This window comes from Rhea americana, unplaced genomic scaffold, assembly GCF_003343005.1.
Source record: "Rhea americana isolate MKP2758 unplaced genomic scaffold, rheAme1 scaffold_29, whole genome shotgun sequence".
NCBI lineage: Eukaryota > Metazoa > Chordata > Aves > Rheiformes > Rheidae > Rhea > Rhea americana.
The window spans coordinates 2,612,434-2,684,522 of NW_028186412.1; the positions used below are offsets into that span (position 1 = coordinate 2,612,434).

General features: G+C 37.1%; 1 protein-coding gene across 1 annotated transcript; it reads right to left on the reverse strand.

Annotated features, from left to right (window-relative positions):
• Positions 1 to 14,856: 14,856 nt before the first annotated feature.
• On the reverse strand, positions 14,857 to 52,451 carry TRPC6 (transient receptor potential cation channel subfamily C member 6). Its single transcript, XM_085309016.1, has 11 exons — positions 51,681 to 52,451; positions 44,017 to 44,202; positions 41,747 to 41,911; positions 36,268 to 36,481; positions 34,182 to 34,409; positions 31,296 to 31,560; positions 29,063 to 29,258; positions 27,182 to 27,385; positions 18,885 to 18,968; positions 16,915 to 16,990; positions 14,857 to 16,056 (listed from the first exon to the last, which is right to left on the reverse strand). Exons 1-11 carry the CDS (start codon positions 52,365 to 52,367, stop codon positions 15,905 to 15,907), a joined length of 2,457 nt encoding a protein of 818 aa, XP_085165142.1. The 5' UTR covers positions 52,368 to 52,451; the 3' UTR covers positions 14,857 to 15,904.
• Between the last annotated feature and the right edge of the window lie 19,638 nt (positions 52,452 to 72,089).

Consider the following 72,089-nt stretch of genomic DNA (forward strand, 5'->3'; position numbering starts at 1 on the left):
TATATATACAAAAAATATAGATAAGTGAAGATAAAGAGGAGATTTGGAAAAAATATAGATTTTACCCAAGAAAGAAAAATTTTTCTTTTAATGAAAGACAGAGAGAGAAGAAGCCTTCACTCTCTCATTTCAGTCTGCTTTATCCACTTTCAGGATCAAATCAGCCTGAGTGCTTCCGGTGTATTAATAGCTTGTCTTTCCAGCCCCAGCTCATCATTTTGACGCTTTCTGAGGTCAAATAACAGGAAGTTTATATAAAAGTGTGGTAAATCACCATGTAGCGAGTAATAATAAGATAAGGATATTAGAAAATGTGAATTAACACTATGAGATTATTACTGAGAGTAAATGGTATTAAGTTTTAGAATAAGTGAAGGTAGGACTATGATGTATCTTTTTTTTTTTTTTTTTTTTCTGGACGTATACCAATTTTTGCCCTTATATCCTGCCCAAAGCAAGAAAGTTTGGTGTGTCCAGGCATTTTAAATCCAGGGCAAGACTGGAGGCTCCTGTAGAGACAGAAACTTGGGTCAGGCTATTGAAGTTGCTGGAGCCTGAGTGGGAGAAATTTTGGTGAAGGGCAGAGCTGGATGTGTTGGAGATTTGTGTGGAAGGTGCTACAAAGCCAGTTTAGGAACCAAAATTTGGAAGGTAATGGTACAAAGACAGGAGTTACGAGGTGGGAGGGCTTTTGAAGACAAGGTCTGGGATGTAGGTTCTCTAGGTGGGGAAACGTATGGGGTTTGAGTGCAGCACATGGGAGGGGAATGGGAGGTCTGGGGCAGACAGCACTGGGTGGCATCCCACAGTCTTCTTTAAGTGGGATCCCATTTGGAGGTAAGGACACACAGACCCCTTCCCAACCCATACCCCTGTGCTCTTTTGGTTGCTAGAGATATGGTTGCCATATAAACACTAATTATGGTAGAATTTACTACTCTTTCATTCACAAGTAGGAAGCTATCTTTTCTGCCCTAGTGAGGATGACCTTCCAGTACCCTTTATTTTGCTCATCACATGGCACTAACACTAAACACACAAGTAAGCGCTATTTCTGAGTTAAAAGAGTAGAGAGGTTATAGTGTTGTTATTTATAGTTGGGGGATTGTTTTTGTTTTTTTCTGAATAAGCATTGATGTTATTCAGAACATACAGTAATGAGTAATTCATGCCTTATTCTACTTGATGCTCGCTGAAGACGTTTTTTATGCCAAAACTCAATTAGACGAACTTTGGATTGATTTTTAGAGCAAGAGCACAAATCCTTTATCACATTTCTRTTGGACCAACCCCCTTTCCTTATGACATGGAAAGTAGATGTGCAGACCCTTCAGACAATTATCATCTACACATCTTCTACAAATAACCTAGTCAAAAAAAGCAATTTCTGAGCATAGAGAGTTGTATTTACTTCATTCTTCTGAGTCCTCTTCAGATTCTATCTAATTTCACCAACCTTGTTTGCAGCTGGATACAAAACTTCTGGAGAATAGTATAACCTATTGTGGAAAATCCACARAGTTTGCCAAAAGGCCACCTGCTTGGGTGAAGATTTTTCACTAAAACTGTGAAAAGTCCCTATTCCTTCTTTTCTGAACTGCAGTTTGCAAGCTTCATACCATTTTTTTTGAGAATTACTTATAAAAAAAAGTATTAAAATATAATATAGAAATAAATTACTGTGACTTTTTTCAAGTAGCCAGTGGTTTTAGTTTAGCTTTTAGGAGACATGGAGAACTTGTGTTCAAATTTACTCAAACCATTGCTTAGACTGTGAAAGCTTAAGAGCAAGAAAAGGAAGTATAGAGGCACAAGGCCACATCAGCTGATCACTTTCTGCAGAATAAAACTCAGAGACTGAACTCAGCTCTTATGACCTTGCTAGGATTGGAGTCATGCCAGCCTCAAAAGAAGAAACTAGACATGAGATCTATGAACATAAGTCACAAAGACACGGAATCTTAAAAAGCGAGTTCGTATTTACAAATGAGGCAATGGTCAGTTAACTAGCAAGTGTGCAATCCTAGGGAAGAGAAATGTAAAAATAGAGTGTGTCAGTGCTGCAGTTTTCAGCATTTGGTATTGAAGTAAATTGCAAGGTAACATATCTAGCCCAAAATTTGGCACTCTGCTCAAGGGTGTACCACTGCTGTAGACTGACTGCTGTGATGGTTCAAAGAAGTGGGGGTGTGGAGGGCAGTTGTCTGTAATGTTTTACTTTTTATGAGTAAAAGCAAGACAACAGAGCCGCCTTTAGACTGTTATGAAATGATCCTGGGAGCCACTAAAATAGGTCCATCATAGGAGAACAAAAACAAAGGTGTGTATGAATATATTCCTGTGTGCCTCTGCAAGTTCAATTACAGTAAAATCAGAGCAGGTGGGAATCATCCCATACATTTCCCAAAGMCAAAAGGAACAACTGAAATGTTGAAATCTCAGAAGATGTCTTGCATCCCTTCTATCATTACAACATAAACCAGAGGCTGAATAAGTGATGAATTAGGTCAACTTTGCAAATCTGGCAAGATCATAAATATTTGTTTTGGACAAATACAGGTAACATTCTAAATCACTGATTATTCTAAATGCGTGTAAAGCTATCCAAAATGCAGTCAGATAATTACAGAGTCACAAGACAATTTAGTTTTGAAGGAACCTCAATAGGTCATCTTGCCCATTCTCCTGGTCAAAGCAGATCTAACCCTGATCAGGTTGCTCAGGGCCTTGTCTGGACAAGTTTTGAACATCTCCAAGGCTTGAGACTATATAGCCTCTCTGGGTAGCCTGTGCCAGTGTTTGAGCATGCTCAGTGGGAAAATTAATTTCCTAATATCTAACTAGAATTTCCCTCGTTGTAAATGATTGAGACAGGTTTGGTAGCTCATGTGCAGACTATTTTATGTCTTTTTGCCCATGAATGTAATCTCTTAGACTTAAAATATGAAAGTAAGGATTATTTATATGTCCAGGTTTGTCACTATACTAYTTGCTCTTCAATATCTGAATGTAGTTCACAAGATCCATATAGGATTCGTTATCGGTTGGCTGGTTTCCAGACCCAAGGAACCTGGTATAATTCTGAGCTTTTGAGCTCAGAAATGAAATAGAATGTCTATAGAATTTCATTTGAAAGCAAAGAATCTTCTTAAAATATACACTTACCTTTTTCATCTCAGACTTCTACTGTAGAAATGATTTTAAGTAGTGTTTAGTCAGTTATTTATATGTGTATATGAAATCAAAACTCTTCTATTTTTAGTCATAGCTACATAATGACACTCCTGTTAACTAAAGGAAATTCAGTATTTTCTCATGGATAAGGAGTTTTGTCATTTTTAGCAAGGAAAGTAGAATTTCATCCTTGCTGTCCATATTACTAATAGCTACTCAGCTGTAGAGTTCACTCAGAAGTCCCATCTTTAACTGTTACAAACCTTTTACTATTCTGTTGTCATTGGATTGATTCTTGGCTTGCAGACCGGTGTATTTTTCAGTAGAAATTTTTTACACCTGCAGTATTGTCAAACTGGACTGCCTGAAAGGCAAATTTTGATTATGATACGTGGTTAAATTTTAAATTTTTCCTGATTATGAGGTGTGGTTAAATTTTAAACTTTTCCCTTTACATTACATTCATCATCTGTGATTCTGACTAGAACATGGTTAATTGAATTATATTACCAACCAACTTAAAATCCCTCCTCTATGTGTAACTGATATCCAAGATGGAATTTGACAATAGACTTGTTTGTCTACAAGTTATTAATAATGTAATTCCAGAATATTGATTTCACTTATCCACTGACTCTGGAAATCAATTGGCTAAAAGTAATTTAGAAACTTCTGGAAATTCTCATTTCTCATTTGGAAATTAACTGCCTGACAAAGAGATTCAGTTTTCTGGATATTGAATTTCTCAATTAAAAAAAAAAAAAAGTTTGAATATACCAATGTCTCTTAAATAATGAACTAGATAAATGGTCAGTGAGRTGGACTGAAAATTGGCAGAACTATTGGGCTCAGAGGGTTGTGATCAGTGGTGTGAAGTCCATCTGGGGATGGTAGTGGTGTCCCCCAGGGGTCAATACTGGGGCCAATAACCTAGACATCTTCCTTAATGACCTGAATGGTGGAACTGTGCGCCCTCTCAGCATGTTTGTAGACAACATAAAGCTGGGAGGAATGGCTATTCCAACTGAAGGTTATGTTGGCAYTCACAGGGACATCAACAGGATGGAGAAATTCCTCAAGAAGAACCTCATGAGGGTCAAAAAAGGAAAATGCCAGGTCCTGCACTTGGGAAGGAATAACTCCATATACCAAGACAGATTAGGGGATAACCATCTGGAAAAGCAGCTTTGCAAAGAAGGCCCTAGGGGTGATGGTGGACAACAATTGACCATGAGCCAGCAACATGCCCTTGYGGCAATGAAGGCCAACAGCTCCTGGGGTGCATTAGGCAGAGTGAAAAGAGACTGCAAGAGAGACATGGAGCTGTGGGAATGAGTCCAGTAAYGGGCCACAAAAATAATTTAGGGACTGGAGCATCTCTCATATGACTGTTCAGCCTGGAGAAGAGAAGGCGCAAGGRGATGTTTTGCCTGAACATAAGAAAAAGCTATCTTATGTTCCACTGGTTGAAACCTGGAACAGGTTACCAGAGAGGTTATARAGTGTCAATCCTTGGATGCTCAGGGTCATCCACAACTGGGCTTGACCCTTGACAACCTGCTGTAGATGACCCTAATGGGGCAGGGGGTTGGATTAGACAACCTCCAGAGGTCCCTTCTCACCTCATYCATCTTGTGATTGTATTAAATTTAATTAATATAATGTTATGACAATAGTTATTTTTTGTTGAAAGTGTTGTGTCTATTTGATATATTACTGTCTTCAACTTTTCATGTTCCTGGTTTCATTTCTAAGATTGTTAAAGRTGTTTACTTCTAGGACATGTGTTGTGTGTGCTGCTGGGTATGTCTTGTATGTATACATGTACACACACATGCATATATATAATACATAGATATGTATTATATATATGCACATGTATTTTTTATTTATTTATGTGTGTGTGTGTGTGTGCGCGCGCGCACGTGTGCGTGCATGCATGCATGCACCTGTGTGTGAGTATGTATTGCAGTCACTGACCTGTGAGATTCGGATGTTTGAAAGGATTACATATGGTTAGCTGACTGCTTCCTTTTTAAACAATAATGGGGAATTACCGCCCCCGTGTGGTGGATTTTGTTCTTGCATATTCCTTTAAAATTTCAGATAGTTAATTTACTAAACTTTTTTGTCACATTTATTTTTAAAATTTTTGCATATTGATACAGACTCAAACAAATTTTTGGTTTACTTTGTACATGCAATTTACCTGAAACTTACATAATAGGTTTACCTTTTAACTAAACACCAGGAAGCAGCTTCTACTGTGCCAAACTTCAGGAARTCATGCAAATATGCAGTTTATACTGCATATAAAATATAAACAACTGAAAACATTTTTTTTTTCAAAACACTTTTTGTAATTGAAATTTTTGTTTGTGATTTCCTACTGTTTGACCATGCAGTCACTGCATGTCTGAGAGATTTCACTGAGATGTTAGTTCCATCCATTATTTTTTTGTTTGTTTGTTTTTTGATGGMGTCTCCTGAGTTAAATSATGGTACCATAGACACATATCACTTAAAATGATATGTGCACTGACATATTCTGTGTAATATCATTGGCCTTACAAGTCTATAGTTCTTACATCTGTGTAACTAATTAAACCTTGTTGTACCTGATTTTGAGTTTTTTTCTGTCCAGTTTACCTGCCTTGAGCCATGTGGAGTCAAATAAAGGCATTGTGATGAGCACTCAGATTTTTTTTTTTTTTTTTTTTTTTTTTACTTTTTTTAGTAAGATTTCTGGAAAGCTGGTGCACCTAATGTAATTAGCCATGACCCTGATAAATGTACTGCATAAAGATAAGTAGGTTATACTATAATCATTACCCAATCAATACATCTATTTCCTAACTGGACTTATTAATTTAGCCCTTTGGCCATAGTATAATGAGTTTATGTTGGCAGGGACAAGGCACTGTTGTGGGAAATTATTGTTATTCCTATTTGTTGTTACTTAGGAAACAAATAAATGGAGGAACATAGAAATTTATTTGAGAAAATAAAAATGTTAGAATATTTGCTTTATTGGAAGTAGAATAATGTTTCATGTATTTATGTACCCAGTTGTGACATTTGTGGGAATGGACTTAGCAGAAAGTAGACTTYAGTAGCAACGAAGCAGTGAGTTTTAGAGAGCCTACCAATAGAGAATATAATTCCCATAAACTGGAAGAAAACATGTGGTACTGTGGAAACTACATACGTTCCCAGGTTACATCAAATCCTTTCTTTGTTCTAGACAGAAAATATGCTTAGTTTGGATTACACTAAGAAAATAAAAAGTTGTTGAAGCTCAGTAATTAACSGTGAGTCATCAGTGCTTTCATTTCCTGTCATCCACATGCAGACACATACTGCCATATGTTCTTTGGCATAGAAGCAAATCATGCACCTAAGTCTCTCCTGAGATGTCTGGTGGCCCAGTTGCTTCTGAGAGGTTGTTTGAATCTGTCTTTCATTTGGACAGCTGCTACTACTTCAGTTGCATGTGAACTATACTTAGTTTTTCTTCATAATTTTTAGGACAAGAAATTTACACTAGTTATTAAACCATGCCTTTACAGATTCCAGACATATTTCATTCTGGGCTCTAGAATCCTACTCATATAGCCCTGCAGAGACTTTGTCTTAATTCAACTCAGATTTTAACATTTCCTTTACATCCCTCTTATCCACCAAGTTACCTGAACTGAGAAATAGTATAGCTGAGATTGTGTTTGAAGACTAGTTTCCTAGGCTGTTTTCACATTTGCTATTAGACTAAATTTACTTTGGACAAACAACTAAAGGTTTGTATGGCAGAGAACAGCATGTATAAAGTTAATTTTCAGTCCCACTAGAAAGCTTAATTTAGATTGTCTGGGTACACAGGAAGGCAAATTAATTCTTTGTATAACGCCATTGAAGTCACTGTGATTGATTAATTCAACTTAGGGTCTGTGAAGTCTGGAATGGTAAGAGTACTCTAATGAATTTAATCATAATTTACCTTCYAGAAAGTTCAGGCTGTCTTTGCTATGGCCCTTAAATAAGATGGATCTCTACCACCATCTGTCTTCTTCTGGCACGCATGCTGTGGTCTCCAGGTAGACAGAGGGCATTACCTGTCACTTTGTGATGTTATTTATTGTTCATGGGAAAAGCTTAGTATGACAAACTGTTGGCCAGCAGCTGCTGGCTAGGCTACTACAGCGCTATAAAATTTATAGACATTGAAAATGATGACTTGAAATATATTTATTTCAATAAAAAGGAGTTGAATTCCTGCCTAAACCAAGTATGTAAACCAATAAAGTTAAAAATAAATGGGTAGGTTTAATAATTTATGTTTCAAAAGAAGTGTAAGAATAACAGAAGGGATAAGTTTAACAGAAACAGTTTACTGGAGAGGTATGCATATATCAACCATGCTGTGACCAAGATTGCTTGTAAATTGTTCAAGTCTTGTTTGATATAGTGAGGGCAGAGCTGGGATTATTTGTTCCAGAGCTAATGCAGTAGAACAACTGTAGGCCTTTGGCTTGGGTGCAGTTCACCGCACAGAATAAGCAGGAGAAATTCATGCATTTGAAGTAATTCTAGGTGAGCTTGACAACAACAGTATTTATAAAAAGTAATATTAATTTTTTTAAAATCCTTACAGCTTTCCTCTCTCCAGTCCTTGAGCTCCTGAGGAAACTCTTGAAGACCATGACATCCAACTATCCTAAGAGATACTGTTAGGACACAAAGGTAGGGATACCTCTCTGAGGTCAACACACTTCACATCTCCTTCACCATCTCCTTCAAAACAAATTTTAGCTAGTGACTAGAAATTTTACCCATGTGAAGAAGTGTCTTGGTACTTGGTTAATGCAACAATTGAATAATTTGAGGTTGAATGACCAGCTACCAAGTTAACTGGAACTGCTGGCTTTTATAGTGTAAGGTCAGTGTGGTGGGAATTAATTTGTAAGAGATACAATAAATTATTTAAAATAAGAATTTGAGTCTTTACTAAAGTGTGTTGTTTGAAGCTGTGAAACCATCTACACAGAGAAGCACATTTGATATATATCTCTAAGTAATTCCTGTCTAGGCTATGCCTAGGCCAAAACACTGAGGTAGACCTCGTTGGTGACCTAATACAGTATATCCATTTTCTCAAGATATTCAGCTACAAATAGATTGGGTGAACATTGGGTCTCTGTGAAAACAAGTGCAGGCCACCAGCACCTTCTGCTTCGGGGTCTTGACACAGACTTTTATAATATGAATCATGCTTCAGGTATAAACCTTGGCTTAAAGCAGAGACATTCATAGTTAATGTTTTGTGACAGTTGATGGGACTTACCTGACCAGTAGAGAGATATTTTGAAGGCATGATTTCCTGGAATATTTTAGACATTTAAAATTGTGCCCTATAATTTTCTATTTCTTTTCAGAGACTAGAAGAGGAGCCTAAATGATTTGCTGAGATATATAGATGTCTATATTGTGGGTATCTAAAATAAAATCACCAGACATACAAAATTGGTGATAACAGGCAAACTTCAGATTGTAGAAGAACTGTAAGCTCTGTGGAAGCATTTTTATCTTTGTTTTCTCCCACTTTGTTACCCTGAGACCTTTTATAACTACCAGCTGTGTGTTTTCATCCAACCAGTGCTTGACTTTAATACTTTTGATGGTATTAAAAAGTCAACTGGCCTCCTTTAGAATCAGAGAGAAGTGTCTACTGAGGCAATACAGCTGTATCAGTAAGCTTGTTCTCCTCAAATAAAGTACCATGAAAAGTTTAAGATCCATTACAGAGGGAAGAAGCTCATAGCATTCTTAAATGATGCKGATGTTTCTTAAACAATCTTGCAGTTTCTGAATTAGAGCAAACAGTGACATCTGGGACAAATGTTTTCTTTTGAAAAATACACCAGTCGTTCTCAGGAGAAATTACAAATGCTTTACCGCAGCCATGAACAGCTCTACAAGATGATTTGATAGCTAACTGATACGTACCTTATTTTCTATTCAACAGAAAAACTCCTGTTTGTGATAGWCAATATTTTAAAATACTTACGGCGTTCGTGATTTTTCTCCACTCAGAAGCGAGTATGTCATGAGCCAGCTCCAGAAGTCCAACTTATGATGAGGAGGTGAGGATGGAACACTCAGGCTACAGACTGGACAGGGTCCATRAACAGATCCATAGCAATGGCTTTTGCTATAAAGTCTGAAAAATTGACTGATTTTTTTTTCTTTTGCTGAAAAAAAATTCATGAAAATTTCTGTGTTTTTTTTCTCTGTTTCAATGGATACCATTCAAGTTCTGCACATAGCTGTTCAGTCTTTCCTGAAAGCAAGAAGWCACTCCCTTTGAGAAAGAGCTAGTTTTCTCTTTTACCAGTTCCTCAGACTATTTATTCAAGCATATTTGACAACAGAGAGAACAATATTAAGCATTTTGTATCAGTTAGTATCATTCTGTCCTGGCATGAATGGGGAAGCTGAGGAAAAGAGAGTTTAAATGGCTGGACCAAGGTCATGAGCAAAGACATTTATTTTTTATAAAATCATTCACTAGTTGAAAGTGAGCAGGTTTCTCCTCCAGTCAGGAGTTTTGGAGTGATTATCTTTTATTTATGTCTTTTTTTGACTGATTGTCTTTTTGATGGCTCAGAGCTGACTCAYCTGTTCTTTCCCTTCTGCTCCTGCCTGCTCACTTCACAGAAAAGCTKTATCTCAACTCAGACTATCCTCTTAATAGGTTTTTCCTTTATTTCATTTTCTTTATTAATAATTTTAAATATCAGTTATTAGCTATCCTGTTTGTTTACATTTGGTTCATGACAGTTTTAGAAATATAACTAAACATGACCAAAAAACTTTATTTGTGCCCCATAAAAGAGGGTATTAATTTTTGAAGTTGCAAACTGCTACAGAAACCTTGTTTAAAACTGTGTGAAGTTGGGGTCAAGTCCCTGCAGCCAAGAGATGCCTCTAAATAGAAATGCCATACCTTTACTGAGCTTGTAACTCTTGCTAGGCTCTTGCTCCTTCTCAGCAGTGATGTGTGACACATGGACCTAAAGATGGTTTTTGAAATATGCCTGTTAGAAGCATCCATGACAGGACCACATTATGAAKCCTCTCCCATGTTGATAAAGGAGAAGCGAGATCATAGATGGGTATGAACCATGAAGTTCGGATAGAACTGTCCCAACTGGGGACAACGGAGGACGGAAACTTTGAAACTCAGATTATATATATTTTTTTGTAAGCCAGTATTGCTATAATATTCTGCTTTGTTTTGAAAAAGTTTATACCTTTACACTTACAGATCACAATAGCTCATAAGGGCATTGTAAACATTAATTTTTTAGTGCTAGATTCCTTGCGATTTTGCCCACAGTAATTAGTCATTGCCCATGAGCAACCCCCGCTATTTTCAACTGTGTGCAAATCTAACAGACTATACTCCTTGTTGTTCATAAAGCACAATGAAATATCAAAGCAGTATAAAAGTGTTTATAGGTAAAACTGTATAAAGGTATTGCTATTAATGTTAAAATGATTCATCTCCTAAGCTGTACTTGCACATTATACAACCTGACCTTTTCCAATTACTTTGATTGGAGGTCCATTGATTACATGAGCAAAGAGTAAATGTCAAGGAGGTGAAACACAGAATATTGAAAAGGTTAAAGCAAAGTAAGATCCTACTAAAATACAGTTGCCTGGACATAGAAAGTACTGCAAGATCATACCACATGATCACTCCTACACTGTCACATTAAAGATGGTGACAAGAACAGAAAGAGGAGTCTGTTGGATTTTTCAACAAGGAAAACAAAAAACACCAAACCAAGCATTTTCAGCTATTCAGGATCATGTACACCAGAGAAGAGTAATGTATCATAACGATTTCTTATCCTTCTAAGATGGTGGAGTTTGGAGGTCATTCCTCAGTCTCACCCTAACTTTTCTTTTTGTATGAGAACCTGAAGTGCAAGTATTTTTCCATATAGAAACTTTCTAATGTATGAGTTCTATTTTCCATAGGCTAAATAAAAATTTAAGCAGGAACATGAGCATTTAAAAGTAAGAGATATTATTCACACTAGGAATTTTCTAGTGAATTTAAAAACATTAAATATTTACAGGAAAAAGAAGAAATTTTCAACRTAAGGAAGATTTCTACTGTTCTGTGAATGAGCACTGTTACATGTTATGTGGTCTACAGTGTATTAATTACAATGTTTAGCTACAAATTTCAAGCTTGAGGGAAATCTGAGAGAGGTAAATGCAAAATTTCATTGGACTGAACTGTGTTTTGGGACAGTATAGTCATGAGAACATGTTCTTGGTAAATTATTCGATGCAGCTGCTATAGCAAAAGTACTGCCAAGATCAAACTGTATATTGTAAACTTTACTTGAAAGACATAATATTGAAAATATATGCTCACCACAATGTACTAAAGCATAGGATATGAAATTCTGTTTATCATAAAGCTCCTGGCTCATTAACAAGAATTTAGTTGCCAAGTCCMCAGTTAGTTTTTCTCATGTTGGGGTAAATGCATTTAATAGATGTTTTCATTTATGTCTACCCACAGTTACACTAATAAAGAAAGAAAAAATGCAATATTGCCTCAGACTTGAGAAGAAACTTTCCTATCCATCATCCCTGGGGGATGAGTTGGATACTTCCTGAGATGGGTAGGATCCTGTCCCTCTGAAGGACTAGCCTAGCTGGCTCTAGCTCTCACGAGCAGGTGCGTATTTCATGGCTCTGCAGTGTATTGCAGTGCTAATTTCTGCTAGCTGTGGGGGATTTCTCAAACTTTTGTTATAGAYGTCTGTAACAGAACTTCAATGACTTCTTTAAAGTAACTGGAGAGAAATGGTCACTTCTGACATATAAACTCACCTGGCCTACTTTAGTTGTCTGCCTTTAGGTGAAACAAAATCATGCCTCAAGTTCTTTCTATCCACTGAGTATCAGCAAAGTCTAGATGAGCTCAGACATAGATGTCTCCACTGCTGGCATCTAAAATCAGATGAACCTGTAGATCTTGCTTCTAAAATCACTGGGGTTCACTGGCTTTGCCTAGCGGTGCTGGCGTGAAAATACAGCAGATTTTAAAATAGGGTGAAATACAGCAGATTTTCACCTGAGATATCTGAATTTGTATGTGAAGCCCTATAGCTCTTATTTAGGACCTGTYTCTGTAAATCTGGAGAACCTTAAACTCATATTGCAGTATTGCTGTATAATATCCACAGTCCTCCATGATGTATATGGCTTCTTCCCAAAAGTGAGGCCTTTTTTGGTTTCATCCAGAACACTGTGAGAAATCCTTGTGCAAAGCTTTGTTAGTTTGGGGATTTTCTTATTGTATTTTCTTCTATTCAGAATTTCTTAAGTCCTCCCATATTTTTAGTAAACTCCCTTAGTAAGAACAGAAGTGAATGGAGAGGGAGAATGGATTAGGGAAGACAGGTCTAAGAGATGACTGATTCTATACACACTGTGATAATACAAGATTAAGAGCTATTCAGAAAAATGATAAAAGCCAATACTTTTTCACAATAAGTCTCGTTTGGATGTTGAACCTGTTACTGCTACTACTAATTCAGAAACTGTGAATTCCTGAGCCTATGAATTGAACAAGATTTAAAAGAATAGTTAATTAAGTAGCAAGATCATGTTGTTATCCTAATAATTCACAAAAAGAATCTGGAAATACTTCATCAAAGCTAATGTGAATCTTTTCTTATTAGAAACCAACAGGAGAACTATGTAGGACACAAATTACCTGTTGCCTACTACAGATTTTTTCAGACACATCAAACAAGATATTTGACCATGAGTCTAATCCAGTATACTAAGTTCTTTGTTCCTACTGTGAAACATTTTTATGTAGAAATGTTGCTAGAAAATTGAAATATTTTACCGTATTTGTCTTGCTGCTGCCTTTCAAGAGAGAGTAGCCAAAGTTTCCCAGTAGTGAAGAACCAACATATTCATACAATGCATACAAGATATTCTGAGTCTGGTACATTTAATTTTTTAATCAGAATAGAATATTTGGTATAGTGCTCATTTTAAATACTACATTGTTTGTCACACTACATTTGGCATTAGACCTCTTCAAATATATTTAACAAATTGTTCCATAAGTAATAACTACATATAAAATATCTTCATTGAATTAAAAAAATCCATATGTATTCATGAAATACAATATATACATTATGATCCTGTAGTTTCAAGGTAAGTCAAAATTTGGGCTTAAACAAATTCACAGTGTCCATTTTGCTTCTGTAATAAAAATCTTAACTTTAAAAGTGCCTGGATCTTAAACTGTGTTTACTTACCTTGAATGMCATTTCCTCATATTAAGTTTATAGAGATCTTTTACTATGATCTAGAACTAGACTATGTATCCAAATCTTAATGACCAAAAAGAAAGACTTTTTCCTASTGAAAGTGAGCTTTGAAGCTTTGACTGCAATTTTTACCTTGACATTCTGGCCAACAGATTTTCAAAAGAGCTTGTCAGAGGTGGAAAATTTGCACTGAGCAATACGATCTCTCATGCGGTCATTCACTGGAGCTGTCAGTGCTCGCTGCTTCAGAAAAGCAGGGCCAAAATATTTCAAGTGGAAACTCAAAATCAGTGGCCAATTCTAGCCTAGAGAGATAGGCGGAAGCCTGCTAAGGGTCCAAAGTTAGCTTCACTTTGACTTCCAATGTGAGATAACCCCCAACTGCCTTCATTTTCTTTGCTACGGCTGRCACCAAAGGCAGAGCATTTCTGCTTTCTGTTAAGACTAACCAATAAGGTCATCTCAGAGTCTGCAGTATTCCCTGTTCATCATTATAGGAAATACTGCAGGTTATGAGGTAATGCATTTTAATAATCGAAGGCAACTTATTAAGTTGGCTGTTCTGTAGTTCAAAGTCTTCCAGCTCAACAAACTGTGTTTTTCAATAGACGCTGTTTTAGTACCTTTGAAAAATCTCATTTTTTCTCCTCCCGCAGAGGAAGAGTCTTTAAAGGTTTCTAAACCCTGAGTTCATTACGCCTGAGGCCCACAGTACACAGATTGTCCCATAACCTCCAYTAGAGCTAATAGGCTAAGCGTAAGGCTGAGAAGTTCCCCAGAATCTCAATATCTTCTGGGAAGGCCGACCTCCATAACAACTTAGACTGCACTCCAGGCAGGACAGAACCCCTCTCTTCTCCATGAATTTATACGTTTTCTGGTTTCAAAGACACTTTTAACACACTTTTTTTCCCATGAAAATACACAATGATTTCACTAACGATTTTAAAAAGGACTATCAGCTAATTCAGCTAGAAGCTAAACACTTTAAAAAATAATCTTTTTACACTTCCAATCAAAAAGGGAGAGGTGGAAACACTCTGATACGTTCCACAATAAATAAGTTTCACAAAGCTAATTAAAAAAGCAATTACTGACAAGTAATTTTTAGCCTTGTTTCCTGAACATATAAGGTTTTTACAGGTGTGTTACACATGTTGAAGTTGCTGTGAAAAAAAATCAGAGCCCTTTCACTAATTTTAACCAAATTTAAAAAGGAGATCCCTAAAAAAATATGTGCTACGAAATTCAGCTAAGGAATTGAGATTTCTCAAAAAAAAGAGAAAAAAAAGAAAAAAAAAAGAAAGAAAGAAAAAAAAAGAAAAACCCAAGAAATGCATTTCCATAGTATATTAGCTTTCATAGTCCCTACTGCTGTGGAACAACCTGTTTCCTTTTGCTAAGGACAGATTTGAACAAATTTCAACTACTTAAACAAGTTTAACTATGAAGAATCATCGTTTCAAATGAATGATATTGCTAGAATTCAGAGTAAGGGTTTGCATCTTATGATTTAGTTTCTTCCAACTTCAACAAAAATGTTAACAGATTTACATTCAAACCTCCCTGCACYTTGAGGGTTTTAATTCACATGATAAACCTGGAGAAGTTTGGAATTCTTAAATAGATGAGAGCTTCAAGAATAAACTACATCTGGATTAAAGGAGTTTTCTTCAGGCCTCAGCAAGAGCTTTTAATATACTTGGTGGAAAATATTTCTTTCTTAATGCACTGCCTCCCAGAAGAACTTAGGTATCTGACAGGATAGTTCAGCACTAACAAAGAGGTAAGTAGGGAAGAGTATAACACAGTGCTCTGAGTATCCAGCTACCTACCTTTCAAGGAAACATTCAAATAAGTTACTTCATTATCCTGTAGATTCTGAAGAAAGGCAGATTTATTTATTTATTTATTTATTTTTTGCTTATTAGGAATGATTTCTTTGAAAAACTAAATAGATTTTGATATAAATATCTAAAAGCCTGGAATTTTCCTCTTCCGCTCCAAACAGAAATTTGCAAAAAATTATGCAGGAAATCTTTAGCTTTATGCTTTTAGTCTTCAGTGACTGGGCTTATCAAGATTCCACTGGCATTCTGTAAGAGGTAAGCTGAATGTTAGAATGACCTAAAATTAACTCTTCTCCAGCAGGCAAAGAATAAATAAATACCTTTACTCAAGTGATATTTCCTCTCTACCACAGACACAGAGGATTTGCCACTGTGTTTTTTCCATAARGAGTTGACATGATTTAATTTCTGAATCTGTTGTAGAAATGTGAGCTAGACTTGAGAAAAACAGAAATATGGCTTTAAGTGAATTGTTAATGTTTTGTTGCATTTTTAAAATGCAGGCTATCTCCTGCTTTCTTCTTCCTTAGAGTCAATTGACAGTTTTTCCCCAAGCTTCCTTATGAGCTCTGCCAGGTCCTCTGAATTTTGAGTTTTTTCCTCAAGGAGTTCGTAACGGAGACTTGAGATGTCCTGTTTAATTTCCTTCAGTTCACCTATAGGAGACATTAGGTCACACTGTTAAGGAACGAAGGAAAAAATAGCATATCCAGTCTCACAGTTATCACAGGTTATTTCTGTATTTCTTTGCTGAACCAGAAAAAGTGGGATTTTTTTTGTGACCTGTCAGTGAACGGTAGCTTATAGATTGGACTATGAAGGTGCAGTACAGGACACAGACAAGTTGGGAAAGATCGCACCAGTTCACCAAACTGCTACAAGAGAGGGTGAGCAGTGGGCTGGCATACAGGAACCCATGGGTGCTGAGCCTCTCTGGCCAACRGCAAGGCCTCGTGCTGTTAGGAAGAGAGCTTTCCTCTGCTTTTCCTGCTGCACTCAGTGTCTCTCCAGCATTGGAGGGATGCAAACAGAAGAGAACATTTCTGTGTAGTGCATTCACCAGGGAACCATGAATGGTGCCAGCTCTAAGTCTCCAGCTAATAAATCACACCAAAAAGAAGGCTGAAATATGTGAACACTTCCCTTATAAACACACATCTCCACACAAGTGAGAACTCATTTGGGAGTGCCCCYGCAAAGCCCTCAAAAGCCAGAAAGACTGCATTAAATACAGCCCCGCTACAGGATACGCATGAGTATTACTCAAAGGGGCAAACACTCTTGACATGTGGGCTCCAGGCTGGTGATAACTTCTGGTGGGACAGCAGAGATCAGTAGCTACATCTCTTTAATTTCAATCTCATATTAATTTTGTATCTTGCATTGTGAAAATGTCAAGTATATTATAAACAACTATTTTGAAAACATGTTTTCAGGTGGCATATGTACTCATTTTAAGTAGTTTGTTTTGATTCTCTCATTTGATATAAACACATAATTATAAACAAACTCACCTTCATTGACTTCATCGCTTTCTTTATCTATCTGAGCTTTCAGTACRTATCTTTTAATGAGACGCTTCATTATTTTCTGTGGAGAAGAAAGAAAAAAAGAAAGAAATTTTCYTAGCTGGACTTTCTAGTATTGTTATGAAATGTCAACATATGACCTCTGTAATCTCTTGCATTCAGACATTCCAGTCCAGCATTTGCCCAGGTAAAGGAGTATTTCATAAAAATCTCTGCTTTCATCTACACTAGATATTCAAACTTTATTATTCAAAAATACATATGTGTATGTTAAGCTAGAAAACTAAATATATCTTCCTATGGTTAGCATTCAAAAGCTTTATTTAGACTACTACTGGAGTCTATGAGGATGATTAATATCAGCTGCACCTTGGATCTGCATGCAGGTGAAAACATCTAGTCTTTATTGTTATCAGAAGATGATAATGACCTTCATCAGCAGTGCTCATTACTAAATCTTTATGCAAACAGTTTATTTATCCAATAAGTTATTTTTTCCCAATGTGATGCTTAGAGAAAATGAGACTCATGTTCTAAGAGTCATTTAGGCACCTTAGCTGGGACTTATCTGACCAAATACAGATAATTTATAATGTCAATATTCATATCTGAGGCAGTCACCTTAAACTGCCTTTATGGACWCTTGAGAGCACAATTCATCTCAAACCTCTAAAACTGACCAAATAAATCACACCCTTTGAATGTCTACCCCTCTCCACTTATAAGGGGGACCTAGCCCAACCAGCTCAAGTGTAAATTTTTACCTTTATARGAGAGTTGAATACTGCCCCTAATTCTGCCATTAGTTTAAATTGCTTCTACACGGAAAAAGACTCTAACTACCTTTGAGGCAGTTTCTCCGGTTTTAATAATTTCATATGGTGTAAACCATGACAACACAGTATTTTTTGTTCTTCATTACAAAATAGAAAATGTACATAGGTTTATGTGTCTGCTTTTGTCTCCACAGTAACAGACCTGACCAGAAGTCCTTCTGAGGTGAATTATCTTAGATTAGTGATTCCAGAGCATCATTACAGCCATGTTTGCAAGGTCAACAGCTGTACTGTTTAGTCTAATAATCTGACAATGTTTCAAATACAAAGCCACACATCCTCATGTTTACGGGATAACTTTGCAATCTTAATATCTATCACTGCATCATAACATAASAGGCAAACTGCAAAAAGTCATTTTTTGGAATAAACCTGTACAGACRCTATATTATGTAAGAGCAGTGCAGAGTATCCTGCTTAAGGAGGCAAACTTTTTCTATCCTATGGTTAAAAAAGATATTGATACTTAATTTTTCCACACCCTTTTGCAGGACTCAGATGGCCCTATTCTACCAAGCAGCTCTTGCCGGTTCCTTCCCACCAGCTTTGTGGTACTATGAGAGAAAGGAAAGAAGCAGTTTCTTGGCCACAGTAGCTGGCCTTCCTGCAGGCTGTGTTGGATCTCTTTACGCCCTCACACATAACTTGCAGTCATTTGTGAATCAAAGAATAAGCAGAACGTACCAGTATTGCAAAGGACTGCAGGGAAACCAGGCTGCAAGCGAACTGTAATTTTGGGGTGTTGGAATATAAAAATGTGGCACACGCAGCTAAGCTGCCTTAGCCAATTCACTGGGAAAAGATTTTTCTTCCGTTTTTGGTTTTCTTAATTTGCATTGTGCAGTTGAGGACTGAGCCTATGAAAGTAAAATACTTTTTTGAACTCTTTAAAAAACACTGCATTATATGGATGGCATTTAGGAAAGATTCAAGAAACAAACAAAAATATTGTACTGTAAATACTAAGTCATTGCATGTATTTTTGAAATACAYAAGATCTGTGCATTCATTCACAATTCATATTGTTTAACATAAATTCAAAACTGTCCTCATGCTGCCAGTCTGACCCATCAGCTGTACTACTTCTTTATTTTGTTTAAAAATAAGCTGATTTTTTACCTGATACTGTCTTGGAGGATTGTCTAAACTGTTTAAGTGGATTTCATCTGAGCTTCTTACACTTGACTGCTTCCTTTGACCAAGCTAAAACAGAAACATTATTTATAATAAGAAATAAATACAGGAATCATACATTTAAATTACTTCGTGGAAATATTTCAAATATGATAGAATATTAACATTTTTTTTGAAGTGTTCAATTATTGTTCTGAAGTTTTCACAGAGTCACAGAACCACTGTATGGTTGAGGTTGGAAGGGACCTCTGGAGATCATCTAGTCCAACCCCCCTGCTCAAGAAGGGTCTTATACTTTGGTACCCTTGCAGTCAGAATTTCATCGCACAAATTCAAATTAACTCCTTCAGACTGCATTATAGGAAAGTCAGGAAGCAGGCAGCTTTCTCGCTCTGCACAGCACCCACTGCTGCCTCAGTCCAYGCCCAGAGGAGCAAGAGGAAGCCCCACCTCACCTCGTGGTTGTGCTGTGTCACCATGCACGGGCTGGTGCAGCTGCAGGAGAYGGGGTCAGCACAGGGAGTGCGAGAAACCCAGGAAGGGAAGAAAYGATGGCAAAATTGTCTCTTTTCATTTTTAACACTTCCTTGTAATGAAGGTAACCTCCCCTATCACAAAATACATGAGCTTGCTTCTCCTGTCACTTGCACTAAGGTTAGTCAACTAAGGTTGACTGAAGGTTAGCGCAGTTCATGTMAGCAACCACCAGATCATCAGTGGATATTTTTGAACAGCATTCTCTTTACTACCCATGGTGAAAGGAAGAGACATCACTCCAAGATGGAGCACAGTGTGTGTACCAGCCYGGACACATTACTAATTTATGGCTTTGCGAAGGACCACATTACAGAATGATGGACTGAGACTCAACAGCAATGATYTTGACCTCAGTAAGAGTCAATAGCAACTGTCAAAAAGAAGTGGATCATATGAGTTTTGACAGATATGGGGTCAGTTCAATGCATAACATTACAAGAAATTAAAAAAAATATATGATTAATAATATATCATGATTGACCTGGATGATGAATAAGTGGGACTACCATCAAAAAGTCAGTTCTCTGCGATTTGACATGTCACAATAAAATTATTATTATTTTTTAAAAAAGGCTATGATTKCAATGTCTCAGATCCTGTGGGATCATCTTGTACTTCTAGTGAGGTTTTCTCTATTGGATATCCTTGTATTTTATGGTATTGAGCACTTAGAGCTAAGCAAACTAGAGCGCTCGGGAGCTTGGCAGGTAATAGGAGGGATACACAGCAGTATGGCTGGGTGGACRGGAAAGCAAAGGATGGTGAGGTACTCCAGCTGCATAGCCGTGGCATGATGCGGGAGCAGGCGCTGCAACGCCCGCTACCAACAACAGCTGCAGCTTCCCCGCAGCCATCCCTCCTACGCCTCCAACCACAACGTCCTCCCAACGTGTAACGGGAGTTTGCCTGCGGCTGAGCTTTGAGAAGAAACGGAAATAGGAATGTGGAGTATGTGATAAATACACACCTCATGTCAGCTGGAAAACGATAAAAATAAATGGCTCCGTAGATGGCTTTATTAGAGCTTAGTTCTAATTTCCATTGCATGTACTAACACAAGCCAAAGCTAAAATAGCAGATTTGGGAGTTGTATAGGTAYAAAAATGCTGAATGAGCCATCAGATGCACTCACTTAATCAGCAACGWGGACATAATTAAAATTCTCAATTCTCCTAGGTCCTGTGGAGAGTTTTCATTAKAAGTTTTCTGATTTTCTAGAATTCCAGTGACTTTATTTGAAAATGGTTTACTTTTATGGTAAAGCAAATTAAGATGAATAAATAGTTTTCATAAATCTCCAAAAAGGGAGCAATTTAAATATTATTTAAATTCTGGTTAGTAATTGTACTTTGATTGTCTTCCCTGAAGAAAGGGTTATTCTTATTGGTGAAATATATTAAATTTTATTTAATGTAAAATTCATATTGAATTTGGAAATTTTTTGTTCATTAGAAAAGATTTACAGCTTCAATATAAACACACTTTTAAATTATGTATCTATTCGTAATACATTTACTTGAAATATACAAAAATAATGACTGAAGATATATACTRCATGATTGATATTTATCCCTGACATATTCAGCTGAATTTGTACTGACACTGAATTAAGGATATATAAATAGAGAGTTATTTATTGTTGCTTTTTATTGCTTGAATAAAACTACCTTAAACATTTTGAACATTTGGAAAATATAATTTATTTAAGTATGCTTTCTAATCTATGTTTCTGATTTATTTTTAAAAAGTAGTGGGTAGTGAGTTTACATGACTGTGTAATCACTAAATCTTTCAGGATTTCAGAATTAATAAATATCATTCTCTTGGGCCTCCTGTTTTTTTTTTCAGCTCCTAGTGTCTTAAGTGTGAAGGAACTATTTCTGGAAATAATATGGTAGAATGAAAAGTATGCTTCTTCTGCAGAYGCAGAGGAAAGTCTTCCCGATCAAAGCTGCTCCAGGACATAAGCGCTGACTTCAGCAGCACAGCCAGTGATCCAACTGTTCTGGAGCTCTAACTTTCTTTGCAATAGTGATACTATTCAACAATGTYACTTATCACTTTACACGTAATCTCCAAATGCAAGTGCAATCTGTAATATCGGCTACCAGTTTCAATTTTATTTTAAATTGGACCATTTTAAAAGTTTAAATTTAATTAAAACATCTAATTTAAATAATAATCTTGATTTTTACTTGAAATAGCACAATCAATGATTTTTGGTGAAATRAGTAAAATGAGAAATTGTAAACTGCTAAAAGCAAAGACATACTGTAACATCCTCATTTTACCTTTGATGCTTCAGAAGTCTGCATTTTTGGGGGATGAACAATGTACTTTTAATTAACTAAGAGGACTGCAATTTGAGAGTAGTCATGAAAATCCAAAGTGTGTAACATCATTAAATCTACCTGTATATAACTATAAGAGGAGATATCATTTATTGGCCAGTACTGAACGACCACTTGGTGGCAGAGATTGCCAAGATTTCATTATAACTTTGTTTCTATACAAAATTTGTAAATTCTCTTTAAGCTTCATGTCTATGGCTTCTCCTCTYCAGGAAACTACAGGAGTAAACTAAGTTTACCATATTAATAGCTAAAGTAGTATTCAGTAATATCTATTGAAAATCAGCACACAAGAAACTGAAAGGAAAAAAGATAATTTAAATACTCCAGTGATCTTCTCCAGGAGTACTGTGAGAAAGGAGAAATGACCTAACAGAAGCAAGTTCCTCTTAGAAAAAAACTTTCTTGTTCCAACTTGCTTCTGTTAGGTCAGTTTCTAATATTAATTGAAAATCAATGCAACACTTAGAATAGTCATCTGTAATTACTGTAGCTGTTTTGTGTTGCACTTTGTTAATGTTTTAAATCCAATTGCCAGAGACAGCTGATGACCTGAAATGCCAGTAAATTGTATGGACTTAGACAAGTGTAGATTCCCAGAAAATGACTCAGTTTGAACTCCCAGAACCAGAGCTCATTTGTGAGAATTTCAGCTTCTATGTTGTATATTAGGTAAATGAAAATAACAATTTTTGTATTGTTCAAGTGAAAGCTTAGAGCGATGGTTTGAGTGAGTGATTTTTAATAATTAATTGTTCTGTAATTTTTTTGAAGGGCCATGTTTCAAGAAAATAGCTTCTATAGGATATCTGCCACTGCTGATTTTTAGCATTGACAAAGCCACCAAATCATGAGTCTGATCCTGATAGATTTTATCTGATCTTCACACAGGTCATTTTGCTTGCAGCAGCTCTTCCCTTGAGTATGGCCGGCTCAGAAGTCACAGTAGGATCAATCACTGTGGTGAGTCCAAAGTGAAAAAAAACAGGAAGCCTGATAATGTCTTTGAGAAGATGCTCTGAAAGCCCCACAACAGCAATAACAGATCAAAATGTGGTGCAAAAACATTTTAGTTGTTTTTTAGAAGTGCAAAGGATTGTACCTAATGGATTCTGGTAAAGTCAACTCCACAGCAGGTGGCACTCCAAAAGCTAAGAAAAAATATAATCATCTGGCAGTATCAGTCCTTCTACTGCAAAAGCTGAGAAATGAATGATTAAGTCCAGCTGCTTTTTGGTTTTTCAATGTAAGATTTCCTTTCTAAAAAAATTTACTTGAAATTTTGTAGCTACTTTGGCTTGGGAAGTATGCTTTGACTTGGCTGGGAAGTAAGCACATTTCATTTAATGTTTGATATTCCAGAATCTGCAGCTGGCAGAAAGCATTAATATCAAAGACTAAAAAGGAACTAAAAACTAATTCAGGATTAGAAAAAAATCTGATGAACCATAGTTGCATTCTCACAGCAGTCCTTCAGAGATGCTCCTTTAAAACTAGACATAAACCTTACTTAGGGTTCCATCTAGAATTGGTAATTATTTCAATTTGCGTCTTTTAGCCACCTGAATTCCTAGGTATGAATGTGATCTGCGAGAGGAAAGATAAAAACCCTGCATCTTTCTTTAGGGTGCAAGAATGGGATGTCAAGAACACCTAAGTTATGTAGGAACATAAGTTTTATTAAAACTACTCATTAATAGTTAGGTTCTAGCTTACTTATACACTTCAGAAACTTATAAACAAAATGAATAAGAAAAAGTCCACCAATTTGCCACTTCTCACCATCACCTAGTTTGAAGTTTATATATATCTCCTTAAAGTAATGACTTTTCAGTGATATCCTTGTTACCCACTGAAGTTGTAAAATCAATTTACACCAAGCAGCTTTAAAAATGTTTTGCAAATGTTGGAGTCACTAAAAATTCAAACAAATGTATTATCACCTCAGATAGATATTAACTACATTATTAGGATGCGATTTTCCAAATAAAATGAAGTGAGATCTGTGAAATGCTAAAACAATGACCAGTAGTGTACAAGAGACATCTGAAGCCAATAAAAAGCTTGATTTTWGTGACAGTATTTGTAGTGTTTGTGTTTGTTTTTTATAATCTATTATGTATTTAGCCAGAGACAGAAGCTTGTAACACGCACAGACTTTAACTTTTTCTCATATAGCTAGATTTTTTTTCTGCTAGGATTGCAACTATTTTTTTTTCTCTTTTGGTCTTCAACCAGTAATATTAACATGCAATATGAATAAGGACAGGGAAGGCCAAAGAGCAGGAATGCAGAAAAAAAAAAGGAAAGGAAAAATAACAGTGAAAWGGAAGGAGGAGAGCTAAACAGAGGACAGATGGCAGAGAAGGGACAATCCTGACTACATCTGTCATGAAAAACTGTTCTTCGCATCTTCCCATCCTGTTCAACTTTTTCATCAATGACCTGGATGAGGGGACAGAGTACCTCCTCAGCAAGTTTGCCAATGTTACCAAGCTGGGAGGAGTGGCTGACACACCTGCGGGCTGTGCTGCCATTCACAGAGACCTGGACAGGCTGGAGAGTTGGGCAGAGAGGAACCTCATGAGGTTCAAGAAGAGCAAGTGCGGAGTCCTGCACCTAGGGAAAAATAACCCTMGGCACCAGTACAAGCTGGGGGCTGACCTTCTGGAGAGCAGCTCTGCAGAGAAAGACCTGGAAGTGCTGGTGGATGACAAGTTGACCATGAGCCAGCAATGTGCCCTTGTGGCCAGGAAGGCCAATGGTCTCCTGGGGTGCACTGGGAAGAGTGTTGCCAGCAGGCCGAGGGAGGTGATCCTGCCCCTCTCCTCAGCCCTCATCTTGAGTCCTGTGTCCAGTTCTGGGCTTCCCAGGACAGGAGAGACATGGAGCTACTGGAGAGAGTCCAGCGTAGGGCTACRAAGATGATCAGAGGGCTGGAGCACCTGCCCTATGAGGAACGGCTGCGAGAGCTGGGCCTCTTCAGCCTGGGGAAGAGAAGACTGAGGGGGGATCTTATCAATGTGTACAAGTATCTGAAGGGAGGGTGTCAAGGGGAYGGGGACAAACTCTTYTCAGTTGTCCCRTGTGACAGGACAAGAGGCARYRGRCARARAYTGAASCACAGGAAGTTCCGCCTGATCATGAGGGGGAATTTCTTCCCTGTGAGAGTGACGGAGCACTGGAGCAGGTTGCCCAGAGAGGTTGTGGAGTCTCCTTCTCTGGAGAYCCTCAAGGCCCGCCTGGATGCAACCCTGTCTAACATGCTCTAGGTGCCCCTGCTGAGCAGGGAGGTTGGACTAGATGATCTCCAGAGGTCCCTTCCGACCTTACTGATTCTATGATTCTATGATTTGTAACAAAGAGCTGACACAAGCACCTAATTTCTTTACTGGTCCTCAGTCAAATGACTAGAGCAAATGACAGACTCAAGGATTATTCTACTATCTAGTTTAACAACTATCCACTCAAAAAAAAAAAAAAAAATCCAGAAAGGCCACATTTGATTCTACCATCTGTATTTTTTTTTAACAAACCTGTCTTTTTTTTTCCTGTGAATGTTATGTTACCATACGCTCAATTGCCTACTGTTTTACATTCTTCCTTTACGTGTTACAGTGCCAGTCTGCACACTTCTAATATCACCTAACGTGATGTGCTATGCCCTATATTCTCACAAAGTAATTAATTTAATTTATACCAAGACACTGCAAGGAAAAGACACTGACTATAAACTCTTTTCATAAGCCTATCAGATATAGTAATGAATCAACTCAAGTACATGACTATACTTATCATGTAAATAAAACAGATTACAGAATGCTGCATTCTTAGTGAAAGCAGAGACAACCTACAAAAGGGCAACTTAGAGACATTGCCCAGGCACATAGGGATAGTGTTAGCAAAGCCAAAACTCACCTAATGCTGACATTTACAAGATATGAGGGCAATAAGAACCTCTACTGCTATATTAGTAGCAAGTGGCCAAACAAGGAAAATACAGGCCAACTGCTGAACAGGGCAGGTAATGCACTGACACGGGACAGCTATGGCTGAGGTACTCAATGCCTTTTCTGCCTCAGTCTTCAGCAACAAAATCTCCTAGGACTCTGCATAGCAAAGAGGCTGAGGGAGGAGGAGAACAACCAGCAGCGGATGAGGTTTGAATCAGGGATTGCTTGAGAGGACTTGACCAGTGCAAATCCAAGGGACACAGTGCGCTGCATTTAAGGGGCTGAGAGGACTGGCTGATGTGTTTGCAAGGCTGCTCTCTATCATCTTTGAAAGATCATGCAGACTGGGAGCCAAKAGCTGGAGAATGATGACTCTCAGTATCATCCTCCAAAAAAGGCCCAAATGATGATCTGGGCAACTACAGGCTGCTCAACCTCACTTTGGTACCTTGGAAAATAATGAAGTGAGTCCTCTTAGMGCACGTTTCTGGGCACATAGAGAAGAAGGTGGCTGGCAACAGTCAGCATGGATTTACCAAGGATAATTCTGCTTGATCATCCTGATTGCCTTTGAAAAAATGACTGCATCGGTCATTTATCTTGATATAGCAGGGCTTTTAACATTTTCTTCTCACGATATTCATGTATCTATATTAGGAGGTTACAGTCTAGATGGGTGGATAACCATACGGGTAACATACTGGATGGATGGTTGGGCTCAGAGGGTAGTGGTTAATGGGTCATCTCTACCTGGAGGCTGGTRACAAAACGAATAGCACCGAGATGGCTGGGGCTGAAGTGCTTGACCTGTGAGAAGAGGCTGGGAGAGCTGGGCTTGTTCAACAACCAGCAGTAGAGGAGGCTTTGGGGGAAGTGACACCAGCCCCCAGTGCCTACAGGGAGGTCACTGAGGAGCTGGTGCCAGGCTCTTCACAGCAGTGCATAGTAGGACAAAAGACCCCAGGTATAAATCGAAATATGAGAAGTGAGAMAGGATATCAGGCAAAAAAATTTCTCTCTGAGGACAGTCCAGCAGTGGCACAAGTTGACCAGAGAGTTGCGCAGTCTCTGTCTTTGGAGGTTTTCAAGAACCAACCAGAAAAAAGCCTTGAGTAACCCGGTCAGACTTCATMGCCGACTCTGCTGTGAGGAGGAGGTTGGACTAGAGACCTCAGAGCTCTCTTCTAACCTCATTTATTCTGTGATAAGGAGGAAGAACTCTAAATTTAGAACAGTATTTTTGAACTTAAGTGACTGTAAGTTTAAAAAAGTGTTTACATTAGAAAACAAAGAATTTCAGTTTGTTTCTACTGACTGACTTCAGAAGTATCACTTTGGACTAAGTAGATGGGAAATTCATCAGAAAAGAGGTCAGCACCAACAATGCAAGATGAAAATTGTTTTTTATCTTTTAAAATCAGCGCATACACTATAAAGTTACCTCGTTCATCTCTGCATCTTCCTGAAAACTTTTCTTTTGGCACAGAAATGGTTTACAGATCCATTTTTTGATTCTCAGTAAGAGGTACAGCAAAGATTTTGGGCTTGGCACTAAGTTGAAGGGTACTGGAAGAGTCCTCCCTTCTTCGAAGTAAGAAAACCAAAGTTTAGCCCTTGCAAATTTCCACTCTACATCAGCATCATCCTGCAAAACCAAAACATTGCTATTTAATACAATGTTAATACCATCTTGTCTATTGAAGAAGCTGCAGGCAAATTTTATGTGTATTTTGAATGCAGTTGGTTGAAGTTACTCTTAAAAGGATCAAGAGCTTGTTTAWAATCTAGGAAAACCAAACTTCAGTGAATGGAACTTTTTTATTAATCCATACAAAGTATTGTAATTACAGTAGAACAAAGTGAATTTGAATTAAACAYCTCTTACTCCAGAGTGAGTGTTATTAGTCTGTAATATAGGATCACAAAGGTAGACTTTTTGTTTGGTGCTCTTTGTAGGCAGACTGATAAAAGTATACAATTCAATGCCTGATTTAAAGCTTGATGACAACACTCAAACTCATCCTCCAGTACCTCTTTGACTACTTACTTGTTTTCAACACTGTCTTGTTCAGTAAAGAATACGGAACAATTCTTTGTTAACATAACAAAAATGCAAACATTTCTTTGAGACTACAAGCTCTGGTTTCTTACCTTTTTGTCTCTTCTGTCTCAATTCACTTCCTCCATTATCTTTTTTATGAAGATATAGCATCAGAATTTTAAATAAAGAATTTTGGTCTAATACTTTAAATATGAATTTAAAAAATAAGATAATCAGATGATTCTTACCTAATTCTTTTCACTTGCTGAAATATATGATTAAACCAGGCATACTGTCATCACCATGCTTTATCTTGAGCATTTATGAGAGCCAAAACACTGATTTTATTCCTCCTTGTAAAGCTCAAGAGGTTTTTCTGCAGAAAGGTCAGGCTCAGGGACTCAATATGGCTCAATATTACTGTAACTGTTTTTAGAATCTGTTTGTATTCAGTCACTAGATTTTTTGGCTAATCGCCTGTTTTTTAGAGCTCTGAACCTGATTGGTTGTTCTGTGGTCAGGTCAGAAGAATTCGAATCTCCTTGGAGAACATGCTGCTCTTGCTCAAGCTGGACAACACTGTAGTCCGAAACCAGAGCACAGGAGCTGGGGTCAGAGCAGTGTCACACAACCAGAAACCTGATTCTGCTGCAGTATGGCAAGAGTATATCCTAGGAAACGTTGGGATGGCCTGAGGTTCTGGACATCAGCTTCCCTCTTCTCTAAAATGATATGATTTAGCTTTTTTTTCCCTCAARCATACAAAATTTCATGCTGATTACTTTGTCAGATGATAAAGTTTTATTCGCTATAAAGGATCAAAGTAACGGTTCTTTAATTGAAAAAAACAAAAAGAAACAGTATGTTTAAGATCTGCTTACAAGGTCAAAGCAGAGGAACAAGACCATCCTTGCAGTGAGAGGGACACTGTTCAAATAATAACTACAAACGAGGAAAGATTCAGCACATCCGTGTTGGGAACATAATGTAGTTCCACAGAAGTCTCTTAGTCCAGTCTAATTCTTACTATTGCAAGCTTGTGAAGCTAAGTTTCCATTTACTTTACTACTACAGAGCTTAGTGGTAGTTCCAGCTAGTTTTTGTATTTTATAATAAAAATAGATAGTGGGATTAGTATTTTTTGCTAATCTACCCAAAAAGTCTGTGTTATTTTTCTCAAAAAGCATATTCTTAAGATGACAATAAAAAGATTTTTCCAGATTTAGTCAATTAGATGTAAAAGTAARTCCAGCATTATTTCATCACAAATGGAATTTTTACCTCAATTTCCTGGAATGAACTGTTGATCATTGCGATGAGCATGTTCAGTAAGACAATGACCATGGTAACATTATAGACTCCATAAAGGACATAACCAATATTTTCAATAAATTTRTGTTTATAATTGATGACAACTGATTTAACTTCTGAGAGTCCAAATATAGCCCAGAACAATGTCTTGAAACTTTCTTCAACACTAAATGGAGAAATTGAAAATACACATATGTTACTSAACAAAAGTTGTATATTATTGTATAAAATGCCAGTTACCATTTTTATATAATATACAAATTTTGGTTTTATCATAACATTGAATATTATCAGAGTAATATTGTGCAGAGTATATTACTTAATTTCATATATACTGGCCATTTCATAATACAAGGCTCTAAACATTTAAAACATTTGTAGAACTGACAATAAAAGCATTTCATTCAGTTTGGGAACTAATTGTACATCTTCAAAAGAACATTAAAGCAATTCACTTATCAATTACTTTAAACTGCATACTGTATGCTAACCTGCAATGTGAACGTAAATTACAAAAATAACTAATTTGTAAATAYTTTATTATAATTGCACTATTAGTTTACTTAGTATGAACTATTTTACCATTAGTATGAAATAACATTCTGAAATAGTGAAAGAGACAAGATTACTGAGTTTCAATCATCATTTTGCAAAAYAGCAGTTTCCCAAAACCTAATTCTTCAGCTGAGTATTCACTATTCCCACACCCACCCAGAGTGGTGATACTGAATTTTTCTCATTTTGATTTTTATACATATATTAAAATATATTTCCTCCTTATCATATTATACATATAGCTTTTGAGATATCTTTTGCCATTCCACCCACTTGCAGGCATATTTTCTTTTGCTTTGATGAACACGTGTCAATTCCCCATGAGCCAAATGCAGTAGCAAACGATGTTTTTGATATTATTGCATTATTGTTAAGAAAAAAATATTAAAAGAAATTTGTCATCTTTTTAGTTGTGAAGTTATCTCCTTGCTTATAATTTATTATTTGTCTATCAATGAATTGCAGTTTTTGGTACTTTATATATGTTATATGAACTAATAATAATAAAGAAAGAGGTAATTACTTTTTTTCTTCTTGGCAAATTTTGTTTTCCTGGATGAGTATGCTTCATAACAACTGCTGCTTGAACACCCTGACAGCTAGAAATTAAGTGAAGAAGAGCTGCAGGACACAGAATAGACTGAGTTTCCACTCAAGTGATTTATCTTAAAATCACAGCTAAAAAGGTGAGGTATAACAAAGTATACCAAAGGACTTCTGATAGAGAGAACAGATTCAAAACCTCTGTTCTTAYGATGGGACAAGAACAAACAATCAATGAAATTAAGAGTAAAAATGTAACGTGATGATGGACCAATCTTGAGCATGGAGGAGGTTRAAAATCAGTCAGCTCTCCTGTTCCTTCTTTCCCCTAGCTCCATATCCCACAGGATTCTCCAAGCAGGTCCCTGAACAAGACAAAGTCTGTTCTCCTGAAATCCAGGGTTGTGATCCTATTTGTTTAGCTCTCTTCTTTCAGGATCCTGAACTCCACCATCTCATGGTCACTGCCGCCAAGGGTGCCCTCGACCTTCACATCCCCAACTGGTTCTTTGTCTGTAAATATCAGGTCCAAYACAGCRCCTCCCATTGCCAGCTCCTCATTCAGGTGTGTCAGCTGGTTATGCACTCCAGTAACCTCCTGYGCTGCTTCTGCCCTGCTGTGTTGTSTCTCCAGAAGGCATTGAGGTKGTTAACATCCCCCATGAGGACYGAGGCCTKCAACTGTGAGGCTTCTTCTAGTTGCCTGAAGGCCTCCTCTACTTCTTCCTGATCAGATGGTCTGTAGCAGACACCCATCACAACATCACTTACCTTGATATGCCCACAAGTCCAATGAGCTCTCCATTGGCTCATTATTCATCCCAAGGCAGAGCTTCATGCACTCCCGCTACTCTCACATATAAAGGGCAACTGCTCGTTGACTTCCCAGCCTGTCCTTTCTGATTTAGCAGTGTTTTTGGAATTAAGAGCTTGTTCTCTGACTTTAAATATAATGTATGAGCACCAGAACRAGAGAGAGAATTACCACTTGATCCAACAGAAAGAGATTTCAGAAAAGATGCAAACCTTATACAACAATTAGTAAAATGAATACAAAAACTGACTTTCCATAAAAACAGCCTATGAATATTGCAATTGTACTTACGTTGTGAATGCTTCATTTTTTTTTGCTCCCAGATAGTAGGAATAGAGATTAAACATTCCTATCATGAAAGCCACAAACACCATGATAAATATCACCATGAACTTGAAGATGTCTTTCACAGTTCTGCCAAGTGATATCTGCAGGGGTCCAAAGCTTTCRTTTGCTGGCAGGATGTAGGCTATTCTGGAGAAACTTAATACTACTGCAATTGCATACAGGCCTTCAGATATGATCTGAGGATCAGATGGATCCCAGTTTATTCTTGCTAGAAACAAAGATGAGAGTTTCTGTCAGATTTTCATGCCCACCTTAGGTTGCTMACTTAAGTCCTCCCTTTTGGTAACAGAAGAGTAAACCAGAGCCCGTGTAAATTGGAATTGAAGGCAATGGAGCTATGCAAATTTGAAACATTTGAGGTACCGTCTTCACAGCATTTTCCCCCYCTTTATTGTATTTTGCATCATGTATTTTCACAAGGAGATAAATTATAAAACTGTCTAAAAATAAGGAGYAGCTATGCCTACCCTTTGGAAGCTAAGGAACACAGAAAACCTACTTCCTCCTTTAAGTGAAATCACTGGGAGCTGTGAATACTAAGATCCTTATTACCTGGGACTTCCATGTGCCAAGTACRACTGCTCAAATAGTGCCAGTAGTGACTGGCTGCTACTTCGCAGTGCTCAGCAAGTGTCTTACATTCTGCTATAGAAATAAAGTGAGAGAAAGGAAGAGAATTTGATAAAACTGAGACAAAATTGAGAAATGAGCGATAGAGAGAGGAAAGGGAAGGCGTGCGCAAGACATGCCTAGGGTATCTGAAAGAGTAGAACAGGTCTGGAACTATGAGAGGTCTTTTTGGAGAAGCAGCTGGAGGCCAGGGAGAAGATCTCTGGCTACTCAAATGGCACTAGTCACTCATCTTTGGTCAACTGAATTGCACTACGATGGATCTAAATCCTTTTCACAACTCCAACTGACTATATTGATGAGATCTCCGCTTATTATAAAAGAAATGCAAACAACTAAAATGGCCTGAAAGGCTGCTGAAATAACTTTTTGGAGTTGAATTTCAAACAATTTAAGTAAAATTCAGCTTATAGTATCAAGTGAAGAAAAGTGAACAAAGCAAATTAGAAATGTGTGTCTGATTTGTTTGTGCTATCCAAAATGAACKGTTCAGATGTAGGGAGCTGAAATCAGAAAGTGCCATTCACAAGCCCAAAGGATGGGGACAACTATGATGCTTCTCCAGTTTTTCCATCTGTTCTATCTTTGACTTACAGAGAAATGGTGACAGTCTTTTCCTGGCATRCAACAAACTCATTTCTATCATTCTTTCATGCATCAAAATGTCCTCACACATAACATAATATTCTTTGAGGAAATTAACTGCCAAGCTAATATTCATATGACAAACAAATGTATGACTGTATGGATTAAGGCGTAACAAAGTCTCAATTAGTATATATATATGTATATATATACACATTGCCTTGTCAGTTGCTGTTCATTTCTTGCAGGTATATGCATATTATTTAGTTTTCTAAGTTTATTATATGTCTGCYGTAAACTCCACTACACACTGAATTCAAAYGAGCAAAATGTCTATACAGCAAAGTACTATGTACTTTAGCATCAGTAGACGTATCTATGCTAGGTTTGTCTCAGATTACAAGAATAAAATGTAATGGCAGATGTTTCTGTGTAGGCTAGGAAACACATGTCTTTTGGGTCTCCAGAYGAGCTGCACCGTGCTTACTAGTTTATGATAAAACCTAGCCACTAATTATTTGCTATGAATATTATCCATGCTATATTAACATACACAAATGTGACACAAGCAGACTGCAAYGTACATGCACACACTAAAAAAGAGGTTCAACTTTGCTTAACTGCAAAACAGAGTCCCTACTCACAACTAATATCAACAGAAACTGCTTTGCTAGGTGATAAAATACTCTGTTGCATAAATGAGATAGAAGAGTAATGCTTGTTATGTCCAGAAGTTGAACATAAATTCAATCTCTGTGTGCAAGGTTTTCAAGGCGGTATTATTTAAAACTGAACTAATACTTAACTAGAAACTTTATTATTTTCTATCTGAAATTTTAAATTGGAAAGTAAAATTTAGAAAATTACAGTTTAATGGGGTTTGGAATATTTATTAATTGCTCTGCTTTTTGTACAGTCTGGATAATGAATATCAGAAATAGTATTTGAAGTATTGGTATAAATCAATGTAATCACTATATAGAGAAAACTATCAGAGAGAGATGTGTCCATATGAGCACATACAAACAGAGTTTAACCTTTTCTCATTTTGGACTATATAGCTTCTATTTATTTCTCCGATATGCTGAGCAAGTTTATTAACTTTTTAAATCTCCTACTGGCAAAGAGATTAGTTTTGAGAAATAYTGAAATAGTATAATGGAGTCTCTAAGTAAAGAAATGGTTGTAATTAAAAGATACATTAGTTCTTTTTGCAAAGATGGTTTATGAAGATCTATGTCTCATTGCTTAGGTCTGCCTCTGGATTACACTACACCATGATCTCAGCTCTGCCAATGTGAATGTCTGCAGGGTATGTTTGTGGTTGAATTAATGAAATGACCTGGACTAAAATGACCTTAAAAAAGAGTGTGGGATGAGGATGGGGTTATTTTAACGCGTATCGTTTCAGTGCTCTGGGTTCTAGAACAGCCCTAAAAAGAGATGCATGAGTGTAGCAAAGGGAAGAGTGATCATATAATAGAGATGAGAAAGAGAAACAGCAGTGGCAATTTCTTAAGCAGCATTTTATGTAACCAAAGTGCTGGAGATATTAACARAAAATCAATTCTTCTTGATCCAAGAAAAAATTTTAACTGTGTGTAATCAACTCACCCAAAGTGTAGTATTTTATGTTGGGYTCCAGTGTGGGACTTGTCAGATCTTTCATATTTGCATCAACGAAGTTCTGGGCTCTGGATGCATGCCAAAATGCCATAAACCTTGCTATGAATGATGCTGCAAAAATAGCTAACATACCAAAATCAAGCATATTCCATAACTCAAAAAGGTAYTCCTTTGGACCTTGTGACCAAATTTCTTTACATTCAGACCATATCATGCCTGTGTAAAACAGAACAGAGAAAACTGTGTTCGTTTTAGCTTTGCATTCATTTTATTTGATATTTTATTATGTACAGGATACGCTCTTGATTACAGTCAAACTCAAAGCGATTTTGGTCAGCAGGAGTTCAAATGCACATTAAAATCCTTGAACCAGCAAATTCATATACATGCCAGTACTTCTTCCTCATGTGAGTAATAATAATCATTCTTCATAGTGCTTTTGCTTGTATAACTCAAAGAGAAGAATGGGAAGTGAGTATTCCCCATCCATTACAGACACGGAAAGAGACTGAAAGAGCAGAAATGCTCTGGTATGGTCATATAACAGTGGCAGAACAAATAACAGAACGAACATTTCCTCATTTGCAGCGTACCCTGGGTATAGTCTGTCTTACTGAAACTGCAAGTATATGTGACAAACAAGCATGTAAGAAAGAATCAGATCCATTATTTCTTCAATAAGGCAAAGGTTGTATTTGTTTGATTACTAACTCTCCTGCATTAATGATCAAATATATGAATATGATATCTATGTATTGTGTCTTTTCTTTTGGACAAATAATTTTTCTTTTGAATATAAAATTTTCTTAATCATGAATTGAATTCCTAGGATTCTAAAGAGAGTTAATTAAAAAACTAAATTAGAATAATGTCACAATTTTTTACAGTACTTAATGAAATGGTCTGGAGGCCCTTTTAGTAATCTTTCTGGTAAGGCCAATTATAACAATAACTACAGTAGTTAAAATGTAATGCTACATTCGTATGTTCTGAGTTACTTTTTCAAAAATTTCTACCTGCTTATGTATGACATTGAAAAAAATAAATATAGATTAAATCAGCAAACTAAAAGCTCTCAAGTTGAAAGATCATTATTTACTCTCGTATTAATAGATGAAATCATAKATATTTATACAATACTTGGAAATCTAATTGCTATATTACTCCCATAATACAMAACCATATTAATTTATATTCACCAAGCAATAAAATAAAGCCTGTCAATCTCTTTTAATGCTATAAGAATCAGTTTATGTACAGATGGCTCCAATTTCAATCGTGGAAAGTTCACAAATCGAAAGGTTTTATATGCATAGATTCTTGAAGGGGAACAGATTTTACTTCGCTTGTTTTCAACTCTCACATATTACTGACTTAACAAATACTAAGAACCCTTGTCCTGAAAATATTTAGGTGCCTAAAACCTRTTAGAATAAATGGAATCATACCCGTAAACAGAAATGAACTAGTTAAAATATTTTTGAGGGTCTATGCTTAGGTTCTTACTCACACTGAACACTAATGCATCAACAAACTGTACAGATCAGTTTAATACAGTTCACAGTGTTCATTTTGTGCCTAYTTTGGGAGAGGAAAATCCACCACTGAATATTCAGAGATCTAGACTCTGCTTCTCTTTTGTCAACAATAATGCCTGTATTCTATTAATTCTGAAGGAATATTTGCAAAACAAGAGAATCTTGACGGAAGGGGACAACTAGACACAAAAATAGTTGGCCTATGACGTGGAAATCTTTCCACTTGGGAACTGGCACTCAGCCAGAGTCAAATCAATAAAGAAATTGTAGACATTTTTTTTATATTTATAAAACTATATTCATCCATATTCAGCCATTGTACATTTCACCTATGTCCTTGACCTGAATATTTCTTATTAACTAGACACACTGAAGGCCTGCTGACACCTAGGATGAAACATGAGGCCATGCGGGGATGCAGCCAATCGAATAAACTGTCTTTGTTGCAATTTTTACACATAACATTAACAATAATGGACTAAATAGGAGTCCAACTTCACATGGCAAGAAAGATTTAAGTGAAAATTAATCTTTACCTACTACCCAAGAAATAATGAGCATCTCCATCCATGAGAAACAGGACGTTTTCATCCTAAACAGCTGTTTTACATTGCCTGTTGTTTCATTGGGTCGGAGTTTGGTGCCATCAAATCTGTCAGCTGCATTCATGACAAGCAGACCAAGAAAAATGGTGAAGGAGGCTGCATGGGCTACAAACTTCATAAATGGTCCACGCATGATCCTCCCCAGCTGCAACACAGGTTATAAAAAACAAAGATATTTTATCACCTTTTCCCAAAATACAAATGTATAAAACAGTAACACAAAGAAATATATATTTTGAAGAAATATGTGCACTATGATGCCATCCTGACAGTTACCTTTAAAAGAAATATGCTAATTTCAGGGGGATAATTTTGTTAACCAATTTCACCATATATTTTTTTTTTAAGTCAGTGTTTTCAAATAATTTTATAACTTTTTTGGTACAACTTTATTTTGGATAACAAAGAGAAATATTTATTTTTATTGTTAAAATCCTTTTAATTTACAAGGTAGTGATCTTTAGGAGGTAGGAAAGAAAATGGGATTTTGACACTTACTAAAAACATTAAATTACCACCAAGAGTAAATTATAACTGAAGTATTCTGTCTCCTGATCGACATGATATACAGTTTCATGTGTGTACTGTGCAGTTTTTCCAATCTATCCTCATTTTAAAAAAAATGTCAGTAGGCCTCAAAAAGTTTTGCTTATAGCTCTGCAGAACTTTCCCAACTCTTTCAGTGGAAATGTCCTCAGCCTTGTGGTGACAAAGCAGAACTTCACAATGGTTTAGCGTGACACTTAAAACCCCCTGAAGTTCCATGTAAACTCACACATGACTGAACTTTTAGACATTATTTACTACAGCAGATGTTTTGAGAATGCCTGTATTTATAGTAAAAGTCTTAGCTAATTCACTTAATTGGCAGCTGCAGAAAAATGTTCCTCTGTTATTTTTGATGAAGACAATACCTGTACGTGACAAAAATGCCATGTGAAGAATTCAAAGCGAGTGTCAGGGATCTCCCATAAAACAGAAAACAATTTGTGTTCATTGGAAAAGGGAGAGGAAGGAAGGGAAAGGCAGAAACACAATTTATTGCTCTAAGTGTTCTTGCTACATTTGTTTCAATATCAAAGCCAGAATTTTGCTGACTTTACGGCCAGCTTTTACGGAAACAAAGAAAAGGATGCAGCAGARGATGTAGTAGTAAAGTCTCAAATATGGATAACATTAAAAAACCTAAACAAATATAAAAATAAGACACTACTAAAGGAACACTGTCAAGGTTAGCAGACCCGAAATTCGAGCTCCCTACTCTTTTACATATTATTTTGCAAATCCATGCCATCCATCATATTTCCTCTATTTAATAAAATGATTGTTTTATTTTGTAGTACAGAATTCCTTCAGTCTTACGAGATGAGCTTCAGTAACTAATTGCTTTGTGTGAGCTACAGGAGAACACGTTTGTCATGGGAGATTTTATTTCAAGATAGCAAGGGGTAGTCATAAACAACAGAAAATAAAGCAGAGTTGGAAAACGATAAAGTACCTTGACAGTGTCCTTTTAAATGCATTATGCTTGTGTTCACAAACGAAGATGGGTTAGAAGACAGATGCCAGAAAGAGACATAGTCAGAAAAGAAGAAAAAATATTGCAGGAAGTAATGTTAATATATCACTTACCCAAAATATTAACTCTATAAGATTGAACTCCTATCCCCCCACACCTCAAAACAGACAGCAAAATCTTTACTATATATGTTAAAAACTTCCTGGAACAGGATAGATTACAGCTGAACTGATTACACAGATGCTAGAAGTTATGATGACATAACTTCCAATGATATACAAAATGATAAAACAAAATGACCCAAGAAAATCTTAATGCAGCAGTTTTGTAATTTTGGATATCTTTACGGAGATGATAAAGGTCAGAAAATATGTATCAAGGAAAGAGGAAAATGTAAAGATGTGGCACAATCTTGCAAGATGTTGAGAGTTTTCTATAAGCTAGAGTCGCTCTTTAATATGCTCTCAGTGCACACTTTGACATCATAAATTCCCTCCTGCTACAGAGACCAAGGACATGAAGTTCTGAATGTCCTCGATCTCTTTCTGTAACATAAGTTTCTTTTTTTTTCTTTTTTTCATGGTTTCTGATCTTTTGTGCTTTAGTTTGTTATAGAATCTTGGGGAGTGTTTTATAGCTTGTGCTGTTGGGAAGGACAAGCCATGGAGCAGTTATTCTGTGAATTCTTTTTATTAGTCTATTTTAGGATCATCTGAAATTGCAGGGGACTGGAACCAGTGATTCATATTATTCACCCTCCATGTGACTCTGTAGAAACATTCAGAATCATAAAATTATGGAGAATGGTATTGATATAAAACAGATAAAATACGACTGTAGGTGGCATATCTGTCAAGAAGGTAAAAAAAGGCCTAGTAAGAGAATGGGTTAATGCATATACATTTCAAGGAAGAGTAGTTCCTCAGATCCTCATATTTTGGACATCATGGTCAATCTCACTTCCTCTGCCACAGTGCAAACCCTGAGAACACTGCTCCTGGAAGCAGGCAGGGACTGAGCAAATTAATTCTTTAGGAATCCCAACCCCACACAGTTGGGAATGGGGAAAAAAGAACGAATTTAAAATTCAGATTCCTTGTCTTGGCCACAGGCTGACTGAAACACTTATAAATTCCGAAAGTTAAACAATCTGGAGTCTATTATTAATTATAGCTAAATGGCTCCATGAGAGGTATTAAAGATTCTTGGAGCTAACAGATCAATTTTACTTTTTTCAAAATGTCATGTAATGAAACAATATTCTAAAAGTTTGAGGGAAATTGTGTTTGTAGTTACACTGAGTTATTGACTTGAAAAAAAGAGCACAGAGTTGACAAGACTTTCCATTTCCAAATGGAAAGCTGTCCGAAAGTCAAAGCAGGGGCAGCCTTTGGTCCTTCCAGTGTCTGACGCTAGCAAATTTCTGCCAAATCAACTGGATTCTGTCCACAGAATACTACCAAATTTCTTCATGACGTGAAACTCTCCACTCAGCATCTGTGATCCAGGCTCACATTAACTAACTTTTTTCTAACTTTACCAGGAAACTCTTTAGCAAAACAGGTAAATGACTGAGCAGCTGTAAGTGTTCCTGTGAAGACAGTAGGTCTGCTCTTTGTTTGCCTTTCACAGAGTCATAGCAGGAGAATTTTTAAAAAATGACCCAGAATAATTCCACTGTTACTTTCACCATTAATACTGTGACAATCTTCTCTTTCCTCCACCACTGTGGCCTTTAGTGCCAAAGCGGAAAAAGAAAGGACACTTTATCAATAAGAGTTAGAAAGAATTAATAAAGAATTAATAAAATTCCACTAATTCATACATAGGTTGGACTGTATTGGAGCCATGGAGTCATGGCTTTTATAATTTTCCAAGTCATGTTATATCCATCCTGATCAAACTGTGAATGCTTTTGTCTTCCAAAAACAGAAGAAACAAATTTTTAAGTATTGGTGAAGCACAAGATAACGAATTGTGACTGGTGAAAAAGGTAGATTAGTTTTTACATTTGCAGCATACAATGACACAAAACACACCCAATGTATAGATCACAGGAAAAGATGATTAGAAAGTAATGGATGATGTGACACCTTATAGGATGCTGTCCATTGAACCCTGACAGTTTTTCCAGAATGTAAGATCTCTTTAAGAGACTTTAAGAGCGAATAAATCATTGGAAAAAAACAATGGCAAATAAACAATTCACTGCTGTATTTGAAAATCATCAACAAAAGTACTGTGATTCTGAAGGCCTATTTTTAGACAAAAGTATCCATATATATACCCTGGTCACAACATAGAAAGGTGAAAATGATATAACTGATTTTTATTGTCCAGACTGAAAAAGAAAGAAAAATATGACCCCATGCTCCCAACTATAAGCCCTCCTTCTCCTCTCAAAGAACCGTAAAAAGAAACACAAAGACCTCTGGTCTCTCTTCTGACCTTTCTCTTCCCCTGTTTATATACTCTGTACAGAGGACTCTTCCACCTGCTTAATGCATGGAAGTTATCCTGTGACCAGTGACCAGTAGTTTACTCTTTATAGCATCCCATTTTCTTTACCTCTGATAGACTTTCAGGCAAAACTTTCATCAGTGTCCACTTAAAATGGATAGTGACCAATTAAATTTGAAATTCAATTCAAACCTCATGGAATATAATGAACATTAGCACTGCCTTGACAACCCAGCAAGTCACAACTGAGAGAGATGCAATCAGACATTCACTTATGCATGGCTGGCAGGGACTGCATACATTGTGTTTGTGGGAAATAAACAATGTGAGTGATTTTTCTGCAGTCTTTAGAGAACTCAACAGCTTTATTCTACTGCAGTTTTGGAAACAGACTTCAGAGAAAATGAGATACAGCATGGCTGCAGAAGGTAAAGCCTGCTAAATTCCAGAGCATCTAATATTAAGTTACATTTAACTCCTCATTACTCCAGTGACTCCAGAACAACATAGTTCTTCCTGGTAAATACATGACTTTTGGGAAAGTGATGATGATTATTTTAATTTCTGGAATTCATGTTTCAGCAACTTGTATCTATTTATTTTTAATCAGCATTAACATAAAGATAGGGTCAGCATTATTGTGTGGAAGTTCCTAACCTGCCTTTGACCTAACTGGAATCAATCCACAGCTTGAACTTAGTCTAGCTCTGAGTCAATGAGATATGAGATCTTCAGCATTTGTGAGGATCAGAAACAGCTATTTCTCTGTTACTACTTTCCAGGTGGTCAGAGAAAAGGGGAACCAGGCATTCACTCAGCTTCAGCATTTAATAACAGCACTGTGAAAATTCTTAGAAAGGTAACTTCCTACTTTTTAGTCGGGGAGTAGAACCACCTCTAGTCAAAGCTAGAATCATAGAATGGTAAGATTGGAAGGGTCCTCTGGAAATCATCTAGTCCAACCCTCAGCATAGCACGTACAGGGATTGAACCCGCAACCTTGGCATTAGTAGCACCATGCTCTAACCAACTGAGCTAAACCTACCCCCTATGTACTTTTTTCTTCCTTCAAATCCAATGGAATTATTATTTTTTGGATATGATTAACATATCTTGTTAATACAATAACACAAAGAAGAACATTTTTAACTCATTGTTTCCAAATTACTCTTTCTACAAGGCAACTCTTGATTAATCACAGTAATTTCACTTAATATTCATTGCAGTTAACATAATACATTTACTTCTTTTAATTACAATTGCCAGAACATGTAATTCTGCAGCCATTCCATCATCATGTAGCATTAAAATAACATCTATTACTGAAGAACATCAGTAACTTATCCCCATGCTTCATCTTTGTCAGATAGGGCCTACATGCTGATGATGTAGCTGTTATTAACAGGTCATTATGAGATTATACAGACTGACCTTACTGCAAGGAGCAATCCAGTAAGCCATTGACAGGAACGGCAGTCCCACAGCAACAGCAAGAACAACTAGAAACTTCACTGCCATGGTCTGTTGCCTTAAACCTGACAAATTCTCATACCAGATTGAGAGAAGCTGTTGCTGGCAGTTCGGATGTGCTACAAACTGTGACAAAGACAAGAAACACAACAAAGGAACATTACTACTAGAATACCATTTATTAAAATAACAGCTATATGGAGTGAATTAAGAATGTGAGAGTAACAACAGCTCAGCTAATCATTAAAGGAGCATCAACAAGACTAGTCTCCCAGGATGTAGGCACTTCGCTAATAGCAACAATAAATCCTTTAATGATAAAAAAATACGATTTTATTGACACAGTGTTCCACCACAAACTAACTATTTCCATCTAAGAGTAATTACCACCAGCTTTACTATGGGCAAATTCCATTTGCTTCTGACATTTATAATTTTCATGTTACTATTTCAGATGTTCTAAAAATTAAAGTCTTTCTGTCATGCAGAGGATGCCGTTTAGTCTACAGTTATGAAAGAAAGAACCTGCTTAGTTTTCACGTGCTAAGGTAGAAAATACCAGTTCTTTAGATGACATAAGAATACAGCTGTCACTAATGCAGGAAATGAACTAAGGGCTATTTAAAACTCAGTGGTTCTAGAATATTATAGACAAACACGTCAAAACTGAGAAGTTTGGCCTATAATGCTCTGTCAAAACCTCTGGAGAGTGTAAGAAGCTTATTACAAAGGTAAATATTAACAGACAGTGGCCTTCCTCTGCATAGTAAACTTTAAGCCTAAACCTGGAGTTTCTATACATTCAAAAATTTAATTGAATCTAGCCATTTTTTCCAGAAGTATTCTCTATGTTTAAAAGATGACTGGCTGAAAGTGGAAGAAATGTCCTTTTCATAGAATAGGGAGGAGAAAGTGTTCAAAGAAAACTCACATTCACTGAGACTCAAACACAGTAAAAGACAAGGTCAATGTGACATTTTTTCCTTTGAAAATTGTTTCAGCCATCTTTAGCTCGTAAACTGGGTTTTCCAAGTATTTGCGTTCATATGCTGTAGCTGCTAATTCAAAATGGTTTTCTTCTTTTCTTCCCCTCATGAATGCAATAAACACTGCTCACATCTAAATATTTAATATTTTGCACTGAGTTGTGAACAACTGTGTTCTTGTAAAAAATCTGTAACTCTTCCCAGACAAATTGGATCTGCACATTCATTTAAGAATTTTGATTCCCTTTCCTTTTTCTGGCTAAATACGAGCTGGTTTTTGGTTTGTTTTGCTTTGTTTCCCCCACTGTGTTTATCTGATCCATTCTGTTATGGAGGAAAGCTTTACCAAAGGTCATGCTGCTTTGCCAGGAAACAGCTCAGTTCTGCATTAGACTAATCTCCTTTCAAAGCATATTCCTTTGCTGAATCCTCTTCTGCCTTGTTGTTACATACTTCTTCACACAAACAATTTCTTTCTGGCTCACATAGCTGCACCTGCAGCTCTACAACCTCCCTCATCCAAGAGGATGCTCCTCCAAGYACTACACCAAGACTACTCCAAGTAATCTTGGGGTAGCTCCTAACTCAGCTGGATCCTATACACYGAGTGCATTCCAGGTATGGACCAGTAGCTTATACAGGCAGTGGAAATGTAAAGAAAACCAAAGAAGGGAATATAYATAACACATGTATTCAGTGCTGCCTGGAGCCCATTGCTCTTCAGAAGCAAGAACCTCATCTAGACTGTGTCACTGATCATCTCTGCAGAGAAATGCACATTTCCTGTGAGCTAAGTTTTCTGAACTTTCTGAATAAGCTAYAATAGCATGAAAAAAAATGTGTATTTGTACACAGCGCATAGGGCTGCTGTGCTATCCTCTGTTTCTTACTGAATACAGTACTTTTCCAAGCTTCAGAAGTGGTGCAAATTTCTTCCATCTTCTTTATAAGTAGTATAAAGCCACAAACAAGTAAATATCTGTAAATTATGCATCTAACTACACATTTTATCAGAGCCAGAGTTTTCATACTCACTGCTGCGGTATCTACCCTACATGTCTGCTTCCTGTTTATATCACAAGTTATCTGGGGCAAGAACTCTTTTGTTTTTAAAGCACTCTTTGCAGAACGGCCAAAATGTTCATTCAGTGGCTGCGGCTACTGTAACATAAATATTTAATAACAGTACAGTGTAGTAACACCCTCTCTACTTTCCATTTCTGTTTGATCAACAGATTGGCTTACTTTTTTTACTTCATACTTAATGGCGAGTTTTAAACGACTAAGGCTGGGGCGGCCATGCTCTCCATTATTATGGTTCATCTCAACATCACCATTCAAAATTGCTTCCACTTCTTCTGTATTTCTGCACAAATCAAGGAGTCCAACTACAAAATCCTTGCACTGCATAGACAATTTCTTGTAATCATTCTGGAAAAGAAAAGAAGGAAGAAAATGACTTGCTGAGCTAACACAAGAGAAATAATTTTACATTTGAATTTTACATTTGGGAGCATCAACAGTTTTTTTTTGCATCTTTTTACGCTTTTGTCTGGTACACTAACAGCACTTTGATATCAGGCAGCTACTTCCCCTGAGTATTCACAAAGAGTAGGACTCATCTCACCTTGGTAACCTTGGACATCTGCAGTGTCAACATCACCATCAACATTCGCATCTCAGTTACTTCTCTAGACATAGTTTATAGCCAATGAAAAGTAACAAACACCTTTACAAAGATCGCATGATATATTTTAACATTTATTCCAAGTTGAGACGAACAGCACAACAGAAGTGATTTTTCTGTTCACTGACTTTCACAGAAGTTTAGATAATTAGCTCAGATGTAGAAAGTTATGCTGCAGATACCTAGAACTGGACAAAATGAATGTCATAAAACAGCATGATTAAACAGTTTCTTAACCTTCTTGCAAAATAGATAAATATATTGCATTTTCTCAGGCTTTGAATTATTCTTGCAGGTCTTCTCTGGATTCCTTCTCATTTTCCCACATCTGTTGCAGTTTGTAAACCCAAGAACTTATTGCTATTTTCCAGTAATGGAAACCAATGCTACAGATAGCACAGTAATACTACATGTCTAACTTCAAGCCAACATTTTCATGATTAAAATATCTCATGACAGACTTTGCTGTATTAGTCAAAATGTTGCTTTGTGATTGCAGGTTCAGTAGCTTATTGTTTTTACTAGCAATTGCTTTTCTTAGTCACTGCTTTCTAAAACATATGTCTTYGGCTCCCAAAGTGAGCCATACACCCCAACAAATTGAAAATACAAGTAAGTTCACATGGTCAGTTAGTATTAGAGAACTGGTAAATCCTCTCCTGTTTTTTTACTATTATTAATTATATAACTGAAAGATCATATAACTGGCAAAGGATAAAACAAAAAAGAGATTTCGATCATTATAACCCACAGTTCATTAACTACTCCTCATTTATCTGCTTCGTAGCCCTATGCTGGACTCTCTCCAGTAGCTCCATGTCTCTCTTGTCCTGGGGAGCYCASAACTGGACACRGGACTCAAGATGAGGCCTCACCAGGGCTGAGSAGAGGGGCAGGATCACCTCCCTCCACCTGCTGGCAACACTCYTCCTAATGCACCCCAGGAGACCAGTGGCCTTCTTGGCCACAAAGGCACATTGCTTGTTCATGGTCAACTTGTCATCCMCCAGCACTCCTAGGTCCTTCTCTGCAGAACTGCCTTTCAGTAGGTCAGCTGCCAGCCTGAACTGGTGCATGAGGTTATTCTTCCCTAGGTGCAAGACCCTGCACTTGCCCTTGTTGAACTTCATCAGGTTCCTCTCCACCATATCTATATATAGATATTAATATRGAGATTGAGCAGGGGGTTGGACTAGATGATCTGCAGAGGTCCCTTCCAACCKCAATCATTTTGTGATTCTGTGATATAGATAGATATAGATATAAAGCTAAGCTACAGACCTAGACTTATTGTCCCAGGTCTACATCTTTTGAGAGATTCACTCATACATGTATCAACAACGTTTGATATTCTTATGATCCAAATTAATTTTAGTAAGTCCTAAAAAGACTGATTTATTGTAGACTTTCCCCCAAACAAAATTATGAAAAAAACAAAAAAAATCAACTACTCATGACTGCTTATGTAGTCTCTACGTTCCTGTTTAAAGTAACCTTCTATGAATGTTTTTATTATAGTGACACATTTTCCCCTCATCTGATCTGTTCTTCATAACATTCTCCCTTTGCCCATTCCCAGACTTTGTTCAGTCCCTTCTTTTGACTACTTCCTTCCTGCCATCCAGTACACACTCTGGAAGACAAAACATTATCTTAAGAATACAGAATATTCTAATTTATTTGCTGAGAGGATATATCATACATGCTTGTTCTTTATTAACCACAATAACACAATGACAGTTTATCACCCAGGCATATTAAAGGCTTGCATCTGAGTTCTACATTTCACTTCACTTAAATAAATACAAACATTCATAGACAAATAGTTATACACACCATAGTATGTCTACATAAACCTCTTTGTGATTTAAATTTTTAGTAATGTAATCTAAGCAAGATATCTCTGATCTGTCATAAAAGCGCAAGAAATTTTAATATAGTTTCTCTACAAAGAAGATGACAGAAGCCAAACACCAAAATGAACAATTTCGTGACAGGTTGCAAATATTATGCATGTGCAAAGCMTTTTCCTGTCTTCAGAAGAATAAATATAGAGCTAACCAAAATCCTAATTCCTTGGCACTGCAGAAAGAATTTTTTTTAGATTAATATATCATCTTCTGTTTGACTTACAGTTTTCCATTGGTAGATAAGATTATATTTAGTATCTAGACATTTTAATACTGAAACATTCTCCTCAAAATTAAAGAAAAGGTAGCCATTTGGGACTCCCAGGCAAAGGAAAATAGAGTCAARCTTGTACCCCTGTATAATTAGGCAYYATGACCTGTTCTAAGCTGATGTCTGACACTCAAAAATCAAACAAAAAAGAAATATGTTTAAATACRTTGAGTAACCAAATAATTTGGCCTTCATAAATAACTATTTTGTAATGTACAAGCATATTCATATTTTCTGGTATGAGATATATATATATATATATATATATATATATATATACACACTCATACATGCAGTTTTAGCAATATTTTCCAGCTCTAGTGAGCCATGTCAGCAGAGGAGCTCAACCATGCAATGAGGAGCAGCAGTACCAGACTGTGTCCTACCTCTGGTCAGGAAACTGTAGGGGCCAAGACCCAAGTCAGAGGTACTCATGTATAAGGCTGTAGGATTTTGCTGGGCAAGGTCTGAATGTTTCACTTAGGCATCTTAATACATAGATACACGCATTATTCCTTTACAAATATCACCTTACTCCTTTTGCGCCTCAGCTCTTCATCACTAAAACGTGATGATAACTTTTCACTAAGAGAGGCAATAACACACAAAAYGGAGGTTCGGCCCTGCTTTCTGTAATGAAGGCTGTATGCTAATTACAAACAAATGGAAAAACAGATCTAGAGATGGTAATTTGGGTTATGCTTCTCATCAGAAAAGCAWACTCATAAGACTTAATTTTTGGTATTAATTTACAGCAAACAACAATGTATCTGCACTTACCTTTTYCCAAACCATCTCACTATACAGTAAAAGATTTGTTGCCTTGGAGCTGCAGAAGGTTTGCACTAAATACAAATCTTATGATGCATTTTGTGAACAGTGTGGCGCCACAGCTCTCCCTCACAAAACTCTGGGCCACATCTCTGCCAGACGACAGTTGTCAGATATCATCAAGATCCTTACTGACRCAGTAGAGATAGGGTAGGCACACAGTTTAAACAAAAGAAAATACTGATGCAAGTCCAAAAAATAAAAATACTTTATAGACTATCAATTCTTGTAAAGCTGCATATTTAGTCATATGATACAAAGCTAAATTAAATGGCTTTCAGTAAATCTTGCAAATTTCAAAATTACTCAGCTAAGACTGAATTAGTTGTCTGCTTGCCACAGAAATATACCTACAATGTGCTTGACACATCTGTCTAGTTATTCTCCCTTCCTAGGTCATTCTCTACTCTTCCCGTATTTATTCCCATCAAAAAGTCACTACTCATAAAGCATTTCTCCAAATGCTCATAAAGCATTTATATAAACACCACCTGTACCTAAATGTAACAGCCATGTAATGCTAGATAACACTGCTATAGAGTCTTGAAGCAAAGTTTATTTCAGAGAATAGTTTCTGCTGATTACAGTACTTCCCACCTTGCATGAAACACAGTTTCATGTTCAACATTATTTCTAATATTAATTGCTGGTATAAAACAGAGGAGAGAAGTAATTTTTCCAGATAGCCATAATCCAACCATAATTCATCAGCAAACCTTTCCATTGCCTCTCAGAACAACCTGGGAACTTTCTGCATCACAGGTTGTTATATGCACTCACTAGTAAGCTCCCTTGAAATAATACTCTATCAAGATTATAAAATATGTGTATTTTAAAATAGTATACTGCCAGTAAATTCAGTCTTCATATATACAGGGTTATAAATACTTTAAATGGCTCAGGTAAACTCTAGGTGGAGCTAAAGRTTTAGCATGTACTAGCCAATCTATGCACTAAAAATATGCTTCTTTTGATTACACTAATACGTCTAACATGTTTTAACCAAAACCATATTTTTACACAGGGACTACACTGTCTGTGTAATTGCAGCAAACTCTCCAAATAAATTAATGGTAACAATTTCCTAGACAAATTGCTGCAGGTAGCAACATGAGCTTGCAGGAGCAAAGACAAATCTGGACTCAGTAAAGACAACCGTGACCATTTCCTGTTGCCTGTAAACACAATCTTCGTACTRTCTGTATTGAACCTAAGCCAGATGCTTCTCAGTCAAGACCCATCTTGTCTAGACAATGTAAATGTTATCATCCATCAACAGTGTAAATGTTATCACTCGTCAACACTTGTATAAATGTATTCATGTCTTTGATATTTATTCAGAATCACCGTATGCTTTTAGTGCCTACAAAAATGATCAAGAAAAACCCTTCAGTTGTCAGCTGCCTGCTCCTGATGAAATGTTAAATTAAYGGAGACTTAAATTTCTGGCTATTTCTGTGTTGTAATGTGTTCCTGTTCCTCAGTGTTCCTATTCAGTTATGGTCTACTCTAAAGAGCATGTCTGTCCCTAGGAGACCTTGGCTGATTTATGCTCAGTTATATGGAGCTGTTCRGTCTCTTGTCTAGTCACCTATTTTGAGGGTGACAATGTCTCAAAATCTCTGTTGCAATTCTTTATATATCTCTATTCTAGAAGCAGAGTTTCTAAGATAGAAGCTTTTAGGATAGAAGTAGAAATTTTAGAGAAGAAAACTGAGACAGAAGAGGAACTAGAAGTAACACAGGTATAAGCCAGGTCATGCATCCTCATGGCACAGAAGTGCAGACTGGAGAAGCATGTTTTCAGAACAGTCTATTTTCAGTCTATTTTTTCTCATGTGTATTCCATTTTCCATCCTGGTGACATCAAAGACAAGCTACTGTGCTCCCAGTTCATCTATCCAGTTGTGTACTGCAGCATACATTTGAAGCACACTTCTTGCTGACATTTGCAGATGATGGTTTTATTTACCCCTACCATAATCTTAATTTGTATGACTCCAACTGTGGTAAAAGGAGTTATACAGTCGCTACAAATCAGACATGGTATTTAATTCAACATTGCAGTGAATTTAACAGGCTGCATTTATGAAGTATAAAAAATGTTTTTCTGTTCTGTTCTAAATTTATTCCCCTTTAAGTTAATCAAGTCCTTTTGTTTGTATCTTCAGCAGCTGCTAAAGAGAAGAAAACAGAATATGTGGTGTAAATACTCCTCTCTGAACTGTACATACAAGCACAGAGGTCATAAGGATTTCTACCAATGACTGCATGGTTCAGACAATCCAAGTCTGGAGTAAKGAAGACTTAGCCTTGGTGAAGGAAGATCAAGTTAGGGAACACTTCCACAAACTGGACATACACAAGTTCATGGGACTTGATGGGATGCACTTATGAGTCCTGAAGAAGCAAGTCAATCACATTGCGAGGACACTCTTGAATATCTTTGAAGGTCATGGCAAGGAAGGGAGGTTTCTGAGGACTGAAAGACAACAAATGTCCCTCCCATCTTCTGGCATGGCAAGAACRAGGATTCAGGTAACTATAGGCTTCACCTTGATCACTGCAAAGGTGATGGGGCAACTAATCTTGGATACTATTTCCAGATACGTGAAAAACAGGAAAGTGATCACAAGTAGATGAGGAGAAAGCAGTGGACTTACCTCCACTTCAGTAAGGCTTTGGACATTGCCTCCCACAAGTTTCTCATAGACATGCTGATAGTGTGGGCTAGATAAGTAAGTGGTCAATGAGGTGGATTGAAAACTGGCTGAACTGCTGGCTTCAGAAGGTTGTGACCAGGGCATAAAGTCCAACTGGAAGCCAGTCACTAGTAGTGCTCTTGAGGCACTGATATTGGGTCCAGTACTGTTTTAACATCTTAACTAGTGACCTGGATGATAGGACTGAATGTACCCTCAGCAAGTTTGCTGATGATACAAAACTTGGAGGAGTGAGTGTGTTGTGTTGCCATTCAGAAGGACCTTGACAGGTTGGAGAAATTCCTCAACAGGAACCTCATGAAGTTCAACAAAAGGAAATGCCAAGTCCTGCCCCGGGAAGGAATAACTCCACGCACCACTATAGGCTGGGGGCAACTGGCTGGAAAGCAGCTTTGCAAAGGCGCTACAGGTCTACAGGTGCTAGTTGACATGGATAAGTTGACCATGAGCTAGTAATGTGTCCTTGTGGGAAAAAAAAAAAAAAAAAAAAAAAAAAGGCCAGTGAGTGGCATTCTGGGCTGCATTAGGAAGAGCCTTACCAGCAGGTCAAGGGAGGTAATCCTTCACCTCTCCTCAGCATTGATGAGATCACACCTGGAGCGCTGTTTCCAGTGCTGGACTCTCCAGTACAAGAGGGGCATGGACCTGCTGCAGCAAGTACTGCGAAGGGCCACAAAGATGATTAATGGACTGKAACTTCTCTCATAAAAGGAAAAGTTGAGAAAGCGAGCCGGGACAGCATGGAGAAAATAGAAGGTTCAGGGGGGATCTTATCAATGTGTATAAATATCTGATGGGAGGAAGTAAAGAAGACAGGGTCAGACTTCTCAGTGGTGCCCACTGACAGAATGAGAGGTAATGGGTACACATTGAAATACAGGAAATTCCACATAGACACAAGAAAATACTTCTTTACTGTGAGGGTGGTTGAACACTGGAACAGGCTGCTGAGAGAGGTTGTGTAGTCTTCATCCCTGGAGATGTTCAAGAGTCATCTGGACAGGGCGCTGGGCATTGTGCTCTAGCCAACTCTGCTTGAGCAAGGGGGTTAGACTGGGAAGTCTCTTCCAACTCCAGTTATTCTGTGATCCTGAGAATTTGRCTTGCGTAAATGACCAAACTGTCTCACTTCAGTCTTCTCTGCTTCTCCCTCTACTGAGCCAGCTTCTCTCTAGCTGCTCAAACTGAGCTTCACTAGCCATAGGGTTGAAGTTCAGATTCTACCTCCTCTACTATGCTGCCTGACAGGAAATGGAAAATGAGTTCAGTGGCACCTTCTACCTATGCAGCATGAATTAAAATCAGCACACAGCAATAAGAAGTTCCTTGAGATTTAAATCCTCCATTCATTAAGCAGATACACATTTACCCACATTATCTTGCTAATGTATGAAGCTAATGCTGATCTCCTACTGTCCAGAGAATGGAAGACCTTTAACTGAACTCTATAACTCTGTGCCTGTCAGAGCTGGTACCCCTCTACTCACCTTAAATTCTTTTTCAATGTTGGCAAGCACCGCCAACTCATTGCTGAGTTCTAAGGCAGTCATGACTGGGTCTTCACTGGACAAAGACAGATAAGCAGGGCTCGCCAGACCTTTGTAGGCATTGATTCTGGACCTAGAATGGCTGAAAGAGTCATGCTTTTGCTTCTGATTGCATTCACTGCACTTGCAGAAATAGTCATGTGGCCTATCGATCCGAGCCCCTTTCCTCAGCAGAGTGTGGACAATTTCATATTCATGGCAGTGAGCAGCCAGAATGATCGGTGTAACATCATGGGAAAATCGTGTTCCATCTTCATCATATGCATAGAAGTCATCATGCTGGAGCTCTGACTGGCTAGGACTTAATGCAAGCCTCTTGCCTTCAGCAAATGCGGGGTGATTTAGGATGGCTTCTACTATCCGAACGTAACCTTTGCTAATAGCCAAGAGCAAGGCATCCCCCACTCGAGACAGATTCTCCTTCTTCAGCAGAAGTTCTGTGATCTCCAAGTGCTCATTGGCAACTGCTAGTTGCAAAGCATTCTGTCCCATATAGTCCACACAGTTGACATTGAGTGAGGAGCATTCTTCCAGCATTTTACGAATCACTGGAATATTTCCATATTCTGCCGCATCCAAAAACCGCTCCTCTTCAAGAGAAAGACTTGTTGAGCGGTCATTAAACATATACGCTGGCCCCCGACTGGCCTGTCTCCTCCCCTTCTCCCGGAGAATGGTCTGTCGTCGTAGTGCTAGTCTGTTCTCATTGCCTCGACTGTGCGGAAATAAAGAAATTAAGGTAATTAATTTATTGCATGCAAGAATATGTGCATTTTAAATAATAATTAGTAASAATATTTACAATCATTTATCTGCTTCAGCTTTTTAATGCAGTATGGTGACCACAAACCCTGACTTTGCTGCACTTTGTAACTGCTGTCGCTACACAGGTCTGAACCAATAGTTAACTATATTTTATTTCAATTAAAAAACAGGTAAATCATAGGCTAAGACTACACTTTCTTCTTTATTTACTTCTCCACAGCTTTTGCATAATTTAGTGAATTGAACTAGATACTGCTTTACATTATGCCAGGGTAAGCAGGCAAAGTAACAGTTTTAAGGGTAAGGCTCTTTCTCAGGGTAAGGCTCTTTCTCAGGTTTATACAGAGATACTTCTCTATTTTTCTTGTATTGTTCTATCTACCCATACTTTTCACCTTCTCAGCATCATTTCAATTCCTACTCTTCCCACTGATGTGCACAGTCACTCCATGAAAAAAAGTTATTTTTACTACAATCTGAAAAGGAATATAACATTAGAAATTTTTTACAAGCTAAGAGCTCACTTTCTGGTTAGAAAAAGAGTATTTTCACCACAAATCATTCATCAGAGTTTGAGAATTGCTTCAGGAAGTGTGATACTACCGTCTTTTCTGAAGGAATGTACTGYTTTCTAAAAATACCTTTCCTAGATCTAACAATGGTGTTTTGAAGGACTTCTCTGGAACAGCTGTGTAGCAAAAGTGAACTTCAGATCTCAAGTTTATTGTCTAAATGCAAATTTTAAATAAAAAGATGGCCTTGAAATTAGTAATGAAATGAAACACATGCAATGACTGCCTGAGCCCAGAGACAGCCAGTATCAATAGCATATAGCAGTGAGAATAGCTCATGTCCACAGCTGGTAGGAGAATCAATCTCAGTGACCCCACACTAGCGCAGGAGTCCTCAGGTGGCCCTTTTGCCCACCACCTCCTCAGGAAGCTCTTTATTTGCTGTATTTTGATGCTATGTCTCTCAGATAAACCAAAGCTCAAACTGAAGACAAGTCATAGGAGGAAAGAGTCAGCAGTCACCTATGAGGGATAATGAATTGCACAACAGGCCAYAAGAACATGGAAATTCTTTAAACTCACATCTGTTTCAGAATAGCAGGCCAGCTGACTTTGCTTGCTCTTATTATTCTTATTACCATCACTACACCAACAACTGCCTAACCTATGTTTTGGCTCACGTTGCTCCTCTTCYCCTTGCTGATATTTTTTGACATTTATGGCTAAATTTTCAGTTACAAATTACACTACAAAAGCATATTTCCTACAAYTGAATTACATTTGTTACCTCCCATCTCCACCACCCTTTTAATYATTACAGTTCGCAGCCTTGATATCGTATTAATCCTTCCACTTAGTGGCTTGCTACTACATCTTGCAAATTCTTGCTCTGTGATCTCGCTCAAATGTGAATTATTCTTTTGTTTCTTCGACTGAACCCTCATTCACTTCTTACCTAACTCTTGCCTTGATTATTAAAACATAAAATGAACCATTTCAAATAACTGGAGTTGTTCATATTAAATTTGCTGAAGAGAGCTGAATTATCTGCAGTGTTTTTTCAGCATAAAATATGCTACATTTTCTTTAACAAGAAGAAAATCTAATTCATCACTCAGTCAACTAAGATCCTAGAAATTCAATTGCAAATCATTTTCTCTCCTAGAATTACTCTGCTACACTACGCAATATTCACTAGAACTTCATCTTTTTTCTTTTTGAATGGTTGCTTAATGATCTTTTACATACATATGTGCAATATAATTCAGTATTTTCGATATTTTTCACAAAATAATAACCAAAGGCAATATTTTATTCATTAAATAATACTTACTAATGAATATAAATTTAAGTATCTAAATAACACAACCGGAAGAAATAAATCCTTTGAAACGTAAATCAAAACAGCTTTACAAAAATAACAAAGTTGATTCACTAAACATAAATGGCTTAAATATTCAGTGAATTAAACCCTGTGGTCAAAGATTTTAATCAGGCTTCATACTTCTTGAGTATTGCAGCTCCTTGAAAAAGAGGAGCCATATAAAATCGTAACATTTTGACAAAAAACGTTTATCTAGTTGACCATCCCCAACATATTTTCTTCATCAAATTCTTTAAGGTTTCCTTARGAATYAAGAAAAATAATTTTTTWAAAAAATCTTCCCCTTTATTTTCCAGAAATGTTTCCAATCTACACAGTCTTATATGGTTCCAGATGGAATTCTGTACACTACATTTCTTAATTCTTTTTATAGTGAATAGAAATTTTCTCAGAATAAACCTCTAGAGAAAGATTCAGCTGATGAATGTGAGCCAGAAAGTCCTCTTTAACTTCTTTGACAGTATTAACTTCATCTCTGTTGACCATAATAGACATCTGGGGGAATGACTCAGGCAGCTTGAGCTCACTAAGCTATTGCTGTTGAGCTCCAGCTACTGCTCCAGAAACACAGAATGATTCAGGTTAGAAGAAACCTCAGCAGATCTCCCATTCAATCTCCTTCTTACAGCAGGGTCGGGCATGAGAGCAGACCAGGTTGCTCAAGRCTTTATACAGTCAGGTCTTGAAAACCTCCAAGGATGGAGACTGAATAATCTCTCTGTGCAACCTGTGCCACTGAAGGACTGTTGTCATAGTGAAAAAATTTCTCCTTATATCCAGTCTCCACTTCTCATATTTCAACTTATGCCTGGTGCCTCTTGTCCTCCTACCATGTGTCACAGTGAAGAACCTGACTACATCTCCTCAGTGATCTCCTCCTAGGCACTGGTGGGTTGCTGTCAGGTGTCCCCAAAGCAATCTCTGCTCCAGGCTGAACAAGCTCAGCTCTCCCAGTCGTTCCTCATAGAGCAAGTGCTCCAGCTCCAATCATCTTGGTGACCCTCCACTGAACTTGCTACATTTTATCAATAYGTCTTCTATTGAAAACCAATGTCTTGGATTAATGCATCCAAAACTGGATGTATTATTTCAGATGAAGTCTAATAAAAGTCAAGTAAAGGGGTATAATCACTTCCCGAGATTTACCAATTACACTCCAGCTGATACAGCCCAGGATGTTGCTGGAAAAGCATTACTTTTCTGTATATCTGGTGTTATTTGTCAGCTCTGTCTTGGATATTCCAGGGCACCTTAAATGGAAGCAAGTGTCATGTTTAAGCGATGAAGCCGAACYCACTCCCACAAACTGACACACATCAACACATATAAGCAGACACCTAAAGATGTTTTAATCTAGAACTGAATCTCACCATTGCCCTTGAGTATCAAAAATCTGCAATGTTTWGGAGAAAAAATACACTTTTTTATAGTGAAATGAACTAGAGCTACTGAAAAAAACCCCAATTCTAATTGTTTTTTGAGATCTTGCATCTTACTGGATTGGATCTTATACATCTATTACATGTAAGCTTCTATCAAATTTACTTAAATATGATTTGGTTCTAGAATTTTATACAAATTGTAATAGAACAAATTTATAAAAAACAGATATCAAAACTGAGACTGATCGTACTGTTTTAAAGATTTTTTACAAATGTGATGTCCTGACAGTTCACTGATTTGTGAACTGCCACTCCTTTTKTACAAGCTATTTAGAAAAGTGTACTTGATTTAGATTGGTGTAAGATATATCATTTTTTTAATTATTATTTTTGTATACAGCATTTTAATGATTGTTGATATTCTTTCTTTGATGCTTTTTATCCTTTTTCCATTGCATAGTTGAGTATATAAAATGCAAGAAGTTATTCAAAGCATCACAGTAGGAAACCTTAAACAAGTACAAAGAATAAAGCAYAATTTGGTCAAAAACAGCACTTGTACATGAAGTATAGATAAGAAATGTGATTTTAATGTAAGTATAGACAAGTATACCAAGCTTACAAGATTCAGGATATAAACACAGGAAAACTAGGATACCTATAACAATAAAGAACAAACAGTTTTTTTCTGAGTCAAGGTTCTACAGTTCATAAGATTTATATTTATTGCAAATAAAATCAGCTTGATTTCAAAATAAATTTGTGCTTAAAACTAAACACTGTCCTGCTGGCATTTCATGCTATGTTTGACAGAGGATGAAAAGTTTCTCTAATATCCATTTAAAAACCTAATTGCTACAAAATATCAAATAATTCCACTTTTATTACATATTATAGTTACATGTAGCTATAACTGTGCTTTGCATCATTTTTTATTGCTTTGATATTATATAGTCAACAACTTATTTCCCATACCTCATTTTCTTACTTTTTCCTCAATAGGAGACATAATGTGGTGTGAATTCCACACAGTTAAGCAAGCCAGGGTAGCAAAGTGTGAAAACATCCATCTCTGTCAGAGAAGTTACTGTGCAATTTGGCTCTTGATGTGAATAAACTACTTTTTTTTYCCCCAGACTATCAGTTGCTCAGTTTCACATTAAAAAAGCTATTTTACACCAAATACTACCTTTTATATCAATTACTACCTCAATAACAGAATGATTAAATTATTTCTTTTCTGTGTTTACTACGGAGTCATAGAATTTACAATTGAAATGTAATAGGATGACAGGTTACAGAGCAGGTAAATCACACATTATGTAAGTTTGTGTTTCCACTCCAGCTAACAAAATCAAAGTAAAAATTCTATTATATCCTGGTCGGCTCTGAAACTATGCCACATCTTGCAGTATATTAATTATTCCTTTACTTCATTAAGAATTTACTCTGCTTATATAAAAGCTATTGTAGGTGTTAATGTTTACTCAGTGTGAGTTTTGCAAYTAATTCAACTGGCAGCAGAAGCAGGCCATGACTAAAGTTAGCAAGAGTTCATCATGAATTAATCTTTAATCTTTACTTTAGCAAAGAAAAGTTATTGAGAGATTATCATTAACACAAATATACACAAGCTTATCAACTGCTACAAGTGCCTTATCCGTGCTTCTACTCATTCTCATCGTGCTACTGCAATATTCCTCTTGGTGGTCTCTGTAGTCTTCATGACAACCAGCTAATAAACGTCATTGCAACATCTCTCACCATCAAAATACCCAGAGGATGCACACTTTCTATTCCACGTGTTGCAGCTGTGTACATGAATGCTCATCCTGCTAATATCTGCTGTCCACAGAGCCATTATGCATCTCCTATATATCAAGGAAAGTTCACAAAGATTAAGTTCAGTTTAATGAGGTGATTCYTCTAATTCCTACAGTCAGTAAAGGCAAACACACCATTAGACAATGATTCGCAGTAGGTACTTCATCACTTCAAAGATTATATACTAACTACATGATGGTTAGCATCATCAAAATATCATTAGCCATATGTGTTTAAGTTAGCCTAACACAAACAGCCTAARTTCCCTGTATCTTCCCAACTCCAGTGATAGCGACATCCCTCTAGTGCTTATCCATACCCTTCTGATGCTGTTTTGGGAGCAACTCAGGAACAATGTCTGTGCATCCAGAACCAGAGCTAGGAAAGCTAAAGTTCAGCTGCAGTTAAAACTAGCAAAGGATGTGTAGGGCAGCAAGAGGGCTTCTAAAATATACTATCAGCAAAAGGAAGTCTAAGGAAAATGTGGTCCCACTACTCAGCAGGCCAGGGGACAAAGTGACCATGCACATGGATAACACTAAGATCCTCAATGCTTTCTTTGTCTCAGTTTTTTACTGGTAAAGACTGTCCCCAGATTGCAAAGGTCCCCAAGCCTTGTAGCAGCTTGGGGACCTACATTAGAAGAAGACTAAGCTGGATCCACAATCCCTAAAYCCTGCATCCAAAGGTACAGATGGAACTGGCAGATGTCAGTAGGAGGCTGCTCTCAACCACCTTTGAAAATGCATAACAACTTTGCACTTTCAGTGTACAACAGTGCATAGTTCCTGATGACTACAAAAAAAGGCAAATACAGCACTCATCTCCATACCTACGAAGGYGGTGGAGCAAATTCTCCTGGAAGACACTTCCAGTACATGAAGGACAAAAAGCCAACTGTGAACAGCCAGCACTGATTTACCAAGGACAAATCACATCTGACCAGCCTGACTGCCTTCTGTGGTGAGATCATGTCCTCACCGTACTCAGGGAGAACAAYGGATGTTGTTTATCTTGACTTTAGTAAGACTTTCAGCATGATCTCCCACAGTGCAAAGACAGGTGAATTGGCAGGATATGGTTTGGAGAGGTATATGACAAGGTGAGTGGAACACTGACAGGACCTTTGGGCTCAAAAGGTGATCAGTGGCACAAAGTCCGACTGGCAGTCAATTGCCAATGGTGTTCCTCAGAGAACAATACTGGGGCCAATACTGTTTAACATATTTATTAATGACCTAGATGATGGGTGARCAAGCTCCAGAGGATATCAACTGGGGTACAGTCAATACCCTAGAGGCTGCTATTCTGGGGACATGGATAAACTAGAGAAATGAACTGGTGGGGAATTCCTGAAGSTCAACAAAGGCAAATGCAAAGTCTTGCACTGGGCATTGATTCATGCAAGAGGCTGGGCCGATTTGCAGGCAAAATCTGGAGGTCCTCAGGTTGAACAGGGTCCAGTATTAATAGCGCTCTTTTGGTAAAGGCAGCCAACTGTGGATTGCAGACTGTTGCCAGTWGATTAAAGGAAATGATCCTCCTCCTCTACTCAGCCCTGGYGAGGCCACATCTGGAGTGCTGTGYCCAATGCTAGGCTCCTCAGTGCAAGAGACATGGAGCAAGTACAGCAGAGGCCACTAAGCTGGTCGGGGGCACAGGACCTATGAGGACAGGCTGAGAGTTGGACTTGTTCAGCTCGGAGAAGAGAAAGCAAAGGGGAAAACTTACTGCTGTCTGCAACTACCTGATCAGAGGGTACAGATAAGATCGAGCCAGGYTCTTCTTGAAGCTGCATGCTGACAGGATGAGATGCAACAGACACAAACTGGAACACAGGAAATATCAAAATATAAATTAAGAAAGATTTTTTTCTCCACGAAATCAAGTTTAGGATTAGGCTGTCCAGAAGTGTTGTGGAAATTTTGTTGTTAAAGATTTTCAAAATTCTACTGGAGAGCGACTCAAGAAACCTGATCTAAGCTGGCCCTTAAGGAGTTGAACCAGCCAACCTTCAGGTGCCCTTCCAACCTAAATTGGTCATAATATTCRCTGACTCTAAAATCTCATTTAATCCCAAAAAGCTGTGTCTTGTAAYGCTGTAGAATTTGACACTGAGTCAAGTATTTTTAGATAGGATTGTTCTAAAAAGTGCTATATACAACATAGTTTTATTATATCCACAGTACTGAACAACTGTATTGAAAAACTGCCAAATTAAAGGTTATATATACACATATAACCTTAGAGTTGCTTAAAAAGTTGTTCATTCTCAGTGGTTGGCAATAATCACATCTTACYAGTAAGTAAGCTCAAATACTTTTTAGACTACTTAATATCTCTRTTTTTTATAAGTGTATAACTCTGTGAGGGAATATTAACATACACCGTTAAAAAAAATGAATAAATGTACCTGAAATACATTAGAGGCATCAAAGGGTTAAAGTAGTTCACCTGAATTGGTTTGCACAGTAAATGCTTTGCRTTTAAACATATACATAAAAAATGAATAGTATTACTTATTTTGGCTGATTTTTTTTTCAAGGTTTTTGATTTATTAGAATGTAGTTTCTCACAACTGATTTTTATTCATAGGGAACAGGTTTTCCCACATTTTTAGCTCCTCTTTGGCCTCTCAATTCTGAATAAGCTAATCACTGAATTGCAGTAGCAGAAAATCTGAAATGCAGAAGCCACTCTATTGATCTGTATTCCAAGCGAACTCCAGCTCTACGTATTTAGTCTTCAGCKACTACTTTTCACACAATCTGTGCAGCAAGCATTTACTGCTAAATATTTGTTACACTTAAATACTTATATTGAAATTATTTGAATAGACAATAAATTCTGTGCATAACAAAATACTGCAATAATTTCTAAAATTCTTTGAAAAAACAGATACTTTCAATACAGACTATCAGATCTTACTTAAATTTAATATCAACAATGATATGATTAATTTAGACTACATCCCTGCAAAATTAATTCAGTATAAAATATGATATTGCTAGCATTGGATGCTAATACATTAAAAGGAAAAGAAACCCTTTGAGTTCAACTAGCTAAAGGCTATTATTCTTCTCTGAGTGGCCAAGTTAAATTTAAACTGACAAACTAGCTTTTCAAAAACCAGTCAAATACTGTAGTTCATTAAAATCTCCATCTTCCTTCTTTCAAATAATATAAACAAAATCTACAATGCATTCAGGATGATTTACCAAAACAAAGAGTAATCACTGCCAGTAAGGGACAGTCAGAATTAGCTTGTTTGTCCAGTGATATTTCCTCTTTCCTTGTCTGTATTTAGCAGAAAACTATTGCTTAAGTGGGAAATCAAGCCCATACATTTTCTAGACAGTAACTCATCTTCTGGAGCAGAACTTATTACAGGCTGAAATAGAGCACTTTTTTATTGCTCACTGGWGTGTTGTATGTCTCTGATGGAGCTCTCTAGATTTTCAGTATAATCTTCATTTCCAGTGGATTTTCCCCACATCAATGTATTTTATATGTATGAAATAAATTTCCTGTTTTGCCCATTTGCTACTATAGTTATTTAAAGTTAAGACTCCATAATTAAAACTGATTCTCCTAGCAGAAGATTATAAATATACTTAATTGTAACAGAGGAAGCAAATTATACTGCTTTATTATTTCTACTTAATTAGATACATGCAATAAATATTAATTCAGGATGTTAAGGAGCACATAAGATGTGGTTACTTCCAAGAGCAGGAAGATGAGTRTGATGATCCAGAATCCAATATTCTTATGTTCTTATCTTTATTTCACCATTAGCTAAGGCCTATTCATTCATTTTTTTTTATCATAGAGATGCCCATGTTAGCAGCTACTATCACAGATTCTGGCCATCTACTTCTTGATGCATTTTCTTTCCCCTCAGGAAGCATGATGAGATATATCATTCCCTAGAACCACTCCACGGCTATTCACCAAAAATTTTGACTTGGTATCTTRTATTAATCTGTAGTTACTTACGATGCAGCCTACAAACTGAAAATAGAGACACTGTTCAGTTTCAATGAGAACATCGCAGTTGTTAATAATGAAATTTTTTATGACCACATTACCTGTTACCTAAGAACCCCAGGCCAGTCTGKTGGTATTACGAAGCATAAAACTTATAGGAGTATTAAAATTAAATTTTCCAGAATGTAGCTTTGAGTTCTTTCACGCTTATGAGCTTGGGAGATTTGCAGAAATCATGAKGTAATATATGATTTTGCTCTCCAAAAATCTTGAGTCAAGAAATAATATTTGCATCTGGATYATAGGCCTCTTTTATGAGATAAAGTCGTTGTAAAAAGAGTATCTTAAAAATAATGAGGAGGACAATGAGAGTAGGGATTGGAGAGCAAATCTTCAGAAATCCTTGAAGGACACGAAGGGTAGAGAAAGCATGATGAACGAATACAACAGACCCTCTGTAATCTGTGGGAAAATAAATTCTAACTAGCTTAGTATTTGCCAGAATCATTTTTAAATATAATGTTGCTCAAAACAGCACACATTGTTTAGTTGAATGAGTATGATAGATTAAGTGGAACATGACTATAGATTTCTTCAAATACGCGCAATTCTTTGGAAATTCCTGCACAATAAATAGAGCATTCGGGTATATTATAGATGCTGAAAGCAACACTAGCACAAGTTTTCTTGATYTTGAAAATGCTCTTATCAGAGCTGCAGCATAAATGTAAAGGAAACACAACCAAAGCTATGAATTGCAGTTACTTATGGCTAAYTGAACATTGAAAAGAATGCCAGGTGAAACCCAACCTTACCAGACACACAGATAAAACATGTATTGCAACAGATTATTAATGCACTTCTTTTGTGAACACAGTCTAAAGGACTGTATTAGCGTCTTACTAAGATCCAGCAAGACCAGGCCTGGCTATGTGCATAAYTTTGGATATCATATTACAGGAAGGAGTTCTACAAAGTAAGAAATGAAACAAAAGACAGGGTTACAYGGCTTCCACTACATTTTCTAATCTGCATAATAATGGCAACAACACATAATAAACATAATAATAATAAGAAAAATAAGCACAATAATAMGCATAATAATGGTGATTTTGCCAATTTTATAGGGTAGTATTCAACTCATCTCACCTCTACCACAGGGACAGTAAGAGTCTAATTTAAATTAGTGATCTTGGTTGACTCTGTAGATAAAGGAGAAACAATTCTTCTGTCTACCTTTAATATTTATTTTAGGATAGCATAACCTTTCATGTGGAACACCTACTTTTTTTCYGTTGTTTAAAAAGGACCCTAGCTGATTAAGTGAGATTAAGGCCTCCTTTAAYGTACATAATTTAGTAAGAACATAGAACAGAGGAGGATCACTRGGTCAAGTCCCTTATAAGTACAGATACCATCTCAAGTAATTCCTATAAAAATCTCAGGCTGCCTCTTAAAGGAGACTGCTGTTGTGCTGGGATTTTATTTTCTTTCACTAATCCTACCGAAAGATCAGTCCAGAATCTGATTATTCTAGYGGTTAGAAACCCTTATCTAATTTTTAGACTAAATTTAATCATGGCCAGTTTATACCCATTTGTTTATGAACCAGAATTGCCTTTTAAATTAAGTAGCAGTTTCCCTTGACAATGTTTACCTGCAACATGCATACAGATAGCAATCATATCCCCTCTCCACCTTCACTTTGTGCTAAATGAAGCTCATCTCATTTCCKGCAATGTCCATGCAGCTAAGCCTGCTACCAAACAAAACCCTCTTGATCAAGCACACATTCCTGATCTACAGAGCAATCCCTTGTGTCCAAGGGATCTCTGTGAGTCCATGAGAAGTGTTTTGCCTTAGCTGACTTTCCTTAATCAGCTGTCAGGAAGTCAGAGCCTAATTTGTGTGTGCTGTGCCAAAACAACCTATTTTGACCCTTCACTCCCTCTGAGAACACTGGTTTTCACTATAAGGAGGAGTATAGCTGGAAAAGTTTGGGAGTGGAAAATTGCTGTGAGCTTCCATAGTGGCATAATTCAAACTCAAAAGCTTTTAGGAGAGTCTATGATAGCAATCAGAGGCTGAACGAGCTTGCGTGGGGACAGGATAGGCAGGAGATGTGTATCTCCTTTGTTTCCTTTATGCATGTAAAAGGGTTTATRGTATTCTAAATTTCAAATATGACCACATACAATATAAGAGTACTGTTAATTCATTTAAACTTATGGTCTGGCTTATCTTCAAATATTTATTACCTCTGGAGGAAGACTAGGCAGCTTCTTAGGAAATCAGAATATACAAACTCACAAAATCAAATTATGCTTCTGTCCTCATAAGCATGCTTAAGGAAGAAAGAMTCACACTGAGTCCTTAACTATACTCACGCATAAACAGACATAATGCAGTTTTTCTAGGAAAGGAAAAAAAAAGTGTACTCATGCACACTGTCAGCAATGCAAATCTGGGGGCTGGAAGCAAGGCTAAGGAAAAAAACATGACTGAAACTGCCAGCAGCATCTTAAAGAAAAATCCTGAAGTCTCAGATACAAACAATCTCAGTGCAAAGGAAATGCAGGAAGTGGAGTATGTGACCACACTAGCTTAATCACAAGCTCCTGAAAGTCCTGAAGTTCAAAAAGTTTGAAAATTGGCCAACTACAGAGCATGAGAATATTATAAGCATGCAAGAATATTATAAGCATCAAAAAGACAGCATGAGAAAGGTACAAAATGACACATATCAAATACAGATYATAAAAGGTACCAAAAAGATATTCACTGCTTGGTGAAACTGGTAGAAACACTGTCAAAGCCATTAGTAATCACCTCTGAACATCTACACGGGAAGTTACAGAAAACCTGAAAAAGTCACAGACTTTTCTTTAAATAAAAGATAAAATCTAGTGCAAATTAAAACAATCATTTTAARATTAAATTCCCATGAGGTGTTGACAAAATAATTAGTAATTAGCTTAGATATCAGATAAGAAGTAATACCAAACAAGACATTCAACACCAAACAACCAAGAATCTTAAAATAATCTAATTTCCTTGTATGACAGCATAAGAACCCTTGTGAACTTGACAGGACCTAGACATGTTACATGTCCTTAGTGACGCAAAGGCAAAGCCAGAAGGATGACACAGAAGATATCAACCACATCAACCTCTGCTTTTGTACGCATGCCTGACTTAATGATAATGGGAAAGCTCTCAATAACGCCCACTTTACTACGAAGATTCAAGACTTAACCCTATCACTCAGAGGCTAGTGCTAAAACATAAGTGGGCTAGAACTGAAGTGCTTGTGTAAATAACAAGCCAAAACTAGCCATGCCATTTACAATTTTTTTTTAATAACCAAYGACAGTGACTGCATTAGAAGTGAGAAAAGCCCCTAATGAACATCCCRTAAGTGTTTCATTTTGCAATTGAATGGTGCAAGTAAGAGTATTTCTACTTGCATAAGTCCTGGCCAAACATGGCTTATTATCAGAAGGGACACATCGGACATCAGGTATGAAATATGTCATCTTCAGGTCTGTTATTTGAAATTATAATGGAAACTGATGCATCCTCTGGGACTGCTCTGGAGGCATTTCTAAGCACTGGATTGACTTTTTTTTCTTTCTTCTTCTTCTTCTTCTTCTTTTTTTTTTAAATGTATTGTTGGGATGAGTTTTCTCCAAGCTGATTTCTTATGTCTAGCAAGTGGTTTTGTACAGAAACAGCTGAAAACAATTTAATTTTAAAGAGTATTTTCTTGTCTAGTACTTGGTGAAAGGCAGTAGCTGCTGATGTGAATCTGGGCAGAAAAATGGTCAAACAAACATCACCCTCAGGGAATAGCAAGATGTTTCTCTCTTCTTTGGAAAATAGTTCAGTGGCTGTCTAATGATTGGTGGAGAGAAAGAAACAATCATTTCCCAGGCTCCACATTTCATTTATCACTCTGCCTACTTCCTACCCTGCTCTTTCATTCTRGTAGGAAAACTAGTGGGTTGTTATTGATGAAGCAATTGTCCACCACTGAAAAAGCAATGAGATATAAATTGAAAAGTTTAGGAAAATGATTTAGAAAATAGTATCTAGAGAGAAATGGCCCACTGAGAAAAGGCAGTCTGGAAAACCATAATTGAGTTTGCTTAAGGGGAATTTATCAGAAACAGCAACAAATAAAAGGTTAGAGAATTCTGCTTGCTTGGAGCTTTTAAACAGCAAAAGGAGATTTACATTTCTCTCTAGGAGAAAAAGGAGAGAAGGGAACACTTAACCAGCCCAGAACCCATTATATACAATACTTGCAAGCCAAAGTAAAGAGAACAGATTAAATAGTTCAGGACAGTAAAGCAGGATAGAAGTAAGAAATAGGTTGAGGCTATATAATATAGAGTGGCAAGAGATAGCTTTTTATTTGTATCGATCTCTTATTTGGGGATCAGTGTAATTTTATGATTCAGAAGGCTACAACGGAACTGGGTTTTTGAGATTCTACTGTGCCTGAATACATACYCGATTTCATGCTGGCTGCTGAAAACCTTTGAGAATAAGCGTGGACATTAAAAATAAGCTTAGAAGTCTAATTTTAGAGCCTTTTTTGAACAACTATATTATTATATTTTGGTTCTTGATGACCTTGCTCAGCATGATATCTGTCTACATCTGCAAAATTAGGATCCTTTATCTACACATATCTGCTGAAACATTTTTTACTCAACTGTAAAAACATGCTAAATGCATTTACTCCTTAAGACACACATTAATTTACGTGTAATTGCTAGTTCCATAGCTTACTTCATCACCATTATACTCTGGGGTTGCTCAGACCTGAGAGCTGCTTCCTTCAGAGGATGGGAGGGAATACTGGGCTGTGCCCACCAGAGGGAACTCCTTACTAAGACTGACACTGGTACCACCAGTCCCCATAATATTCCTTTGCAACTCTTCAACAAGTATTTCACAGCTCCAAAGTTCCCTAGGTGTGCTCAAGGTGCCCCAAAGTTCCCTAGGTGTGCTCAAGGTACCTTTTGGTGCTCCAACACATCCTTTTGTTAGATTCTCTGCCTCTCTGGAGGTAGATCATCCAAAATTTATTGGTTTAAGCAATACTAGACAATAGGAAAACAAAGATCAAAAAGCCTTAACTATTYGAATCAAACCTAGCATTTTAGCTATACGACTGGTGAGAAAAAAGATTAAAAGCAAATAAATATAAAGCATGACTCTAGTTTAAATTTAACAACTGGTTACCTTGCTAATTGATTTACATTTCTTATATAAGGTACCTAAGGTATGTCACAGCCTTCACTGCCATGTGTTTATAGAGATTACCCACTTCCAGTGGATTAGCTAAATTTTGTATCTCTTCCTATAGTCTTACAGTCTTACCCATTTTCAGAGGAAGTATGTAACTCGGCCATTCTAGAGGCAATCTGTATGTCTTTGGGGCTGGGGGTTAAACAATTTGGATAGGCCTATCTGAGCTTATACGTTTTGCAAAATTAAGTGTCATGCTCCTTAYTGACTCCTAAGTTTACCAGGCAGTGTCTAGCTATCACTGCAGTTGGCGGGTCTTGCTGAGATTCTTTCTATAAGTGTTGAAAACTATTTCCTCATTGGTCCTCGTCAGCCAAGTCAAGTGCAGTGCTTGCTGCCCAATTCAAACCGTGACTTTTGCAGAGCTATTCATACCGCACAGTACATATGGCATACAGTACAAATGTTATRTAGGTATACACTATTATATGTTATACAAGCACTGTATTACGCTTKCAAACTCTGGTGAGTTGCCCACTTCCACTACTCACGTCACAACACATTGTGAGAAGATGACTACCAGCAGTTGTTACCACAAAGTCAATTGTAGACAACAATTGGTAGATGCTTTGTTGCCTCAAGCAAATTTCTTCTTTCCCTTAGCCCTCACCAGGTTTTCTGTGTTATTAAACTACTGAAGTTACAGCTCCACAAATTCAAGGTCTGACTTTATCTGAGATGATAAATTAGGCCTCATTTGCTTACCCAGATGTGAGCAAAATCAACAGTTCTATTTAATTCAGATCCGATCCCCCACTGAAATACCTCAAACTCTCCTAATGTCACTTATGTTTTTTTTTCTATTGCTCCTGCTAAAATAATATTACTATCTATGAGTAGTAGAATTTTGCATTAAAACTATGTAAGCTAACAGGTTATGTTTTATTAAAATTAAGCTGAAGTATCATCCAGTTAGAATGATCACAATCAATATAATGGCTATAATTATAACATAAACACATATTTTGGTTGTCTAGGACAAACATGTTTCTATAAAAAGGACATTACAATAATAATGAAGTAGCAGACACCAACAAGATGTCCTGTGTAATTTTCTTAGAGTTCCTTAAGAACAAAGTGATAAGAGATCCACTTAAATGTCTGCAACCATGTAGTACACATATTAGTGCTGGGTCCCATTGGTTATAAATAAAAGCACTTAAAATAGAGCGTGGATACTAGTACCAGTATTAAAACCAGGCACAAACAAAGTAAACTTCTATTATATGCAAACAACTCGATCTTGGAACTTCCCTGTAGGAAACTTTTTTAAAAAGAAACACAGAGTATCAGAATATGAATTACAGACAAGATTCTGTTTCATTTCTCCAAACAACACCTGATATAACAGAAAAAGGTGATCCCATGGAGATGGAGGAACAAATACAACTTTTTTTTAGCAACAACAGGATTAAAACTGATCTCTGTTCAACTAAAAAGGTTAATCCTTATATAGTTGCAATTTATGTGAAGCAGTAGTTTTCACTAACTCCTTAGTAAACTTTGCCAGCATGCAGTTTCACTTGTATTATTCCTGGAAAAATCCCTCCCACCCTCTGCTTTCCTTTGCACTCTCATTTCTACTTCCATTGCAGGCCACTCATAATGCTGACATAAGCATTGGGGCAATTCCATGTAGATTCTAATGAAGGAGCTTATCCAAATTAAAATTAATGTTTCAGAATTAGAATGCATACTCTTAGTCCAGCTCCCCAATTCAGTTTATTATACAGACCCAAACACTAGTGCTGACACATGGAAGGAGATAGTGTGATGCTGGGAATAAGTGGTGGGGAGTAAGGAGATTCTTCTGGTGACAGAGATCCTTAAAATCACCTTGAAGTTTAAGTGAATCTACAAAGGGTATTTAATGAAGATCTACAGTGATATTGTTCTATGCCACAGAGACAGAACAGGGACTGTCTATCAATCATGCTTCGCAATGTGAATTTGTGGTTTCCTTGTGCTCCTCCTTCTCTGCCTGTTGTACCAGCCTTTTTTATTTTACTTTGTTTAGACTGTAAGGTCTGAGTCGGCATAATGGTTTATGATACAAAAAATAATCTTTGTCAATCAACATTTTGACTGACTGACTGACATCAACATTTTTGCCTGAACATGAGGGGGAATTTCTTCACTGTGAGAGTGACGGAGCACTGGCACAGGTTGTCCTGAGAGGTTGTGGAGTCTCCTTCTCTGGAAATATTCAAGGTCTGCCTGGATGCAACCTTGTCTAACATGCTCTAGGTGACCCTGCAGGGAGGTTGGACTAGATGATCTCCGGAGGTCCCTTCCAAGAATACTGATTCTATGATTCTATGATTTTGTATTCATTCATCAAAGATGAGTCTGTAATGACTGAAAATTAAGATATTCATTGCAGAATTTTCTTTATTAAGAATTATTTCTAATATCATGCCTATCAGAGTGGCGTGAACATCTAATAAAGGAGCTGGATGAAAAGCAGAACAGACAATGTAACATCTTGTGGATCTTTTCTATCAGACTCTTGTGTTGTGGCTGCCCATGTCACAATTGCATCCACAGAACAGGAATATCACTTCTATTTAAATCAGTAATGATGGCTCATTAGTTGATATGCATTCAAATTCTGAAGGAATTACATCTCTAATTTCTGTGTTCTTATTCAGTAAACAGAAAACAGGTTGAAACCTATGGGACCAGAAAGGCGAGGACATTTCCTTAGCATTTAATGCTTTACTATCTGGTCATTTTCTATAGTTCACAAATTGGAGGTAATGTTGAAGTCCCCTTAACCAGTTCCCTGCCACGCCTGCTCATGCACAGTTGTTATGCTCAAATCTTTACTTCATTGTAAGAAAATTGCAAAAGTCCTGCTACTGAAGATCCCAACCAATCAGGAGAAGACTAGAAAGAATAAAGTCCTATCTACACACATACGCACATACACGTTTCTTCTAGAGAGGATGTGCAGATGAACTGGCAGAAAAACATATATAAAGCTGTCTGGCAACTCAACATTGTGCTTCTACAGTGTGCATTTTTTTTTCTGTAATGCCTTCTTTTATCCTGACCACACATAGACATGTTTTTAAATAGCATTTGGAGTGAGAGCTGATGATGACTTATGCTGCCTGTTCTTTTTTTTCCAAGAACTAGCACAAACAGAGCCTGCCACTCTTTCCTGCAAAGGAAATTCAAAAACACAGGGCGAGTGATAACAGCACATAGCCAATTCAAAACAAGGCAAGGAGCACGTTCTGGCACCCCTTCATGCTGTGTCATTAACCTGTGGAATTTCTTGCCACAGCACAGTCTGGATGCCAAGTTAACGACAGGTTCAAGGGGCAACTAGACAAATTCAGAGAATGGAAATCCCCACTGAAGGCTATTAAATACAAATTTTCTGTAGTTTCTGAGCTGTTATTTGCAGAATGCTAGGGAAATATGGCTGTTTTTCTTCACTGTCTTTCCTAGACATCAACTTCTAGCCTCTGCCGGAGGCAGGATATTGAGAGGGCTTTCATTCCTTTGCATGGCACCCAGTGAGCTACAGGATTAGATGCCTAACTCAAAGAGTTTTCTTGAACCACAGGAAGAACTGAGGAGAGGTACTAGTCTGTCTTTTGAATCCTTTATACTGGGCAAAAAGATTTGCTAAAGGTACTCCAAATAGAAAAAAGTAGTCCGGTACCAGGAGGTGGCCGGAGATCCCAGAGCAGATTCCAACTGTTCCTGTTATTTCTGACATCCATGGCAATAGCAGTATGTTCTCTAGGGCTCTAGGACAATTTATCTCACCCTGGGAGGAAGTAAGCACTCCATCGGATGCCTCCAAGACAAGAAAAGCACAAGAACCTCTTCAAAACAATGTCTCTTTTCTAATTGTCTGAGCAGGACTCTAGGATAGCTTGGAATTTAGGCCACTAATAGTTCTAAGTATCACACATCATGTGTGCAGGCCATAACAGCATAACTTAAGGAAAATTCACTTGTGCATGAGTATTTTTTAACAAAAACTTGGGTATGGATATAGATGAATAAATTAGATGACAGGAAAGTATCAATAAAGTATCAATGTATGAAATTAAACAAGAACATTCAAAGACATTAACATCTGGACACAATATATCAGAAATATCGGAAGATCAACCATTAATTAATTAACTCTACAGTAGATCACTATGGTTCATTACTAAATTCCTGAGTTAAAATGTCAAAGGTAAATGGCACAAGCTCTTGGATGCTGCATCAACAGCCTCTAAGCTCTATAGCAAAACTGAATTACTTTACTGCCATCTATCATCCTCCACATCCAACACTTCCTTCCTTCTCAAAACCTATACAACTATGTTCACAACTGGAGAAAAACGTTGATGTAAGACTAGCTGACAATTAACTTCTACAAGAGTAATTAACCGTAAAAAATACATCTGAGGAAGATACTCCCCTGTATTCTCCAAGAACATCAGGTTGAAATTCAAGTATCTGTTGGCACAGCTCAAAATCCTTTTTGAAAACTAGTTACCCTCTTTGACTAGTACATGCGATAATGTTTGAAGCATACTTTGCACAGTGCCTTTTGACCTTTAGAGAAAAATCGTAAAACAGAATTACATGGTGTTTCAATGAGGTACATTTAATTCCATTTAATAGCTATTTACTACTTAGTAAGGCTTCACATTGCTGGGATGGGGTGACTTTGAAACACAGGCCAAAAAACTTAGATATCTCATTTGGAACAACTGTAAGGCTTGCATTTCTTGGAGCTATGGTTTCAGACCATCTCCAGAGAGAGAAGTGCCAGTGTATCAGTAGTCACTAGTTCACAGCTCCAAGGAAAAAAATAAGGGCTAATCCTTAAAGGATTCTGGCATGTAATTACACAGTTGTGACCTCCAGTAAAATCTCAGCTGTGGAATAGCAGTCCTGGCATTAGGTGACCACAGCTGAACACTGTAGGCAGCTGCACCGTGTACAGGAGTGCCTGAACCTGTGTGATGATGGGTAAACTTTACTTTGCAGCCTCTAGTAACATAATTACAGCACAGGAAGGTTGCCTAGCATCTCACACAGTATTCTATTTTGCTTGCTAGGATAGGCAGATATGTGTGAGACAGCACAGAGGGACAAGAAAAAGTAGTTGCTGAATTCTTCTGGGAAAAAAAGGGAAAGGAGAAAGAATAGAAAA